This window comes from Manihot esculenta, chromosome 16, assembly GCF_001659605.2.
Source record: "Manihot esculenta cultivar AM560-2 chromosome 16, M.esculenta_v8, whole genome shotgun sequence".
Lineage (NCBI taxonomy): Eukaryota > Viridiplantae > Streptophyta > Magnoliopsida > Malpighiales > Euphorbiaceae > Manihot > Manihot esculenta.
The window spans coordinates 7,202,108-7,274,196 of NC_035176.2; the positions used below are offsets into that span (position 1 = coordinate 7,202,108).

General features: G+C 30.2%; 1 protein-coding gene across 3 annotated transcripts; it reads left to right on the top strand.

Annotated features, from left to right (window-relative positions):
• Nucleotides 1-5,712: 5,712 nt before the first annotated feature.
• Nucleotides 5,713-20,021, top strand: LOC110604051 (probable LRR receptor-like serine/threonine-protein kinase RFK1). 3 transcript variants are annotated; one of them, XM_021742108.2, is made up of 24 exons: nucleotides 5,715-6,098; nucleotides 6,643-6,817; nucleotides 6,979-7,050; nucleotides 7,161-7,229; nucleotides 7,303-7,374; nucleotides 7,627-7,698; nucleotides 7,830-7,901; nucleotides 7,986-8,057; nucleotides 8,149-8,220; nucleotides 8,327-8,398; nucleotides 8,498-8,569; nucleotides 9,713-9,781; nucleotides 10,050-10,115; nucleotides 14,082-14,144; nucleotides 14,233-14,280; nucleotides 15,189-15,229; nucleotides 15,333-15,721; nucleotides 15,794-15,992; nucleotides 16,411-16,554; nucleotides 18,282-18,394; nucleotides 18,490-18,700; nucleotides 18,797-19,034; nucleotides 19,123-19,273; nucleotides 19,421-20,021. In XM_021742108.2, the coding sequence occupies exons 1-24, from the start codon at nucleotides 6,005-6,007 to the stop codon at nucleotides 19,787-19,789; spliced, it is 3,015 nt and encodes a 1,004-aa protein (XP_021597800.1). In that variant the 5' UTR covers nucleotides 5,715-6,004; the 3' UTR covers nucleotides 19,790-20,021. The 3 variants fall into 3 exon arrangements, with proteins under 3 accessions (XP_043807964.1, XP_021597800.1, XP_021597799.1); XM_021742107.2 differs by having other exon boundaries at nucleotides 5,716-6,098; nucleotides 15,186-15,229; XM_043952029.1 differs by lacking the exon at nucleotides 16,411-16,554 and having other exon boundaries at nucleotides 5,713-6,098; nucleotides 15,186-15,229.
• The last annotated feature ends 52,068 nt before the right edge of the window (nucleotides 20,022-72,089 follow it).

The following is a 72,089-nucleotide window of genomic DNA, read 5'->3' on the forward strand; positions in this document are numbered from 1 at the left end:
TTCAAAGGCCCAAACAGGTCAGCATATTATAACACAAAAAAAATAAAAAAAACAAATAGATTGTCCAATCGATATTATCACGACGAATACGTCTCCAATGTAAACGATATCTAAAAATAGAAACTGGTAAGATAAAGACCAAATCAAAATGCACAATTTGCCCATACATGCAAAAGAAAACAAAAATTATAAAATTATTAAATCGAGAAATCTATGGCTGCCAAAATAAGCGACAGAGTAAATGATTCAACTAAAAAATTATCATGAACCGATAAAATCTTTATCATTGTTCACTAACGAAAAGTTGGATCGTGACATTTTCAGTCTCATATAGTTACAGAGCAACTAATAGAGTCAATTAAACTCGAATACTGAAAAAAAATCACCGATTATATCTTAAAACTATCGAAAATTAAACCATCTCTAAATTCTCAACTAAAAAAGAAACCATTAAACAGACCAGAAAATTAAACACAATAGAACAAAATAATAAATTAACAAAACACTGAACCGACTATCAAGCACACCCGCACCAAAAGCAAAAAAGCTTGACAGTCGAAACAATGGCAGTTGCCAAGACACTGCACACTTCTCTCTTCTCTCCTTTAATCATATAATTTAGGTCATTTACCTTTTTTTTTTTTTTTTTATGTAATGTCTTACATTACTCTCTCTCCAAAATATTGTGAGAATAGAAATGCGGACGATACTTATTTTATTTTACTAATTAAGAATATAATAATTAATTAATTATATTAATAAGAAATATATGAATATGTAAAAGAGGAACACTATATTAACATAGTATTATTACAATAAAAAAATTAATTTAATTAGTTAACAAAATTAAATTAATTTAAAATTTATTATTTAAATTAATATCAGAGTACGTTAATATACATGTAAAGTTCTTAATTCTATTTTTACTTGAAATTCATTTTTTTAAAATAAAAGTTGGCTCTTACCATTTTAAAAACTCTATTCTCAACTGGGGTTTGTAAACAAGTAAAATATTTTTCAAAAAAAAAAAATTTCCATTAAATTATAGAGTTTTATAAAAAATATTAAAAAATAAAATTTATAAAACCAATAAAAATGTGATATTTATTGTTTAATATGTCGAAAATTAAAATTTTGTAAGACATTAAATTTAGAATAAAATAGAAAAATCAATTATTATGTTAATAATCATTTTATTATATCTTTTTTTCACATATATATATATTTCATTAATAATTTATAATATATAATATAATTCTGAGAGAACGGTTCCATTTAATCGGTTTGAATTTTTAATAATTTTTTTATTTTTTATACTTTCATTTTAATTTTTTAAAATTTAATTAGAATATATTTAATTTTAGTATAATCTAATTTTTCTATATTATTAAAAATAATATATTGTTCTCACTAATCGGTTCGGTTTGATTTTTTTAATTTTTTTTCTAATGAAAATTAAATTAATCTGAAAAAATTAAAATTTTTAAAATTAAAAATTAAATTAAACCGAAATAAATAAAAAATTAAATTAAAATTTTAAATTAATTCAATTCGATTAATTTTTTCAGTTTGAACCGAATACCCAACCCAAATTAACAATTTCACCTATAAAATAATATAGATCAATTATTAAGAGAATATCATAACATTGGAGGAAAATGTTTACAGCTTTTACCTTAATTTTTGAAATAAAAATTATATATGCATTTAAAATTATTAATTTTTTTATTATTTTTCCTAACTGAAATATATGTATTTATGTGTAAAAATACTTACATATAAATGTTAAAAATGAATTATTCAATTATTAAGACATCTGTATTTTTCGTCTGGTTCCATCTAATGATATTTTACACTCCAATATTGGGTTAAATATATTTATTAAAATATATTATAAATTTAAGTTAATAATTTTACAAGTGTTTGTAATATTTTAAAATCAATAAAATATTTACATTGAAAATAACATGACACGCACGTGCCACAGAAACATTAGCGTTTATATAGGAAATATTATTATTTAATTTTTATTGTATAAAAAAATTATTTATTAATTTTTTAATTTTAAAAAATATATTAAGATGGCTCTAAAATTTTAAAAATTTAACTATTAATCTATTCGTTAATTTTACTTATTAAAACAGATAAATTTTTTTTGTTAATTAATTTTTCAATTATATTATTTTAAAAATATTAAATTTTTATTAAATAGTAAAATATGTTTTGAGAGATTTTTTAAAAATAATATAAAATCAAATAAAATTATAATAATTTATTTATATATTATTATATTTTAAAAAGGAAAATATATAATAATTTTGGAACAACTATAAAAGAAAAGATAAATAAAAATTATTTGATATTTTAATAATAATTTTAAAATAAATTTTAATTGAAAGTTAAAATTTGATATATTTACCTTCAGTATATAGCTCAAGAGTAAATTTAACTATTTAGTTAAAGAAAAGAAAAACATATCATCCTTTGGATGAGTTGGCAAACATATAGCAATGGCTTTTAGCTATTCAAAATCTTTCACCTTTCTCCCTATTTACTGATACAAAACAAATCTCTCTCGGTATTCAATTTTTACCTCTGTACTGATTAAAAAATGAATTTTTTATTTTTAAAAAAGTGCAAAAAAAATTAACATATCATTTTACCAATTTTTTATTTCAAAATTTATAATTCAATTTATGTTAAAATAGTATATCACAAAATAATAAATTATAATATCACATTTTTAGCAAATAATAATAATTATAGATACCGCTAAAAAAATACTAATATCAAATTATATCTCGACGTATTACTTTGATATAAATTGAATAACAAACTCTAAATAAGAGAGAAATAATTTTTTTTTACTTTTGCTTGATTTAAGCAAGTAGTCATATACATAGGTTTATTTTCATAATAATGTTAAAAAATAATTTATAACTATAATGTGAAATTAAAATTATTTATTAAAACAATATTTTCTACTTAATAATTCTAATTTAATTGGTGTTTTCTTTCACAATTAGTACATGATATTTCACTATATTTCACGAGTACTACATAATTGGACAATTTATTAAGAAACATGAATTAAATTAACTTTTTATTTTTCTAAGAAAACATCTCTCATGTAGTCATATCATATTAGTTGATGCAACACTTTTAGCATTTTTTATGGTAATAAAATAAGCTTTAGGCTGAAGTGCTTGTTTCGAAATCTAAATAACATGTTAGAAACATTCATCATAAGTTGTTCTGCTTTTTTTGGTAAACATTAGAATCGAAACTAAATTTTCGATTATTAATTTTTAAAACTCATACTTAAAATGAAATTTTAGTACGATTTTCAATATTATTCTACAGAATTTTAGTATGATTTTAATTTTAATTTTAATTTTTAAATTTAAATTTAAATTTAATTTTGATTTTAATTTTACTTTTTACAAATAAAATTATAAATTTTGATCTTGACGAAACTAAGCATCAATATGAGGATTAACAGAGTCCCCTCTAATAACTTATTGGCGACTATGATAGAGAAGAAATATGAAATGAAAGGTTATGTCCGTGCAAAATGGGTAAAAGCCCGCTTTTTATAGTAGATAGTTACTAGAAGTAAGTTTAAAAAAATTATTATTTAATTTCTATAATATAGGTATAGATAAACTTATTAATTGGTCTTTTAATTTTAAAAAATATATTACAACGTTTTTAATATTTTATAAAGTTTACTCCTTCATTAATTTTAATCATTAAATATTTTACTATTTAATTTTTTATATTTTAAAAAAATTCATTAATTAGTTTTTCAGATATCTAAAAATTCTACTAATTAGTCTCTCTATATTATGTACATTTTAACTTTTTGCAATACTTAACGGCTAAAAGTTATCTAGAGATTAATTAAAGATGTACTTTGAGTCTGCAACTATTAGATGAGCCTTATCATACTATACATACCTCGAGTTCATATGACAATAAATTTTACAATCATTAGATTAAATATTTGCATATGAATTCGTGTATTCGTTATATATATTTTGATTAATTATACATAAATATTGATATAAATACGTAATGTGATAATTATTAAGTCTATTTTCATATGGAATCTAATGTTTATTAGATTCACTCTTTATAAAATATAAATAAATTGTTTTCAAAATTACTATAATTTTAAGAAGGAATAATTAAAAGAACTATTATATGGTTACACTTATTTTCAGATTAGGATCAAAATTAAGTTTATGATAAAATAGTATCTTATAGTTACTTAACATTAGCAAAAAAAGGAATTTTTTCATCTAGCCCAATTAAATATTATTGACATGCCAAAAGTACTTGTGATTTATAAATTTTCAATTAAAGATCTAAATTTAAGTTTATAATAAATATACATATGTATTTTTACGGCATGAGTTAAAGTGATATTTTTCTATTAGGTCAAATATATAAATTGTTACGTACCTGCTAGTCTTGATAACACGTTGGTTCGTAAATTATTTAAAAAGATAAAAAACGATTGAAATACAAATAAATTATTATTACTGTTTTTAATGATATTTTCAATATTATTTTGAGTAGCGAAGATGAATCGAATAAGCTAATCTAGCAACACCACAGGAAGGTTGGTATATGGTCAAAATGGATATCATATAGCAATGGGTGTTATGGAGCTGTCCTTTTCTTAAAGGGTGGATGGAAAGTGAAGTGTTACTAGGAATTTAGATGTCCCTCGGAAGTTAGAGATCTCCTCTTGTCGAGCTTGCAATGACATTTTTCCAACTAAGTCCAGGTTAGCTTTGAAGGGTGTAGATATTGATTCTAGTTGTCCTGTTAGTAACAGCCATGAAGACTTCATGCATGTGTGCTTTAGCCATAGCATTCCCACATCTGAACAAGCTTACACATGAACCTGAATTAAACCTATCTCTCTTTTATTTTTCTATTTCTTTTAAACGAACTCATATTATTAATTAAATATTATTTTGAAATAAATATTTAATATATTATAATAAAAAATTTAATAGAATTAATAAAAAATTACAAGATCTTTTTTATTATAAAATTAACTTTAAACTCTAAATCAGAAAAAAAGCATAACATCATATAGCATTTTTCAGCATTTTTTATTTTTAATTAAATATTTAACGCGATGTTATTAAAAGTTAACTTTATGTAAAAAAGGAAAAAAAGGTTTTTTTTCTAAGAAAGTATTTTATAATATTTAAAAAATTTAATTAATAAAAAATAATTTCTTAATAAAAAAAATTTAATACATTTTTAAGAAAAATAACTTTTTTGAAAAAATTATTTTTCACATTTTAATATTTTTATTAAAATTTTTATATAAATTTATTGATATATTTTATTTTTAAATTAAAATTAAGTAATAAAAAATAAATTATTTTATTAAAAAATATTTTTTATGAAAAATATTTTTAAAATATAAATTATTTTTTATAAATAAACGAAATATTAATATCAAATTGAATTAAACAATACGCAAAATCACAAACACATTTAACAATTATCCCTTTAATTAATATTTAATAGTATTAACAGGGTGTACGTCTCCAAAGAGTTGCTTTAGTAAAGATAGCTGGCACCGCAGAATCATTACTATGAGAAACTTGAAAGAAGGCCAAGTTGAAAAACATGTCAAAGGAAGCATGATTGAGATAACGTTAGATGCCACGAAAACGACAAATCAGAGTCCAAATAGAAACCAAACAGCGAGTGTTTTTAGTTTCTCATTGACCCTCACATAGTTTCATTTAATTTATTAGTATATATACAGATAATTCTTTCCGATATATCCAAGAAAAAAAGAAAACTATAGTTGTAAAAGTTGGCAAGAAAACTACTTTTCTGCACTTCTCATTTTGGATTTCTCATCTTCAGAACTTGTAAAATTCGCTTTACAATTCTGCAAAATTTCCTGCTCAATTTGGTTGCTTCTTTTGAGCCCATTCTGGTGTTTTAGTTCAGTTGCTTGAAGGTCATGCTTGTTAGGGAGCTCTTTGTTTTCTTGTTTATGATTGTCAGTTGCTTCAAGGTTCTGAAATTTGTTGAGGCAAAGCTGGTCCAAGAAGAAGGTAAGTGTTAATGGCTATCTCTCTCTCTAGTGCAATTCGTTTGGTTAGTTGTTATCTTAAAAAGTGTGGGAAATGGGAAGGAATTGAAAATCTTGGGTTTTTGTAATTTACTTAACGAAATGGACAACTTGATTGGTGCTTAGATAATGTAGGGGAAGAGGAAGTGAGATTTGAATCTTGGGTTTCGAGTTTCATGGGATTTTTTTCTTATGGGCGCTTCTGCTTGGGTGGCGAGAAAATGCGGGAAAATGAAGGAAATAAGAAAATTTTGACACTTGGGTTTTGCTTTCAATGGAATTTTATGGAATAAAGTTATTTTCTTTGAACTGACACTCAATTCAATTACTTGGGGTTGTTTGGGCTGAAGATTTCAGTCCATCTTCTTGTCATTTGTTTTGTGAGTGAAATTCTGTAAATTGGAACCATCTTTTCCTCCAATTGTTGAATTTTATGATTAAAGAATTTCAAATTGATTCATTTTCTGCTGTTCTCTAAATGATTTAACCTCTTATATGATGCTTGCTTGCCTATGGATAATATTTAGTTGATGCTCTGGAAGAAATTGCAAGAACAATGGGCTCAACATACTGGAAGTTCAATTCCGATTCTTGTGAGCTTGAAGAGGTTGGAATAACGCCGGAGCCACCGAAGCATGCAGACCATAGCATAGATTGCAAATGCAATAATGAGGACAATACTGATTGTCACGTCATAAAGTTGTATATCTCTTATCATTTTCATGGATTGATTTTATTTTGATTCCTTGTTGATTATGTGTTTCAACTTCTTTGGGTTTTAGGCCTAGTTTATGTAATATCTATATTTTCTTCTTGTTTTTGTAATTCTAATTCCAAGAACTCCACCTTTCCATTTATTTTAGACTGCTCAAGGGTCATAATCTTCCTGGGGTTCTTCCTCCTCAACTTGTTAAGCTTCCTTACCTCCAAGAAATGTAAGAGCCTCTTGAAATTTTCAGTATCTTCTTTGAAGTTACTAGTTAAGCATAATATTACTACATTTGATGTGTTCATTGCATTTAATTAGTTTTCCTTTCCACTGTAGTGATTTTGCTTACAACTTGCTCAACGGTTCTATTCCACTTGAATGGGCTTCATTGCCGTTGACCTCAATGTGAGCACTTACCAACTTATGCAATCTTGTATTGGCTCCTTCAATCACTCATTGACTAGTATATTTGATGCAGCTCTCTTCTTGTAAACCGCTTGTCAGGAGAGATTCCAAAGGAACTGGGAAATATTACCACTCTTAAATATCTGTAGGTTCCAAAGGAGAACTGCTCTTACTACTTTTTCAATTTTTGGGCATTATGAAGTCAAAGTTAAATGGCTATTTGTTAAAAACTTACAATATATATTTTGAATTTTACTGCATCTTTCTGGGTCCCATGTTCAGTCCATGGGAAATCATTCAAAGACACACTTATATGTATCTTTTATTTTCACTTAGTAATCTTAATAACTTCCTTTCATTTTATTTTTTCTTTTCCCCCTTTTCTTTGTTTTTTCAGGTGCCTTGAAGCAAATCAATTTTCTGGTGTCATACCTTCTGAACTTGGAAAGTTAATCAACCTGCAAATATTGTATGGGACACAATTTTTTTCCCTTTTGTTTTTCTTGTCACATTTTGAGTGTTTTTTTTTTTACATTGTAAAACATAGTCAGCATGAAAGACTCTTCTGATGGACTCTTGGTGTACTCTTGTTTTCTTCAGGATGCTGTCTTCAAATCTGTTGACTGGAAACTTGCCGATGTCGTTTGCTGGGCTAATTAACCTAACAGATGTGTAGGCCCTTACTGTATTCTTTTTGGTATAAACCTTTTCATTGTCATTTTTGTCAAATTAACAGATCTTTATTATACAATGCAGGAGGATAAATGATAACAACTTAAATGGAACCATTCCTAACTACATACAGAACTGGAAAGGACTTAAAAGATTGTAAATTCTCAAGTGATTCTTAACTTTCAATTTTTTGTTATATCTTGTTATCTTGTAATAGTTTTTCTTATGTAAATTTGTATCAATGAAGAGAAATGCATGCAAGTGGACTGGAGGGCCCCATTCCATCAAATATTTCCCTTTTGGATAGTTTAGTAGAGCTGTAAGTGCAAAACTTTAGTCTTTTAACCTATTATTCTTTTGTAACATTATATCTTTTGTTCACTGACTTCATTATCTTCTGCTTAATGCGGGGTTTTGTTATGTAGGAGAATTAGTGACATAAGAGGACCAAGCCAGGGCTTCCCTAATCTAAGCAACATGAAAGGCCTAACAAGATTGTATGTTGAATCGATCATTTCACAAACATTTTAATTTCTGAACTATAGTGTTTTATTTAATGATGTTGATTTATAATATGATTCAGTTATTTATGCTAGGGTTTTGAGAAACTGTAACATTTTTGGGAAGCTTCATGATTATATCTGGGGGATGACAAATCTGGAAATGTTGTAAGTACAGTGTGTAAAGCTTAGTATAAAACTTACTAAACCAGCAGTATTTGTTTGGTTCTTTATTGTTTTAATAGAACATGGTCTCAGAACTCTGATTGTCTTGGATAGTTTGAGTCTTCCGTCTATCAATCTGCATCAGAAAAGCAAATCATTATCTTTGGATCCCTTATAATTTTGATCAATATTGACCACTTCACCTGGGAAGGTGACTGCAAATCTTTACATCGCTGTTGGCAAAAATGGTCACAATAACATTTGTGGTGTTGCATTTGGAAAAAAAAAAAAAAAAAGAAAACTTATTTTACCAAGAAAGGATTGCAGTAGTAATGATCATCATTTAAATTCAACCTGTGTATGCTGGAGTGCATTCTGTAAAAGTGTGAATAAACTCCTGAATCTTGAATGTTGATGTTAATGGTTTGATGAGATTCTAGATGCACTTTCTTAGTGAGACATTGACGTTAATATTAAGGAAATGTTTTTGCTCTGAGGTTTCTTTAATAGACTTCTGGAAACATTACCAAGAATATTTAGTAAATGAAATATTTTTTTGTTATTATATTTGGACCTAAGAACTATCTTTTTTTGTCATCTGAAAACATTTAGTATGAGGTGTAATATTAACATTGGCATTGCTTTTCTACTTCAATGACCTACTTCAGGATTGATCCTCACAACAGCCTGCTTCTACTAGCAATTCACTTATTGTTACATCATATCCTTTCCCAAAGTTCTTGCAATCCAAATGTTTTTGAATTCTTATACAACCTAGTTATATCATTCTATTAACACTACTATTACTTTAAACAGAATGAGACATTTGATTGAAAAAATGCAGAAAATCCATGGACTAGCTTATTTAAAAATCATAAACATCAACATACCTAGCCTATGAGCATGTGTCTTTTCTCAAATTCATAAAGTTGCCTAGCTTTGCATTTCTTTTCATCTTCCCTTTCTATCATTGTCTAGTTTGCTTTCACATTATAAATGGCAACAGATTGCTTTTGTAATTTTGCGCAATATGCAAAAAGTAATGTTGTCTTCCTATTTTTCTCATCTCAAGCATTGATGGTTGATTTCTGGGAGCAAGACTGTAAGAAAACTACTATTGACATTGCTTTGTTGTGGTTCTTATAGGGATGTCAGCTTCAACAAGTTGATTGGGACCATTCCAGATACCATAACTGCAAAGCGGCTGCGATTTGTGTAAGTCTGAACCTTAAATATAAAGCTGATGTATGTACAACAATAAATCTCATATGCTTTCACCTTTCAGGCACAAAAAGAGTCATATTTACATATTATTATTATTATTGCTACTACTATTGTTATTATAATTATTATTGCTTTCTGCTGTAGGACACCACAATATTCAGTGAAATTCTTAAAATTTCATATTGGACTTCCTATAGTTGTTTCCTTGCCCTATTACTGGTATAGCATAAGCATTCTAATCATTTGATTGCTTGATTAGCTTTTTAACCAGCAACTTGCTAAGTGGAGATGTGCCAGATTCAATCTTAAAGGGAGGAAGTAACATGTATGTATCTATATGGGATTTTATTATTTTGATTTGCCTTTTCAGATATCAGCAATTTGTATTTGATTGTTTGTGTTAATTATTGTGGTGCTTTCATGACGTGGAACCCTATTGCACAAGCCTCAAACCCACACGCACAAGTAGATATGGAATCCAAAGATTTGATAAACCCACCTTCTATGGCACCCCACACTTAGTAAGCTGAAACACCTATGATTGAAGGATTTAGATGAGAATCCGACAAACGCCACAACGAATAGTTGATAAGTTAGCCAAGATTCTTGGTGCAATTAATGAAAGCAAATCCTCACTTTCACTCAACGTAATACACGCAAAAGACATGAAAAGAATTTCGAAAATTTAGATTCAAAACTGCATTTTACAAGTGTTTCTTATCCTTATATAGTAATGAGAAAACAAATAAAACTCTAATACACTCTTCTTAGGTCTGGCCGAACCACACATAAGGTCCAAGCCCAATCACAAACTAAAATAACACATCAAACTCATAAGTATTAAAACATAAGCCCAAGACATGGCCCAACACTCTAAAGCTTAAAAGATAAAATATGGCCAGAATACAAGCTAAAACAAAGCCAAAATAAAAGCAAGTGTTTAAATAATAAAACATAGCAAGCCCATAATGAACAAGCTGAATTTTCACAAAAGTCTTTCTTGATCTTCACTTTAGGCTTCTCTTTATGTAGTTTTGGCCTATGTGTTTGATTAGGCTCCCTAAGCCTATGATTGCAAGTGTTGCACCAAATCTGCCCCATATGAGTTAAAGCACACCCCAAATGTATATGGATTATATGAATATGTTTTTGAACTCCTTTTAGATCCATTTCAATGATATAAGTTTGCTTAACTCCATTGTTAGAAATTTGCCCTATTGGATCCGTATCATTCCCTCCTTCTTTAGAAAAGATTCGTCCTCGAATCTTGCCGATATTTATGTTAGGAAGGGAAGGTTTAGGAACCAATGCATCTTCAAAGACCTCTTCTTGAATAGGTAGAAATAGCATAAAACTTTCGTCATGGATGTTTTCATCAACAACCTGCACATCAAGAACAAATGAACTAAGCATAAAAATATTAGTCATAGAAAGATCCTGTGGATATGACCCATTCTCCTTTACAACTTCCAAAACAGCCTCATTCGCCTCCTCCACCTCATCAATCATGTGCTCCCCATGTCCACCATCATTCACAACCTCTTCTATAAGCTCATTGATGGAATTTTCAGCAACAACTATATTAAATTTATGCATTACAACTTTCTCTTCAATTTCAATCTATATGGAAGTTGAGATTGAAACTTTAGCCTCTTCTTTCTCCTCTTCTTTCTCCATCTTCCCTCCTTGAATTAGTCTTGTCAACCTGTTGTTCAAATCCCTATAATAGTGTGAAGGGATGAATCTCTTGCGCATTAACTCTTCATCTCGGACTTGAGGCCTATTGGAATTAAGAGTTCTTTGAGGCATTCTTGTAGGAGTGGGAGCTTGTGAGACAATCAAACTCTCCATAGTTTCAGCCAACCTCTCAAGAGTCTTATAAATCCTTCTAAACTCACCACCAACTGACTTTTTGAAGAGCTTATAATCACTAGCCATGTCCCATTCATTTTCATCATCAGTATCCACCATATTTTTGTATTTATTCATCCTGCCTTAAATCAATAAAGAACAAAAAAAAAATTAGCAAATATGGTGTTAGAAATAAAAGCACTCAAGTGTTTGCACTCTTACCACTCTTTTGTTAATTCTTCAATTGCACTTTAGAAACTAAAATCAACCAACCAACCACAAGGTGCGTTTAAAGAAACAAAGAAGAAAATCTAAAGAAAGAAGGAAGCGCACAAAAACTAGAAAGAAGATACTGACAATTTGAAAAATAACACACGAACAAGGTATTGTGCTACTTGAAAATTATCACCTAGAGTATAGAAACAAACAAACAATACTCTAGCAATGTCAAGGAAGCAAAAACAAGCTTAAACCAAAAAACAGAAACTTGGAATTCAAATGAAAACGAATCTGGACAAAAGTTTGAATTTAGTTCTCTTCAAAGCAAATTAAATATGGATCTATTTAAATCTACCCAAAAAAGCAAGTATCAAAAACCCACAAATAGAATCAGAAAAAAAAAAATTTAAATTTCACTCAATTTAGCATCATGGACAAATTTTCTGGTCTTAAAAGAAGGATTTGATACTAAATCAATTTAGATGCAATTGCCTTAAATGTGCACTTTAGAAAATAGGCAGAATTTCTTTTGTCTCCTGATCTAGATTCAACCCAATTCAAAATTCAAAATTGATTCTCATAAATTATAGCCATCAATTGAGGTAGGTAAAATAATATAGATGAAATAGGAAGCATATCACAATTTCAGCCACATCAAGATAAATAAGGCAAAGGAGATTTTTTTTTTTTTGGCCAAGCAAGAGTAATCCTTGGAATTTCCTCTTTCTCTTTTTTTTTTATGGATTTTGAATTTTTCTTTCAAAAGAGATTATGTGATGATTCATAATCAAGAAGGTGCAGCCATGGACACACAAACTTCACCGAAATCAACAAGAAAGAAAAGGAAAACTCAAAAATCCTAGAACCTAAGATAAATCAGAATTTACCTCACTTTGGCTCTGATACCAACTGACATGGAGCCCTATGGCACAAGTCTCAAACCCACACGCACAAGTAGATATGGAATCCAAAAATTTGATAAACTCACCTCCTATGGCACCCTAACACTTAGAGAAGTTGAAACACTAATGATCGAAGGATTTAGATGAGAATCCGACAAACGCCACAACGAATAGTTGATAAGTTAGCCAAGATTCTTGGTGCAATTAATAAAAGCAAATCCTCACGCTCACTCAAAATAATATACGCCAAAGTCATGAAAATAATTCTGAAAATTTAGATTCAAAGCTGCCTCTTACAAATGTTTCTTATCCTTATATAGTAAGAAGAAAACAAATAAAATTCTAAGACACTCTTCTTAGGCCTGGCCGAATCACACATAAGACCCAAATCCAATTACACACTAAAATAACAAATCAAACTCATAAGTATTAAAACATAAGCTCAAGACATGGCCCAATACTCTAAAACTTAAAAGATAAAATATGGACAGAATACAAGCCAAAATAAAGCCAAAATAAAAGCAATTGTTTAAATAATAAAACATAACAAGCCTATCATGACAAAGCTGAATCTTCACAGAAGCCTTTCTTGATCTTCACTTTAAGCTTCTTTTTGTGTAGTTTTGGCCTATATGTTTGATTAGGCTCCCTAAGGCTATGATTGCATGTGTTACACTAAATCTGTCTCATATGAGTTGAAGCACGCCCCAAATGTATATGGATTATATGAATATGATTTTGAACTCCTTTTAGATCCATTTCAATGATATAAATTTGCTCCACACCATTATTAGAAATTTGCCCTATTGGATTCGTATCATTTTATCTCTTATTTTCTTATTTCTTTGGTGTGTGTTTGAGCTCAAAAATTTGATTGCCAGCTTTTCTAATTTTTTCAAATAGTTGAAATCTTCCTAGTTGGAAAAAAAGTAACACTTGTTTTTTGTCCCTCATATCTCTTCCTTACTTGGCTGTCATTTGAGAGTTCCAGTTATGCAAAAGAATCACAACAACGAGCCATATTGGAATAGTATGACAATATACTATTTAGAGAAAGAAAGCTGATCCTCTTTTCTCCAGCTTCCTTTTACATCTTGTTCTTTTCTCAGATTGCCCTATTTTCATTTTGTCTCTTTCTTTTTGTTATTATGAACACTGTGGGAAGGCTGAATTGGCCAAAAAAAAAAAAAGTTTTCATTTTAGTTGTGATTTGTGAAGCTGCCCGAGTATTGTTAGACTTTCCCAGCCAATACATGTTTTTTATTTGAAACAATTTTTGGGCTAAGCAACTAACATTTGTCTCTTATACTTGTACACAGTGACTTGTCATACAATAACTTCACATTACAAGGCCCTGAACAACCTGCTTGTCGAGAACACATGTGAGGATAATCTTCTAGTTATCATCTTCAATGCTTCTGGCCTCATATACTGTTGGATCTGAAAATTTTTCATTTATTTTCTCTCTAGGAACTTAAACTTGAACTTGTACCGAAGCTCAACAGTGCTGAATCGCTCGTAAGATGCTTTCTTCTTTATTCATTTCTGTTCTTTGTTTGGGAGCCAAGTTAAAAATGTGGAAGAAGTTGGGGAGAATAGTCACTTAGTCCCCGGGTGTTGGCATTATTCATGAGTCGGTCTCTCTACTTTGAAAAATCAATTAGTTGATCCCTGTGATTTCTACTAACTAATGGGTACTGTTGTTTATATTAGAGTCATTTTTCCATTAGTGCTATTTTCTGTTAGTGCTTAGTTGGATGACACTATTACCTTTACATTCAACTAAATTTACGAACTGCACCAAGCTCTCTCTCTCTCTCTCTCTCTCTCTCTCTCTCTTTCTGTGCATTTCTTTTTCTATCTATTTGTCTTTTTGTATCTCTATCTCTCTCTATTCTCTGCCAATTTCTGTCTCTATCTTTCCGCCCACTCTCCCATTTCCCTCTCATTGTCTTATGCTGATAAACTAAATTCATTAACCTCACCCAACATTTGAAATAAAAATCATCAACAATTTTTAATGGATCAAAATTATAACATGTGCTTTGTCTGTTTCAGCCATTTTAGGAGATAAGGTACTTAAACCAATTCTATAAGCATGTTCCAAAAATAAGTCATATGGGATTCGATTGAATTTCTTATGTTAAAACATACAACAAGTAATGCATGAAAATTTATTTGTATATCTCGGGCTTGACTAGTTTAGCTAATAGAATATGCTGGAAAATTAACTAGTTTTGAATAGATGGAATTAAATCACAGGGATTAACTAATTGATTTTTCAAAATATGGGGCTAACCGGTGAATAATGTTTATAGCCATGGACTGATAGTAATTGTCCCAAGAATTTACAAGATAGAGTTTGTTGGAATGCATTATGTCATTGTTGTGCTAAACTATTTTTACTTCTTACTTTGTTGTAGAAGACGCCTGCTTCCATGCATGAAGACTTTCAAATGTCCCAAGTGTGAGTAAATGTTTTTTATAAATTTGATATTGTTTTTGAACTAGTGAACTTACCTTCAGATGCTTTATCCTTCGTTTTCATGGACTTGATTTTTTGATGGCAGATTCAAGTTGTTTACATATTAATTGTGGTGGAAAAGACACTATCATCAAGGAAAATAAAACATCCATTTCATATGAAGGAGATGTAGCAGGTGAAGGTGGGGCGGCAACATATTTTATAAATGGCCAAAGCTACTGGGGATTTAGTAGCACTGGAGACTTTATGGATGATTATGATTACCAAAATACTCGTTATACTGTGTCTGTCCAGTCATCAAATATTTCCGAACTGTACTCAACAGTACGCAAATCGCCAATTTCTCTTACATATTTCCATTATTGTTTACAAAATGGGGACTACAGTGTAAAATTGCACTTTGAAGAGATACAATTCACTAATGACAAAACATACAACAGCCTGGGAAGGCGTATATTTGATATTTATGTTCAGGTGAGTTCTTCTCACACTCATGAATTCAGTTTATGAATTATCATGTTGTAACTATAGACTACATTGTCACAGGGAAGGTTAGTAAGGAAGGATTTCAACATTGAACATGAGATTGGTAGTGCTCGAAAGCCTTTAGTAGTACTAATACCTAAAGTTAAAGTGAACAATAATATCTTGGAGATCCAATTTTATTTTGCTGGCAAAGGAACAACAAGGATTCCTGAAAGAGGGGTTTATGGCCCCATCATATCAGCCATCTCTGTATCTTCTGGTGAGTCTTTGCTTCCGCCCTTTATACAGTTGTTGAAAGGCAATTATTATTGAGTTAGATTTCAATGTTGCATCACATATTTTGGACGTTTAGTGCATACCTGGGCCTCCCTGAAGGAAAAGCACTTGGTGAGTTCTTAAACTATGGTTTGAGGCCCATTAAAGTAAGCCTACACTTCTGTCTTCTCGTCTCATCTTGCTGTTTCCTACCCCCTCCTCTAAACTTCCTTGGTTTGGTAATTTTGAATGAATTTTGAAGATGGGCCTACTGAAATACAGTAATAGTTCTTTTAGTTCAGTGGTTTATCAATGGCATCTATCTAGTCACACTGGTGGTCTGGGGTTTTATCCTCAATTCCCCATCCCTCTCTTCTCTCTCTATTTGTTGCAGGTAATATAGTTTGTTGTTTGATTGGCAGATCTGAAACTTTGTTCAAGTGTTCAAAAGAAGGGAACTGTTCATATTGTGGTTGGAATTATTGGAGCATCAGGCCTCATTTTCATTGTACTGGGAATTCTTTGGTGGCAAGGCTATTTTCCAGGAAAATGGAGCCAAAGAAAAGGTTCGTGCTCTTCACATAGAAATCGGAATTAGACTTAAGTTGCCCAAATCCATGTCCCTGGTTTATTGGATTCCTAATTGGAGTAGTGTTTCTTCTTTTAGATATGAAAACAAAAGCATTCATATATGATTTAGGGCTCCTCTTGTTTTTGCAGAAAATAATCTGTGAAAAAATATTTTTCCAAGTAAATTATTTTCTAACAAGATAACTTATTTTCAATTGATTAGTTGCAAAGCTAAAAAATAAAGTTAAATTATTTTTCAGTATGGTATATACTTGAATTTTTTCAAAAAAATAAAAAAGTTTCAACTATAAACCTTCATTTTTTTTTCACTATTCATATTGAACAAAAGAAGAAATTGAAAACCATAATAATGGTAAATTATGGACAGCTGCCACAATTTGCCTGTGGCTACTATCAGTTACTAGCAGCTGATGGTGGTTAAAGATGACTGCTGGCACCAATAGACTAATGGATATGTGTGCATATCATGTGTACAATTCTATACGCATGTTGGTGAACTTGTTAAAGTCCAGAAATATTATTCCTCTTCTTAGAAGACATTTCTTTGAAAATGAATTAGTTTACCCTTTGACTAGGCAATATTTCCTGCTGATTTTTAGTTTTTGAGCACCCGAAACATTATAAAATATCGAAGTATTTTCCATCCTAAATGTAGGTGTTAAATTTGGGTTAGGCCTAAGTCACCCCTAAAGCTAACTCAAGGGAGGAGTGCTATGGGCACATTTCCATCCTAAATGTAGGTGTTAAATTTGGGTTAGGCCTAAGTCACCCCTAAAGCTAGCTCAAGGGAGGAGTGCCTATGACCCATATCAGGGACACATTACCTCATTTCTACAACCGACGTGGGATTCAACACAACACTCTTACGCTCAGAATTTTATTGGGGCGTGACATATTTATATGAGGCCTAACATCGGATGGGAGACTCTGATGGCACCTGGCCCAAATTTAACAGTAGGATCTAAATAAGTCATAAGTTTATTATATTATACCTTTCACTGTTTAGCGACTACAATATTCAGCTTAATAGTGATAAATATCAATGGTTATTCTAAATGTATTAATTGATCAGTCAGTGCAAAGTTAATATTCTAAGGTGCTGTCTGGTTCAACATTTTGCTTTTTGCTTCTCAAACAATTGCTATTTATATTTCTTGATTTTTGCTTCAAATCAAAAGCGCGCTTGAACATTTAGTTATTTTTTACTTCTAATATTTCTGTTAATATTTTATTTATAGGAAGAATGTTAAGAGTGCTGGAGGATGGGTTACTTTGGATTGCTGCCTTTTTAAAAAATTAATTTGTTTTCCTTCATATAAAAAGCAATTTTCTTACTTTACTTGCTTCCAACAAATCAATTTTGAATGTGCAAACAAAGCTTTTTAGTTTTGCCTTACAAATTGAAAAATACGAGTTTCTTTTTAGCATGAACGAAATGTTTGATGGGTTAGATGTTTCAGAAGTGTATTGTTAGTTTCTGAAAAGAGAGAGTTTGTCGGCATTCATCTGAGTAGATGAATGATACCTTTCCCAACAGGCTTGCAGCCATGCTTTCCTTTATTAATAAGAAATTTCATGCTAGAAGCTCTTAAAAATGACTTGCTGACTTGTTTTGTAATCTATGGCAACCCCCATATTATGTCAAAAATTTGAAAATCGCTTGGCAGTCGACACTCAGCTCCTCTATCTTTTCTTTGAACAGACAGCAAAGGATTGGCAGCTGGGACCTTTTCATTAAAACAAATCAGAGCTGCCACTAATGACTTTGATCCTGCTAACAAGATCGGAGAAGGTGGTTTTGGTCCCGTGTACAAGGTATCCTAGCCAACAATGTCCACGATTTGGAATATTAATATGCTTTTTTTTTTTTTTCCTTTTTAATGATATTCTGAATAAAAGTTCGGATGCAGGGTCTTTTATCTGATGGAACTGTGATAGCAGTGAAACAGCTCTCCTCTAAATCAAGGCAAGGAAATCGTGAATTCTTGAATGAGATTGGCATGATTTCTTGTTTGCAACATCCAAATCTTGTGAAGCTTCATGGATTTTGTGTTGAAGGCGACCAATTATTGCTGGTATACGAGTACATGGAAAATAATAGTCTTGCCCGTGCCTTGTTTGGTAAGTCCAAGACTGCCATAGACTTCACTGAAAAATTCTGCAAATATCAAAATATATAATGATGTGATCTGAAAAGCTAGTGGGATTATTTTGCAGGTCATGAAAATAATCATCTTAAACTGGATTGGCCTACAAGACTCAAGATCTGCATTGGGATAGCTAAGGGCCTAGCTTTTCTCCATGAAGAATCAAGACTTAAGATTGTTCATAGAGATATCAAAGCTACTAATGTGCTGCTAGATGGGAACTTGAACCCCAAAATTTCAGATTTTGGATTGGCTAGACTTGATGAAGAGGAAAAGAGCCATATCAGCACTCGGATCGCTGGAACTATGTCAGTAACCACATTCCTTGATTATTTCAAAAGCTTCCAGAGTTTATTATATCCAATTCCATATATGAGGCATATTTTTTACGTGCAGAGGTTACATGGCACCAGAATACGCGCTATGGGGATATCTGACTGAAAAAGCAGATGTTTATAGTTTTGGAGTCGTGGCCTTGGAAATTGTTAGTGGGAAGAGCAATAACAACTGTATGCCGGGCAGCCATTGCATTTGTCTCTTAGATTGGGTACTCACTATTCAATACATTGACATTTTTGTTGTTTGCATGATCTCAATGCGAAATGATAAAATGATAGAAGTCATAATAGTTTGTGCTAATTGCAGTAACTTCTCCTTTACGAGAAATTTTACGTGAAAGAAATTTATATTGCAGGCATGCAATTTGCAGCAGAGTGGAAATCTGATGAAGCTTGTTGATGAGACATTGAAGTCAGAGGTCAAAAAGGAAGAAGCAGAAACTATGATCAAAGTAGCCATGTTATGCACAAATGCTTCTCCTACAATTAGACCTAGCATGTCTGAAGTTGTGAACATGCTTGAAGGTCGAATGTCTATTCCGGACATAGTTCCAGAACCTAGTGGCTATACTGAAGATTTGAGGTTTAAGGCGATGAGAGACCTTCTAAAACACTCACAAAGTTTAAGTGGGAGCCATACCCAAAATTCAACAGTTCATACATTTGGCTCAACTTCTGCATCTGATGATGAGTTCTATGAGATCAATCCAGGCTCAAACTCATAAGATATAGGGTGATTGTAGCCATAGACACCAAGGAAAAGCACCAGTTCTTCCCCAAATGTCATATTGAAATTTTTTGTTACTTTGTGTAATCTTTAGTGCAGTTGCATGCACTAATATGTACATATAAATTTCTTGTACAAGCATTTGTATTTTATCAACTTCATTTGTGTATGCAACTATTGAAAATCATTTATACAAATTAATTTAAATCGAATGAATCATTGTTTTTTCATATTAATTAATTAATTAATTTAATTAGTTCCCTTTTCCTCAATCTTTTATTGGCAATATATTTCTGATCCTCATAGAAAGGACTCACATTCTTTCTTAAGGTAGTAATTTGGCGTGCTTTTTGGTTAAGGAATAAATTATTAAATTCAAACTGCTAATTAGCTTTTTTTAGCATTGAGATTTATAATAAGATAAGGAATAATTGTGCAATTTCAGTATATTTCTTCATTGAAGTAAGTAGATATATATATAGATTACAAGATCTTATTAAGACAACTTGTAATAATCCTCTATCAATCAATTAGCCTATGATTATATAATCTCCTATAATTATATACGGATTATGCTCACACTCTAACACTCCCTCTCAAGTTGGATCATAGATATTTATCATGTCCAACTTGTTAGAAATATATTCTATTCGAGATCCATTTAAAACTTCGGTGAGTAGATCACTCGGTTGCTTTCGTGTCTTCACATAACTGGTGAAGATTAAATTTTCTTAAATCTTCTCACGGATGAAATAACAATCAACTTCAATATGCTTAGTCCGTTCATGATATACTGGATTGAAAACAATGTGAAGAGCAGCCTGATTATCACACTAAAGTTTTGCGGGTGACGCAACATCCATACCAACTTCCTTCGACAAATGATTTATCCACAGAATCTCACAAGTGGATTGAGCCATGGCCCTGTATTCTGACTCGGTACTGGATCTGGATACCACATTTTGCTTCTTACTTTTTTAAGATACTAGGTTTCCTTCAACAAATGCACAGTAGCTTTTAGTCGACCTTCTATCACTTTTAGATCCCGCTCAGTCAGTATCAGAAGAACACTCAAGTGCAGTATGCCCATGATCTCTGTAGAGCATACCGAGTCTAGGAGCCCCTTTTAAATAACATAGAATTTGTTCTAGAGCGACCCAATATCTCACCGTAGATGCAAACATGAACTGCCTTACAACGTTTACTGTAAAAACAATATCTGGCCGAGTCATCACCATAAGGTAGTTTAGCTTTCCAACCAACCTTTTGTACCTCTCTGAATCATCATAAAGGTCTTCGTCATCTTTTATAAGACATATATTAGGAATCATTAGTGTGTTACATGGTTTAGCTCTTATCTTCCCAGTTTCTGCAAGTAAGTCAAGAACATACTTCCTTTGAAACAGGAAAATTCCCTTTTTACTCCTCAAGACTTCGACTCCTAAGAAATACTTAAGCTAACCCAAGTTTTTGGTATGAAAACTTGCATTCAAGTAGTTTTTGAGAGAAGAGATCCATGTACTATCATTTTCTATAATGACAATATCATCAACATATACAACAAGGAGAATAATACTAGTATGTGAATTTTTATAGAAGATTGAATGGTCACATTTGCTTTTTTTTTCAACCTGAATTTTTGAACAACTTCACTGAATTTGCCAAACCATGCATAGGGACTCTGTTTCAAACCATACAAAGATTTCTTCAAATGGCAGACTTTCTCATACTCCCCCTGAGCAACAAACCCTGGTGGTTGCTCCATATACACCTCCTCTTGGAGGTCACCATGTAAAAATGCATTCTTGATATCTAATTGGTGTAAAGGCCAATGCTGAGAAGCAACTAAGGAGATGAACAAGTGAACTGAGGTCATTTTTGCCACAGGAGAAAAAGGGTCAGAATAGTCAACGCCATAAGTTTGGGCATAACCTTTGGCGACAAGACGGGCCTTAAGCCTGGCTATGGAGCCATCTGGATTGACTTTGATGGCAAAACCCCATTTACAGCTCACAGCCTTCTTGCCATAGGATAAATCAATTAGTTTCCAAGTATGATTTTCATTTAGAGTCTTGATCTTCTCAAACATTGCATCACGCCATCCAGAATGAGCTAGGGCCTCTTTAACTGTCTTAGGCAAAGAAATGGAATTTAGAGAGACAATTAAAGAGGTAGAAGAAGGAGACAGGTGATCATAAGATAGAAAGTTAGTAACAGAATAGATAGATTTACACTGTCGTTTACCTTTATGAAGACTAATGGGGAGGTCAAGGTCACTCGGTGGTGGATCTGATGGCGAAGAAGATTCTAGTACAGGACATATATCATCAGGTACTGGTCTCCGAGAGTAAACTTAAACAACTGACGGTTTAGCAGGAGGCTGAGTATTAGGAGGAATGTCACCATCAGATTGTACAGCAGAAGGCATACTCGAAGAGGTTCCACAATCAAATATGATTCTATTAGTGAGCCATTCATCATCATCCTCTTGATCAGGAGAGGTTTGTGCAACAAGATAAAAAGGAACTTGCTCGAAAAAGACTATATCTGTTGAGATCAGATATTTGTTGAGGTCTAGAGAGTAACACCGATACCACTTTCGAAGGTGAGAATATCCCAAAAAAACACACTTCAAAGCTTTAGGATCAAGTTTAGTCACATGAGGTCTGACATCCCGAACATAGCAAGTATTGCCAAACAGTCGTGGTTCGAGAGGAAATAATAACTTCTTAGGAAAGAGGACATTATAAGGAGTATTACCGTTTATGTAATACCCGGCTAGACTCCGGTATCGGAATCCCTACCGTCCGGTGGGACCTCGGATATCGGAAACCTCTAGAAGGGTAAAACTATGATTTTATGAAATGTTTTCATGTATTTCATGTTTTTAAGTAAGAAATTTAATGAGTTTTTACATGAAAAGTCTTTGGAGGAAAACCCAGGTTCGGCCGCCGAAAGTCCAGTTCGGCCGCCGAACATGTATGCGTTTTGGAGGCACGTTAGGCCCCCGAAAGCATGAGTGAGGGAAGTCCAGGTTCGGCCGCCGAACCTCATGTTCGGCCGCCGAACATGGCATGCATGCGGAGGCACATTCGGCCCCCGAACGTGGTCTGGCCAGCCACTATAAAAGGGTCCCTTAGCCGAAAACGGGCGAGTTTTTCCCCATTTTCGGCCAAGGTGAGCTTTCCGCCGCCCCTCACCCATTTTTGATGTTCTTCCTCTAAATCTTTCAAGATTTTCACTTGTTTTCCCTTGGTTTTGAAGATTTAAGCTTTTGAAACAAGTTTTGGAGCTTGGAAGTCTTGGAGCTAAATCCCTCCATTTTCCGAGCTAGGGTCGTTCTTCCTCTCGATCTTCAAGAGGTAAGCTTCGATCTATGCTTCTTTTATGTTTTATGAAAGTTTTATGCAAGTTGATGGGGTAGAATGCAGAGCTTTTTTTCATTTCATGCAGAGTTGAAGAAAATTTTATAAAATAACGTGGGATCCGAAAATATTTTCGGATCCCCGTGGTCAGACCAGCGTGTTCGGCAGTCATACTGCCGAACACGCGAGTTCGACACCCACGGTGTCGAACTCAGCAAAGTTCGACACCATGGGTGTCGAACTCAGGAAGTTCGACACCAAGGGTGTCGAACTCCGCTTGTTCGACACCCACGGTGTCGAACAAGAGAATTTGGCTGCCACGGGAGCAGAAGCTGCTCCCGTGGCAGCCTGCGTGGCGTGTTCGGCACCCAAGGTGCTGAACACGCACAGAAATTTAAGCTTCGTCAGGGAATCCCTGACGAAGCTTGACTAAGGACAGGGTTCGGACAGGGATAGCATCAGTGCCGAACCCTGTCCTTAGTCACGCGGCCTGCATGCATGCAGGTCCGTGAAGCGGTCCTCTTAAATTTGAATTAAAGCCTCCCACTGTTCTTCTCCCATTTTCCGCAGCAGCCTCCTCTTCTTCTCATTTTCTCTCATCTTCCCTCATTTTCTCTCATTTTCTCTTCTTCTTCTCCACCAAAATTTCAAAGCTATTTACAAATTTTTTTGACTCTCTCCTAAGATCTGCAGCCATATCCACCAACAGGTATTTCTTTAAATTTTTGCTTAAATTTAAATTTATTTATATTTTTTAGGTTAAATAATTTGATATGTAATTTTGTATTTTTGTATAATTGTTATTATAATTTTGTATGTAATTTAGGTTAAATAATTTTATTATAATTGTTATTATAATTTTGTATGTAATTTTTTATATTTTGAAATTAAATTAAAAAATTATTAATATATTTATAAATAAAGTAATTAATATTATCTGTTAAATATTAAATAAAATTGAAATAAAATAAAATTAAAATTATTAATAGCCTTTTATTTTTGTAAATGAATGTGTGGAGAAACTTGTAAAATTTGAATTAAAAAATTATTAATTTTAAAAATTATAATAATTAAAATATGAATATTTGAATAAATTTTAAATTTATTATTAAAAATTTTATTATTATATTTATTATGATAATATGTAAACTGATTTGTGTTGATTTTTTTTGAAATTTTAAAAACTGATTTATTATTATAATTTTTGTTGAATTTTTTTGAAATTTTGTTAAATATTTAATAAAATGTAATATTTAATCCGTAGAAATATTTATTTAATTAGTTAAATATTATTTTGTATAATAATAATATATAAAATGATTAGAATTATTTTTATTTTAAATTTAATTATTTATAAATATTTTGTAATGTTTAAAAAAATGTATATTTAAAATAAATATTAATAAGAATTGAATAAAATTTAATAAATTATAAAAAATATAATAATTTAATATAATTTAAAGTTAATATCAAATATTAATTAAAATTAAAATTTTTTTTATTAAATATAATAATTGAATATAATAATTGAATATAATTTATTAATTAAAATAAAAAAATATTTCCAAAATTAAAATAAATAAAAAGTTAATATAATTTATTAATTTATAAAATATATAATAATTTAAAATTTAAAAACATGTAATCCGTATTTAATTTTATTAATTTTTTAAAAATTATTTGTTTATTTATTTATTTAATCTTTGAAATGTTAATATCAAATTGTATTAATAGAATAATTAATTTTTTAAATAAAATTTCAGTAAATTAATTTATATAATTTAATTGTATTCAAAATATTTAATTAAAATAGTTAAAAAAATATTAAATAATGTTGTGAAATAATTACACCAATATGTTATTTAATTTTTTTAAATATAATGTAGTGTTAGATTTGTTGTTGTTTTTGGATAGAATATTTGTTGTGATTTTTAGATTGAATATTTGTTGTGTTTTGTGGATTAAATATTTGTAGTGATTTATGGATAGAATATGTGGTGTGATTTTGGACATTTTAGTTGTTGTTATTTTTAATAGAATATATATTTATTTAATTTTTGAAATGTTAATATTAAATTATATTAATTTAATAATTAATTGTTTTAATATAAATTACTTAAATTAAGTAATAAAATGTAATTGTATTGCAAAAATTAAATTAAAATAGTTCAAATAAATAGTAAAAAATGTTGTGAAATAATTACACCAATATATTATTAATATGTGGTTTGAACATATTAGTTGCTGTGTTTTTGTAATAGAATATTTATTGTGAGTATTGGATATAGTATTTGTTGTGATTTTGGATAGAATACCTTCGAAATAGTAGTAATTTTTTTTTTAATTTTTTTATATAGTTTTTTAAATATATGTAGATTATTGTAGTGTTAGATTAAATATTGTTATTTAGTGAATAATTGGTGTTTGAATATTGTTTATTATTTTACATAATTAGATATGGAGGAAAGACGCAATCGTCGTGACCGTCGTAATTACATTTTACCGGGTCCCAACGATCCATCATTGCTATATGCCCAAGCCGATCATCGGTCTGAGGCTATATGGCAACAAAGTATGGATGTTGGGGCAATTGCTTGTAGAAGGACGGGAACAATTCTACATCTGGAAGACATTCCAGATCAAATAAGACCTTACCTGCGACGAACTGGATTTTATGGGGTTATACGGTTAGGTTTTTTTGCACTAGACTGGCATCTAATTAGTGCATTGGTTGAGCGGTGGCGACCAGAGACTCATACGTTTATGTTTCCCGAAGGGGAAATGACCATTACCCTTCAGGATGTAGGGCTAATAACCGGGTTGCCAGTCAATGGTGCAGCTGTTACTGGGCGATCACGCCACCATTGGCCATCAGTGTGTGAGGCACTATTAGGTGTCGTTCCACCTAATAGTGCCATAAGGGGTTGTTATCTGAAGATGGTATGGCTAGCTGAGGAGTTCGGTCAGCTTCCAGATGACTACGACGAGGTAGTTGTGCAGAGGTTCGCACGCGCATACTTAATGAGGGTCATTGGATCTCTTTTCAGTGATACATCTGCTTCGCGTGTTAACCTGATGTTTTTACCTCTGCTAGCCGACCTGGAGGAAGCCGGCAATTATAGCTGGGGAGCTGCATGTCTGGCTTGGCTGTACAGACAGTTATGTAAGGCGACTAATCCCTCGATCGATTGCTTAAAAGCCCAAAACATACGATCAAATACACGACACATCGGATTTAATCGTTCATTAATCCAATGTGGATTATCTTCAATCATGTATACTGTTTCTGGATTGAAATGATGAAGAGCAGTCATGAATCTACGCAAACGATTGTATGATTCATCCCAACCCCCATAAAGCCTTGCGATTGCCTTCTGCTTAGCTTTCCATGTTTTCTGATAAGAAGGCTCATACCCATATTTATCCCGCACTTCAGCTTGTAGTGCAGCAATTTTTATATCCGGCTGTTGTTCAACTAATGCAAATATGAACGAACAAATGAAATTCTCATCCAATTGGCTGTGGTTTTTTGTCAACTGAGGATTTGTACATGTGTGCGGTCCACTGTATCTCGTGATTTTCCATACATCATCTCCTTCTTTCTTGGATGCTCGAAGCCTCCATGCACATCCACTGTCTTTGTCTTTACACTGTATAGAATACGTCTTAGATCTTGTGTCATGATAACAAAATTGATGATGATGTCTTAGATGATATTCTTTTGCAGCCGCCGCCACTGCGTCTCTCGATGAAAATATCATCCCAACTGAAAACTCTTTAGATGGATCCCAAAAGTAACGACCTTCTGGCTTATCATAAGGATCCACCCTCAGCAAATCAAAGTCTATTTCTGCGTATGGGGGAGGATGAACAACAGGCACAATGGGATTAGAAAATTGTGTGTTGTAATATCGAGACTCACTCCCAATATCCTCCTGACAATTATCATCCTCATCATCCTCAGTAGACATCCATGAATCATCGTCCTCCTCATCCTCGTCCTCATCCTCGTACTCGTTCTCATTCTCCACTGTATCAGAAATATTAATTGACGGCCCTGCAAAACTATAAGATAAAGCGTAATCATCAACAATATTTTGCTCTTCACATGGTTCATCATTTGATTCAACAACAGCAATTATTTATAATATTACCATCCCAATGAATATTTGCATATGCAGGAATTGCCATTTATCTGAAAAAAAATAATAATAAATTACTTAAAGGATAAAATAAAATTAAATAAAATTAAGGTACTCATGAAAATTAAAATTAAAAATTATAACATAAATTTCTGATGTGGAAGATCAACCTGAGTTGTTCTCATTTTTAATTTTATATTTATATTTATTTTAAATATATTAAATTTTATTTTATATAATAATTTTTTTTAATTTTTATAAAAAATATATATATAATTAATATTTTTGTAATAAATGAATTTTTTTAGAAAATAAATTTTTTATATATAATTTAAATTTAAAATATATAAATTTAAATTAATTTATATATTAATATCAATACATTTAATTTAATTTAATTTATTTTAACTTTTTATTAATTTTTATAATTTTTTAATTTTTTTTTTTAAATTATGCTGCCGAACAAATATTTCTTGACGTGCATGCATGGCCAGCAACAAGTTCGCAGTGGGAGGCTTTAATTCAAATTTAAGAGGACCGCTTCACGGACCTGCATGCATGCAGGCCGCGTGACTAAGGACAGGGTTCGGCACTGATAGTGCCGAACCCTGTCCGAACCCTGTCCTTAGTCAAGCTTCCTGATCCCTGACGAAGCTTAAATTTCTGTGCGTGTTCGGCACCTTGGGTGCCGAACACGCCACGCAGGCTGCCACAGGAGCAGAAGCTGCTCCCGTGGCAGCCAAATTCTCTTGTTCGACACCATGGGTGTCGAACTTCCTGAGTTCGACACCCATGGTGTCGAACTTTGCTGAGTTCGACACCGTGGGTGTCGAACTCGCGTGTTCGGCAGTATGACTGCCGAACACGCTGGTCTGACCACGGGGATCCGAAAATATTTTCGGATCCCACGTTATTTTATAAAATTTTCTTCAACTCTGCATGAAATGAAAAAAAGCTCGTAGAATGCATGTTTAGGCTTGTTGTTAGGTTTATGGGTTTATGTTGTGATTTGAACAATGTATGTTGGAAATGTGTTGTTTGAAGTGTTGTAGTTGGGGTATATTATAGTTTGAGACCCCTAGGTGTGATGTATGATGTGTATGCATGTGTAGAAACAAGTTTATGCATGTTTGGAGGCGTTTTGGAGGCTGTGGACACAAGGGAGCCAAGTCTCTGCCCTTCGGCAGAAACTCAGGTTCGGCCGCCGAAGTGACTTTCGGCCGCCGAACCCCCTTGTGGAGGCAGTTTCGGCTGCCGAAGCCTGCCCCCGAAACTCGAGTTTCGTCTCTGTCTGGGAGGTTCGGCCGCCGAAAGTGCCGCCGAACCTGCATGACTTTCGGCTGCAGAGGGACTTTCGGCCGCCGAACCTGCCGCCGAAAGTGCCCTGTTCAGCCATTTCTTGCATGTTTTCATGTGACGTTTTCAGGATGTTTTAGGGGGTTTTTGGGGAGTATCTTAGAGTCATGTTCATGTATGTTTGGTCCCTCATTTGAGTCCACCTGTGTAGGTTCGGACCCGAGGAACCGAGACCCCCAGCAGTGAGCCAGCTGCTTCAGAGTCTCTTCAGAGCTAGCCAGAGGTGAGTGGAATAAACTCTAAGTTTTAAAGCAAATTAATGAAATGTTATAGCATGATTCACGCATCATGAATGCCATGAGATATATTAGGTTGTGTGCATTAGAATTCACGAATATGTTGCATTGCATACTTTGTTGTTGATGTGGATGGATGTTGAATGATCCATTAGCCCTTGTATGTCATGATAGCCTATGTGAGACCAAGTGTGCCTGCCACGGCTCTACGCCCCTGGCACTATGACTGATTATGAAAGTCCGGGTGTGCCTGCTACGGCTCTACGCCCCCAGCATGTATAAGTAAGAAAGATAGGGGCTAAATGGTGACAAGTTCATCCTTGTTGTGAAATGTTTGTGTTATGGCGCATACATGAAAGCATGATTTAAATTGATGTTTTATTATTCTGCTCACTGGGCTCTAGTAGCTCACCCCACTCCCTTTACCCCCAGAGTTGCAGGTACAGGATAGATCAGGAAGTCGGCTAGAGTGAAGTTCAGTCATGTATGTTGTAATAGATAGTAGTGGACATGAACATGATGTAATGAGTATTTATGACCATGTAATGTAATGAATGATTTGATGATGTATTGAGGATTTTAGTAGTGCTTGACCTAGAGGTGTGTGAATCCCCATTATGTACAGAGTGTTTAATGAGTAATGATGTTAATGACCATGATTATCCAAGCTGATATGTATGATGATGATACCCCATTGGAGTATTTGATGAGGACTCCAGTGTGGGGTTTATGTATGATTTTGTGCATGCACGGGTTTTGCTTGGATAAGAGAAAAGAAAAATTTTTACAGATCATGTATATGTTGTTATGTATGGGATTCCACAGGTTTACAGGAGGTATGTAGGCTTGCTACGGGTCCCGGCGGCCTTAAGCCGATCTGGATCCTAGCGCCGGTAACGGGTCGGATTTCCGGGTCGTTACAGTTTAGTACTATGGAGGGCATGCGATTAATGAGAAAGCATCCAGTAGAGACAGTATCTTCCCAAAATTGCTTAGGAATTTGCATTTGAAACAACAGAGCTCTAGCAGTCTCAAGGAGATGTTGATTCTTCCTTTCAGCTGCCCCATTTTGAGCAGGTGTATCAACACATGACAATTGGTGAAGAATACCATGTTGAGTCATATAAGCTTGGAATGATTCTGACATATATATTTTAGCATTGTCGCTTCGCAAAATTTGCATAGAAAATATTAAATTGAGTTTTGATTTCAGCACAGAAGGCAGAAAAATGAGAAAATACTTCCGAACATTACTTCATAAAATAAAACCAAGCCATTCTAGAGTAATTATCTATAAAAGTGATAAAATATATGAATCCAATCTTAGATCTAACCGGGCATAGACTCCAAACATTTGAATGAACTTATTCAAAAGCAAACTCAACTCGTTTATTAACTCTAGGACTTAAAGAGCTTCGATGATGTTTTGCAAAATAACATGACTCACGTTCCAGTAAAGATACCTTATGAAATTGAGGGCATAACTTCTTCAAAACCGATAAAGGAGGGTGTCCCAACCGACAATGTGCTTCAAATGGAGACACGACACTGGAGCACAACAGACTAAGGCACCCATGCATCCAAAATGTAGAGACCTCCATATACATATCCTTTACCAATAATTTGTTTCGTCACAAGATCCTGAATGAGACAATGATCAGGAAAAAAGGAAACACAACAATTTAGGTGTTTGGTAAGTTTACTCACAGAGATTAAATTAAAGGCAAAATTAGGTAAACTTAGCACAAATGATTGGGTAATAGGAGTAGATTTAACAATTTCAAAACCCTCAACATTATAGGTTGATCCATCAGCTATAATAATAGGAGAAGGTGTTTTATGATATCGAAAGCTACTAAAAATATGAAGATTACCTGTCATGTGATCCGTGGCACCAGAATCAATGACATATTTATATGAAGAGAAAATAAGATATGTTTTACCTGTCTCAGCCACTACTGAAAACGTTGGGATAATTTTAATAATATGGGTTTTATTGTCAGAAACCATTTCAACCAAAACCTTATATTCCTATACCTTCAAACGAATTAAAGGAAGATAACAAAACCAAACCCAGTGAATAGTATAAAAAAAAACGCATCCACCCAATACCCAAACGGCAAACGAACCACAGATTTGACAATGGGCTGCAAGACGATTTTGGCCTCCCTAGGTGGACGGTGAGAGACAAATATTACCCTAGATGGGTAACACAAAAGAACAGGAATTCTAAGTCTCAAAAAATTTAAAACTTGACGGAAAATAAAAAATTAAATTTCTACGGGAATGGCTCTGATACCATATAATAAGATAAGGAATAATTGGACAATTTCAGTATATTTCTCCGTTGAAATAAATGGGTATATATATATTACAAGGTCTTATTAAAATAACTCCTAATAATCATCTATCAATCAATTAGTCTATGATTATGTAATCTCCTATAATTATCAATCAATTAGTCTAAGATTATGTAATCTCCTATAATTATCAATCAATTAGTCTATAATTATGTAATCTCCTATAATTACGTACAGATTGTGTTCGCACTCTAACAAGATTGAATGATCAAAATGAAATAAGTAAAGCATCATCATATGCCTTTTTTTTATAAAAAAAAAAATTATTATTTTGATAGTTTTAAAGTTCAAATATATTAATTAATGGATAATTTACAATATAGCCTCTGAATTTTAGTAAAATTTATAAATTTAGTATCTATTTTTTTAATAGTAAATAATTTAGTCTTGACTTTTTACTTTATTAATAAAGTAATCTTTCTGTTAAATTTATTGTCAATAATTGTTAATTGAAAAGGTTAATTCAAATTAAAAGGACTAAATTATTATAAATATTAAAATTATAATAATTAAATTGTTATAAATTATTAAAATTAAAAAGACTAAATTTTTATAAATAATGAAATTTAAAAGACTAAATTATTATAATCCAATAATAAATTTTAATAAAATGACTATCTCACCAACAAAATAAAATTTTAAGGATTATATTAGTTATTATTATAAGGATAGGGATTAAACTGTAGGTTTTATTAAGCTTTAAGGATCATGTTATAAATTACTCTATGTTAATTTAATTTTAAATCAATTTATAATATTATTTTATTAATATATTTAATTTTTTTTTCTTATTAAACTTAATTTAATCATCACTTCAATAATAGTTAGCTTTTAGAGAAAATTTGGCAATTCATTAATAAATATCATTAATGTAATTGCTACATGATCATTTTTATAGAAGGACAAATAAAAAAATAATTGAAAATTTCTGTTCAAAATGATTTGAGCAATGTAGAATAATTTTCCGAGTATAAACAAGCCTTTTTAATTTTTAATAACAAAATAAAAAATTTTATAATACAACCTTTTTTTGTCAAAGATAAATTTGCATTGAAATAAAGATTTTAGGTTCAAATATAAGATTAAGGTCGGAAAGCCCACAAGTCCTAAACTCAAGGCCTGAAGCCCAAAAGGACCAAATCCTAAAAAACCTAGCAATGCTAGTTGCTGCAATCTCCCGCCGCTGTCCACCGCAAGTTTTTAGAAAGTGTTGTCCGAAGAAGATTTTCACTGTACAGTACTATAAAAAAAAAAAAAAAAAACTCAAAAACTAAAATAAACCGCCAACGGTAGATGACAATTTAGAGTGGAAACAAATAGAACAGTGAAAGTCAAAATTTTAGCGCTAAAATAACAACTGGACAGCCCAGGAATAAGAGAGAGAGGACACCCGTGGCAGATTTTCACATTGTGATCAAACCCTATATGGTGCTTGTTTGATAAGTATTGTAGCAGAATTTTTTTTTTAATTTTTATTTAAAGGAAGATTTACAATTTAGTTTCTGAGTATTATCATTATTAACAAGTCAGTTTCTATATTTTTAGAAACCTATTAAAACGTCCTTATATTTTCTCTCCGCCAACGAAATAGTCTTTCCGTCTATTTTTACTGTTAAAAATATAGTAAAAGATCAAATTACCCCATTCTTTTCCTCCTCCTCCTCCTCCTTTTTCTTCTTCATCAATTTTTCCTCCTTTTTCTGCTTCTTCTTCTGCTTCTGCTTCTTCTTCTTCTTCTCCTTCTTCTTCTTCTTCTTCTTCTCTTTCTTCTTCTCCTTCATCATCATCATCATCATCTTTTTTTTTTTTTTAAGGAGAAGGAGGAGGAAGAACTATTTCATTGACGGAAAGAAACGATAATGACGTTTTAATAGATGTAACAAAAAAATAAGAACTATTTTATTGACAAAAAGAAACGATAATGACGTTTTAATAGATATGAGAAAAGATAATGATGTTTTAATAGATTTCTGAAAATATAGGGAGGGACGATTTCGTTGACGAAAAGAAACGATGAACAGGGACTATTTCGTTGACGGAAAGAAACGATAAAAATGTTTTAATAAATTTCTGAAAATATAGAGAGGGACGATTTTGTTGACGGAAAGAAACGATGAGGATGGACTATTTCGTTGACGGAAAAAAACGATAAGAACGTTTTAACAGATATAAGAAAAGATAGGGTCTATTTTATTGAAAGAAAGAAATGATAAGTATGTTTTAATATATATAAAAAAAGTAAAAATATTTTAATAGATTTTTAAAAATGTAGGGACTAACTTGTTAATAATAGCAATATTTAAGAACTAAATAAGAGGTTTTATTTGAAGGTAAAATTGAATTTTAAATTTTTTCTCTCTCTTTCTCTATCTAATTTTAACGAAAAAAAAAACGAAATGACTATTTCATTGATGAAAAGAAAAAATAAGGACGTTTTAATAAATTTCTAAAAATATAAAGACTGACTTATTAATAATAGTAATACTTAGAAACTAAATTATAAATCTTTCTTATTTAAAAATAAATTTCTTTCCTTACCGCAATTGTGATTTAAAAAGAAAATTAAAAATATTTTTAAAATTTTAAATTAATAAATTAAAATGTATTATTATAATATAATGAAATATTTTTATAATAAAATATATTTTTATTATAATATATAATAAATTAAATATAATTTTTATTAAAATTAAAATGTTATATAAAATATAAAATTACTATATTTAATTTTTTTAAATATTTCTTAGTGTTATATTATAAAAAATAAAAGAAATAATCTATTAGTAAATATGTTATTGGTACTGCATCATTTCAGTTGTTGCCACATAGATAGTCAAATTCCTATTTGATAAATATTTTTTTCTTATCTCTGATTTTCTAAATATTTTTTATTTTAATACTAAAAAGCTAAAAAGCCCTATACAAAAGGAGAAAGTTCTTACAGTACAATTTGCTAGTATTAAGAGTTTAAACCATAAAATATCAGATAAATTATAACTTAATTTTTAAATTTTAATATAATAAATGAATTATTTTTTTATTTTTAAAATTAAATATTTAAATTTTTATATTTTTATTATGTCTAATAAATTATTTTTTATTCGATATTAAATAAAAATGCTGATGTGTAATTAAACATATGAAAAGACAATTATCTTCCCAAACTACCCTTTTTAAACCTTGTAACCTACTCACACTACAATTTACTGTATGCGATTTTAATGCAAAAGGACAAGCTCAGAAGATGAGCGAAGAAGCAATGCAAATGTGGCTAAATCTATATAATTAGAGAAATTGTACAAGGAGCACCTGTTATTTGGATGCGCAGGATCTGTTATTTGGATGAGCAGGATTTAGTTTAAATTAAAAAAATTGATCGAACTAAATTAATTTAAAATTTTGATTTAATTTTTTATTTAATTTATTTTTAATTTTAATAATTTTAATTATTTTGATTTGATTCAGTTTTAATAAAGAAAAATTAAAAAAATCGAACCGAACCAATTAATTATAATAATATGTTATTTTTAATAATATAGAGAAATTAAATTATATTAAAATTAAAATTTTTAATTAAATTTTAAAATACTAAAAATAAAGTGTAAAAAATAAAAAATTTATTAAAAATCGAAATCGATCAAATCAAATTGAATCGAATTGAATTAAATCAATTTAATTTGATTCAGTTTCTGATTAAAATCAGTTCGGTATGATTTTTATAAATACTAAAATTTTAATTTTTAATTTATTCGATTCGATTTAATTTTAAACTGAATCGACCAAATGCTCACCTTACCTATCGTTATGATTATTATATTAGTAAGAAATGATTTTCAGAGGACTAAAATATTTAAAATTTATTAAATTTGATCGGTTGTAATTCATGTTTTTCTAACATCTCAAAATTAAATGAGAATAATAAAAATATTTCATTTTATATTACATCAGATTTTTAAAAAAAATATAGATGGAAGAACTGAAAAAAATTTAAATATTTAATTTTAAAAATAAAAGGATTGATTCATTAATTATATTAAAATTTAAAAATAAAAATTAATGTAATTTACCCTAAAATATTAATAAAAGAAATAGACTAGACTACCCCAGCCATTATAATTTTCAGTACACAAATATGATGAGATGAATCCAAAATCTATTTTATAACAAATTATTTGGAAAAGAATTAAAAAAGAAAGACTTTGAATAGCCATTGATGAGAAATTCAAGGGCTTAGTGCACGAAGAGAAAATAAAAAAGGAAATGAAAGAGGAGAATAAAAATAATGAAGAAAAATGATTATATATCAAGATGCTTTAAAAATAAATAGTTTAAGTTGACTAAACTAAATTAATTGTACATGTAATAACAACGATCATTTTTTAATCGGTTATTCTGGACCCTTACCTTAATTTTTTATAATAAAAAATTATTATTTAATTTTTTTATTATAAAAAATTTATTAATTTATCTATAATTTTAAAAAATATATTAAAATATTTTTAATATTTTAAAAAATTTAAAAAGTTAGTTACTATATTAATTTTAATTATTAGTAAAAATGAGTGGTATTCGGTTAAAACTAAAAACATCGATCCAACTGAATTAATTTAAAATTTTAATTTAATTTTTTATATTTTTTGATTTGATTTAATTTTTATTTTTAAATATTTTAATTATTTCGATTCGATTTAATTTTAATTAGAAAAAATCAATAAAATCAAGTCAATTAGTGATAATAATATATTATTTTTTATAATATAAAAAAATTAGACAATAACTAATACTAAAATATTTTAATTAAATTTTAAAATACTAAAAATAAGATATAAAAAATAAAAAATTCATTAAAAAAATTTAAACGATTAAATCAAATCGAATTAAATTGAATCAAACCGATTAGATTTAAATTAATTTCTATTTAAAATTGATTTGATTTTTAAAAATACTAAAATCTCGATTTTTAATTTATTTAATTTAATTGGACCGAATCAATCAAATTCTCCCCTAATAATCAAAGCTCAAAAAATAATTTATATTCTCTCTATCCCATAATTTTTCTCACTTTGTATTTTCTGCACATAGTAAGAAATACAATTTTTTTATTAATTTTTCAATTATATTCATTTTAAATATATTAAATTTTATTAAATACTAAAAAATATTTTAAAAAGTTTGTTAAAAATAAGATAAAATAGAGTTATAATAATTAATTTATATGTTACTCTAATATAATAATTTTGAAAAAAAAAATTATAAGACAAAAAAGTATTTGAAAAATATTTTGAAAATATTTTATGCGAAAATTATTTTTTTAATAAGATAATTTATTTTTTATTACTTAATTTTAATTTAAAAAATAAAATTTATTAAAAAATTTATATATAAAAATTTTAATAAAGATTTCAATATATGAAAAATGATTTCTATTTTCTTTAAAAAAATTATTTATATTAAAATTATTTATTTTATTTATAAAAAAATATTTTGTGTTGACTAAATTTTTTAAATGTTTCAAATATCAAAAAATATAGAAAATATTTTTTTGCGTGAAACAAACAAATCTAAATATTTTAATATTTAGTTTTTGTAATTTAAAAACAAACGTTTACTAATTAATTGTTTCGTATTGAGAGAGTATTTAGAATTTTTTTATAATATTTAATAGATAAAATTAATGGAAAATTAATTAAAATTTTTTTTAAATTATTTAAAATATTTTAATGAATTGTGTATAGAGAGAATAAAATTGAATTAAAAAAAATTGATACTAAAATTTTTTAATTATGAATTAAAAAAATAAATAATAAAATAAAAAAGGGTTTAATAAAGAGATAAGAAAAATTAAAAATTAAGATAATTAAATAAAGTAATAATCAAAGGAGAATCAAATCAATGCAAGTAAATTATAGTTGAAAATTATAATCCATTTCAATTTTAAGAAATGATCATAAAAAAAAAAAGAAAAATTACTTTTTAGTCTTTAAAATTTAACGTAATTAACACTTTTATCTCTTTATTTTGATGATTCAATACTTAAATTCTTCACTTTCTGTTTTGTCCAAATTCGTAGTATAAAAAAACAAGAGAAGGTTTTTACAATACAATTTGCTAGTATAAGAGTTTAAACTATAAAATATTTAATAAATTATAATTTAATCTTTAAATTTTAATATAATTAATAAATTAAATTTTTATTTTTAAAATTAAATATTTAAATTTTAATATTTTAATTCTGACCAATAAATGGTCCTTCCATCCAACCTTTAAGTAAGAAACTTATGTATAGTCAAACATCTGAAAAGACAATTACCTTCCCAAACTACCCTTTATAAACCTTGCAACCTACTCACCCTACAATTTACTGTATGCGATTTCAATGCAATGGGACAAGCCCACAAGATTTAGAATAGACTATATCCAATTTAAATTGAAAAAATTGATTAATTTAAATTTTTAATTTAATTTTTTATTTATTTTAATTCAGTTTAATTTTTTATTTTAAAAATTTTAATTATTTTAATTCGGTTTGATTTTAATTAAAAAAAATTAAAAAAATCGAATCGATTCGATCAGTGATGATAATATATTATTTTTAATAATATAGAAAAATTAGATCATATTACAATTAAAATATTTTAATTAAATTTTAAAATAATAAAAATAAAGTGTATAAAATAAAAAATTTATTAAAAATTGAAATCGAACAAATTAAACTGAATCGAATTTAATCAGATCGATTCGATTCGATTTAATTTCTAACTAAAATCAATTTGATTTGACTTTTATAAATACTAAAATTTTAATTTTGAATTTATTCAGTTGAATTCGATTTTGAACTGAACCGATTAAATATTCATTCCTAATCATAATGTTGGAGAAGAGACAGCCTAAGGAGCTCAAACCTCCTTCAAAAAGAATGCCGAGGGGAAGTGTAGGAGTTTTAATTTGAAAAAGTGAGTTTCTTTTTAAATTTATTGGGTCATGATTTTATAAGTGAGAGTGAATTGAGTAACATTGTAATTGCTAAGTTTGTAATTTTACAATAAAATTTGAAACACAAGTAAAAACTTTATCGCTTAGTTGAAATTGCTTGCTAATGTACTTTGCTTATGATGAGTATCGTTGAAATTTTCAGTACACAAATATGATGAGATGACAACGATCATTTTTTAATCGGTTATTCTGGACTCTTACCTTTCTTTTTTAAAGAAAAAAATTATTATTTAATTTTTTTACTATAAAAAATTTATTAATTTATCAATAATTTTAAATATTATATTTTAATATTTTAAAAAATTTACTCGTTAATACTTACATTAATTTTAGTTATTAATAAAGATAAATAGTATTCGGTTTAAACTGAAAAAATCGATTTAATTAAATTAATTGAAAATTTTTAATATTTTTTATTCTTTTGATTCGGTTTAATTTTTATTTTTAAAATTTTTTTATTATTTTAATTCGATTTGATTTTAATTAAAAAAAATTAATAAAATTAAATCGAATCGATTAATCACAATAATATATTATTTTTTATAATATAAAAAAATAAAAAATAATTAATATTGAAATATTTTAATTAAATTTTAAAATATTAAAAATAAGAATTTTATTAAAAAATTTAAGCAATCAAATCGAACTGAATTTAATCAAATCAATCGATTAAATTCAAATTGATTTTTATACAAAATTAGTTTAACTTTTAAAAATATTAAAATTTTAAGTTTTAATTTAATTAAATTTTCAACAGAATCAATCAAATGCGATCCTTAATGATTAAGGCTCCTCCATTTGATCGTGGAAAATAATTCATAACTTTTATTCACTTTATGTTTTTTTTATATATTAAAAAATATAATTTTTTTATTAATTTTTTAATTATATTTATTTTAAATATATTAAAATTTATTAAATATTTTTATTCACTTATATTTTTTTACCTATTAAAAAATATAATTTTTTTATTAATTTTTTAATTATTTATTTTAAATATATTAAAATTTATTAAATACTAAAAAATATTTTGAGAGATTTATTATAAATAAAATAAAATAAGGTTATAATAATTAATTTATAAATTAATATAGTCTAAAAAAAAAGTGAATAATAATTTTAAAATGAAAAAAATGATAAACAAAAATCGGAGAGAGTATTTGAAAAATATTTTTCATCATGAAAATTATTTTTCAATGAGATAACTATTTTTTATTAGTTAATTTTAATTTAAAAATAAAATTTATTAACAAATTTGAATATAGGGATTTTAATAAGAATTTAAATGAAAAATGATTTTTATTTTTTAAAAAAAATTATTTTTCTTAAAAATACTTATTTTTTCTTTTAATCAAAAAATATTGTGTATTAATTAAAATTTTAAAGTATCTTAAATATTAAAAAATATAAAAAATATTTTTTTAATATATACATTTTTAAATAAACGAAATTCAAGTGTTTTATTATTTAGTTTTTGTGATTTAAAAATTTTTATTAATTAATTTTTCAATTTTATAAAGAGTTTAATAATTATCCTTTTCAGAGTATTTAAATCTGCACTCTTATTTTTATTTATAAACTAAATTAATTATTATTAAGTAAAAATTAATTAGTTAAGATAGATTGATTTTAATCATTTCAGCTTCAAATAACTGCGAATGAATTTGTCACTATTAGGCGTAAACAATATTCGGTTCAAATTTAAAAAATCGATCAAATTGAATTGATTTAAAATTTTAGTTTAGTTTTTTATACATTTCGGTTCGGTTCGATTTTTAATTTTAGAAATTTCGGTTATTTCGATTCGATTCAATTTTGATAAGAAAAAAACCGAAAAAATCGAATCGAACCGATTAGTGATAATAATATGTTTTTTCAATAATATAGAGAAATTAAATCATATTAAAATTAAAATATTTTAATTAAATTTTAAAATATTAAAAATAAAGTGTAAAAAATAAAAAAATTATTAAAAATTAAAACCGATCAAACCGAATCGAATCGAACCGAATCAGACAGGTTCAGTTTGATTCGGTTTCTGACCAAAATCGGTTCGATTCGATTTTCATAAACACTAAAATTTCAATTTTTGATTTATTCGGTTTTGAACCGAACCGACCGAATGCTCACCCCTAGTCACTATCCCTTCCTAGAGGCCGAGCAGATTAGTGCTTAATTTCATTTATATATGGAAAAAGTTCAATTCAGTTAATTTTTAAATTTTTTTATTTAAATTAACTCAAAAATTTTTAATTTAAATTCAATTTACATCAAAAATAAAAATATTAATGACATCAAGAAAATTACTTTTAAAATTAAGAACTGGAGCTTCTTGATTTTTCATTTACATTTTTTAGAATGAATTTTTAAAAAAATTAAATTAAAAATATCAGTTATTTACACAAAAAATTGAAACTTAACTAAATTGACCATCAATGAAATTAAATATTTAATCAATTTTTAGAATACGAAAATTTCTGCACTAATTCATCAATAACATTGAGGCCCATACATTTTAGGAAGCATTTAGGAAAATACCCCTGTAAATTTATTATATAAAAGAAATTTGTGCTTCCATTTACATTTTATGAAAAAATTATATACACAAAAATTAATTAATTGATCCCTGATGATCACTGGATTTCTTCACCCCGGTATAAAGGTCAGGCCCATGAAAACAGTCCATGATCCGAAGGCTTCAATATTCCCCTCGAGAACCAGGTCCAGCCCGCTCAGTCATAGGGCCGGACTCCGCCTAGACTCCTCAATCAAGCCGGCCCAAACCTCTCGGCCCAGTAATCAGGCCCTCACCAGGCTCAACTTCAGCCCTACCATTCAACCCAGCCCTACCATTCAACCCAGCCCGGAAAGGGGAAAATGACCAAGATGCCCCGCTGGTAGGTCCTTCCGCATGCGTATCAGAGGAGAATTAATGGCCGTTACACATGGAGCAGGCGCCTGACACATCCGTACATACGGAGCTAGGCGGCAGAAGACAGCTAGCATTGTGGCAGAGAGACAGATATATATATCACGGTAGAGGCCACGCAGAGGGGGTCTCTTCTTCTTCCTTCTCCTTCCTGGACGCCATTTTTCCTCTTTCGGCAACCCTTGCCTAAATACATTACTCTTACGCATGAAACCTGACTCGAGCGTCGGAGGGCCTCCACCGGGGCACCCCCGGTAGGCCCCTGACCATTCTTTCTTATTTTATAGGTCCTTTCACCACGTAGAACATGGAGAGACCCACCAGGGAGCCCAGCAAGAAGGGACCCAGAAGAAAACCAGATCTATCATGGACCAGGAGGAGGAAAAGATTTATCAAATGGCGCCGTCTGTGGGAAACGAAAGAGATTTTACTATCTCTAAAGTTTCCAGATCCACCCATTGAGATCCACATAAAGAGTGAAAAAGTGGGAATCTACTGCTTTGGGTTCATGATAACAGTAACTTCATGCCTGGTGAACGGCGTCGGGACAGCCGACGCAGGAATGTGACGATCCAATGTCGCGTCCAGTCATGGGTGTCACTGGCGAAGCCCGAAGCCGTGCGTTGTAACAACAGAGAAAGCTCGGTCATCTTGAGGATGGGGAAGACAACTGTGGGAGGTCGCAGGATCCCTTGCAATGCCTTCAACTTCGTATGCGTCGGCAGCGGAAAGGAACGCTGGCGAAGCACAAAGGTTTTATTACGGCCGATTTTTTCTTTGAAGCCTGGTGAATATTTTCTGTAAAAGGAAAAAAGGGTGAGTAATTTATGTATTTGTTGAAATTCTGAGGTCGGCTGTGTATATATATATATAAAAAAAAAGAAAAGAAAAGAAAAAAAAAAAGAGAGTGGGAAAGGAATGCAATGTTTGGGGGAAGACAAACTTGAAAACAGCGCTGGTGGAGTTAGATTCGTGATCCCCTTTGTGATTTTTGGTGGCAGTCCGTTTGAAAGGGTGGGGATTTTACTGTGAGAGGTAAAATAATCAATTTCGAGGGAAAATTTTGTTGACTTGATCAAAGTATTGGGGTTTGTGAAGACGTTGCTCCCGATCTTCCAATGACCCAAAGCCATCGACGGTAGCTGGGGTATGGGATGCGTAGAATCTGCTGACAGGAAGAAGATGGGGCAGCTTCCGGGGAATGAGGAATGGAAATAAGGAGGAAGAAGGGAATGAAGGGAATAAGCATCAAAAACAATCAAAGGACAATGAGACCGGCTCCAAATCAGAGCCGTTGGATGGTAAGACTGGGCAAAGCGAGCGTTACGACCCTTCGTGGCTAGAGCTGGGAAATGAGGGTTAATTTTTGTGAGTGGATTTTGGTTATTTGATGGGAATTTGGAGATGAACAGTGGCACATGACGCAATATGCCACAGAAAAGGATGGCAATGAGAATGAGAAGAGCTGGGTCATAAAGGACATGTGTCATTTGAAAAACAATTCATTCTGGTTCCTTTTGGAAGTGGATTTTCTTCACTCTGTCCACAAATTGCTGAGAATTCCAATAAGAAGTATGATTTGACATTTTGTCAGTATGTGAATATGAAAGTTCAAGTGGATGATACAAGTCTCCTTCTTTCCTGTTCCATTTGTCTCCTTCTTTCCTGTTCCGTTTATTTTTTCTGTCCCTTCATTAAATGAGTTGGGGAAAACGGGTCGATCAGCCGATCGAAACAGCAGGACTGAAAGGAGCTCGGCCCTGTTGGCCAGCTTGAAGACAGGTGCAAGTCTCGAACTTCGGTTTAGTGGAGCACGACGATCGGACTACAGCAGGTCGGCCAAACACCAAAATTGTCAATTTTTAAGATTGAGTTTGGTGGGATCGGAGTAAAGTGACGCGCCTACACAATCCATGCAAAAGTGGTCGACGTGGCTTTTGATCACCGGGAGGTAGGTACCCAAATCCTTTATAAATATTATAATAATGCCATTATAAATGATTTTCTAAAATTAGCTTATGCACGATCCACAACTACTGCAAGCAATTAATTATTTATCATCATCACCACCAGACGAACCTCAAAATCAAGAGTCTTCTACGCTACCTTCATTTATTGTTTTACAATTATTATTAATTACAGAATTATAAAGTGTAAATATCACTTACACTTCTCACAATATTTTACATATACGCTCTGTGCAAGCTCTTATTTTGCAAAAAAATTCAAAAAAATGAACAAGACCTCAGTTAGGCACAAAACCAGCTGAGATGACGAAGCGACAGTAAGGCCAATGAGCCTGAATCTTATCCAAGACCTCAGTTAGGCACAAAACCAGCTGAGATGACGAAGCGACAGTAAGGCCAATGAGCCTGAACCTTGCGCAAGACCTCCTAAGGGAGCAAAGAGGGCCGGCGGGGCCCCGAGGTCACCCCGGAACAAAAACGACCAGGATCTCGTGAGATCTCCTGGAGCACAAACAGCCGGCGGGGCTCCGAGGTCACCCTGGAACAAAAACGACCAGGATCTCGTGAGATCTCCTGGAGCACAAATAGCCGGCGGGGCCCTGAGGTCACCCCGGAACAAAAACGACCAGGATCTCGTGAGATCTCCTGGAGCACAAACAGCCGGCGGGGCCCCGAGGTCACCCCGGAACAAAAATAGCCAGGATCTCGTAAGATCTCTTGGAGCACAAACAACCGGCGAGGCCCCGAGGCCATCCCGGAAACACAAAGAAGACCGGGATCCCCTAGAACTCCCGGGAAAACAAAATAAAAACGGTCGGTGAGGATCTTAAAAGACCTCCCGGAGCATGAAGACCGGGATCCCCTGGAACTCCCGGGATAACAAAGAAGACCGGGATCCCCTAGAACTCCCGGGAAAACAAAATAAAAACGGCCGGTGAGGATCTTAAAAGACCTCCCGGAGCATGAAGACCGGGATCCCCTAGAACTCCCGGGAAAACAAAGAAGACCGGGATCCCCTAGAACTCCCGGGAAAACAAAATAAAAACGGCCGGCGAAGATCTCCAAGATCTCCCGGAGCAACAAAGACCAGGATCCCCAAGATCTCCTGGCAAAAGAAGACCTCCCTGAGAAGACCTCAATGAGGTCCTGGCAAAAGAAGACCTCACTGAGGTCCTGGCATGAGAAGACCTCACTGAGGTCCTGGCGCCAGAAGACCTCAATGAGGCAGAAGACCTCACTGAGGCAGAAGACCTCAATGAGGCAGAAGACCTCAAAGAGGCAAAGACCTCAAAGAGGCAGAAGACCTCAATGAGGCAGAAGACCTCACTGAGGCAGAAGACCTCAATGAGACAGAAGACCTCAAAGAGGCAAAAGACCTCAAAGAGGCAGAAGACCTCAATGAGGCAGAAGACCTCACTGAGGCAGAAGACCTCAATGAGGCAGAAGACCTCAATGAGGCAGAAGACCTCAAAGAGGCAGAAGACCTCAAAGAGGCAGAAGACCTCAATGAGGCAGAAGACCTCAATGAGGCAGAAGACCTCAAAGAGGCAGAAGACCTCAATGAGGCAGAAGACCTCAATGAGGCAGAAGACCTCAATGAGGCAGAAGACCTCACTGAGGCAGAAGACCTCAATGAGGCAGAAGACCTCAAAGAGGCAGAAGACCTCACTGAGGCAGAAGACCTCAAAGAGGCAGAAGACCTCAAAGAGGCAGAAGACCTCAATGAGGCAGAAGACCTCAAAGAGGCAGAAGACCTCAAAGAGGCAGAAGACCTCAAAGAGGCAGAAGACCTCACTGAGGCAGAAGACCTCAAAGAGGCAGAAGACCTCAAAGAGGCAGAAGACCTCAAAGAGGCAGAAGACCTCAAAGAGGCAGAAGACCTCACTGAGGCAGAAGACCTCAATGAGTCAGAAGACCTCACTGAGGGGCAGAAGACCTCACTGAGGTAGAGGTAGAAGACCTCACTGAGAGGTAGAAGACCTCACTGAGGTAGAAGGCCGGCGAAGATCTCAAAGATCTCCCGGAGCAAAAATGGCCGGAATCCCCAAGATCATCCGGTGCTACAAGCAAAAAGAACATAGTTCCGATCTCACATAAAAGATTGGGGCACGGGACCATAAATGAAGAGCTAAACTCCGACCTCCCAAAGGACCTCGAGTAGAGAGACTTTGATCTCACACAACAGCCAAAAGTACCAAAGCATCATGCCGATCTCAAGAAAACGAGCGCAGTACTGGTAAACCCAATAGGCAGACCGAATTAAGGCAAGGCGATTACTAAGCAAACTGCATACCAAAATACAAAGCCAAACAGAGAATCAGGGGCAATCATAAGAGGCACTGACCTCGAGAATTGACCGATCACACTAAACCAACTCAGCTGACCTAGAGAAAGGTCCAGACAACAAAGAGCCCGCAAAACGCTCGAGAAAAGACAACCCATAAATGCTCAGGGGCAAAAAACATACACGAGAGTCCAATGCTCAGATAAAAATAATAATAAAAAGGCAAGAAAGGGATACTTTCAACAAGAGCAGTCCTCAGACCACACGGTCATGAATAGAGTTTAAAGATTTATCCCCTCACCAGTCATGGAATAACTGCTGAGGAGATAAAGGGGCAATTGATGATCACTGGATTTCTTCACCCCGGTATAAAGGCCAGGCCCATGAAAACAGTCCATGATCCGAAGGCTTCAATATTCCCCTCGAGAACCAGGTCCAGCCCGCTTAGTCATAGGGCCGGACTCCGCCTAGACTCCTCAATCAAGCCGGCCCAAACCTCTCGGCCTAGTAATCAGGCCCTCACCAGGCTCAACTTCAGCCCTACCATTCAACCCAGCCCGGAAAGGGGAAAATGACCAAGATGCCCCGCTGGTAGGTCCTTCCGCATGCGTATCAGAGGAGAATTAATGACCGTTACACATGGAGCAGGCGCCTGACACATCCGTACATACGGAGCTAGGCGGCAGAAGACAGCTAGCATTGTGGCAGAGAGACAGATATATATATCACGGTAGAGGCCACGCAGAGGGGGTCTCTTCTTCTTCCTTCTCCTTCCTGGACGCCATTTTTACTCTTTCGGCAACCCTTGCCTAAATACATTACTCTTACGCATGAAACCTGACTCAAGCGTCGGAGGGCCTCCACCGGGGCACCCCCGGTAGGCCCCTGACCATTCTTTCTTATTTTACAGGTCCTTTCACCAGGTAGAACATGGAGAGACCCACCAGGGAGCCCAGCAAGAAGGGACCCAGAAGAAAACCAGATCTATCATGGACCAAGAGGAGGAAAAGATTTATCAATCCCTTAATTTTAACAAATATATTAAAACGTCTCTGATGTCTTAAAAAATATATTAGTTAGTCATTCTGTTAGTTTTACCCGTTAAATATTTTAAAAATATTTAAAATGCCCTTTATATAGAGGGGCTAATTAGTATTTTTTTAAAAAATCTGAGTACCAACTAATAAGGTTTTTAATTTTAAAGTCTATTTTCTTAATCAACATAATTCTATTATAATTTTTAATTCAATTTCAATAAAAATTATAATAGATAATAAGTTTTTTTTTTTTCAGTAAGAATAATAAGTTGATGTAAGTGAATATATTTAATAAATTATGCAAGTATTGAAAACAAAAATTAAATATTAAGGTCATGTCAAAATTCTAAGTAAATGTGATGCTATTAATTTTTTAAAATATGGAATTAAGATTAAATAATTTTACTCACTAAATTTTACTAAAGTAAATTAATATTCATAATTAGTGATGGATATGATAAGTGCAGCATAATGAAGCCAGTAATGACATTTTTTTTTTTATTTACTTAACTTTAATTAAGATGTAATTTGTTTTGTATTTTTAGAAAATTAAAATTTAAGTTTTCTTGTTAATATATTGCAAAACTATAAAAATTTATTATCTGCAATATATTTATCTATATTTATAACTTTTTTTTTGAAGTCAATCTATATTTATAACTTTATAATCTATAATTTATCTACCATTTATAATTTGGATAAATTCATAGAAGAGGGAAATAATAAGATTTCAAATATATATATTGGATCTAAGTGTTCTCATCTTTATTTTGATGACTAATAAATAATTAACATGCTATTAATTATTTTTAAAAGTGTTTGTGTGACTCTGTAGACTTTAATTTAAATAAATGAAAATATTTTATTTTCAAGAATGAGAAGTGCCAAAATTAAAAGCATAATACAAGAAAGGGATCAAAATGTAATTTTTAGTTTATGCATCATGAACTTCAAGTAATTAATTGTGTTGACTCAATTTTTTTTTTTAATTTTAAAATTTATAAATATAGCCAATTTTTAAAAAATTATTTTTGGGACTAAAATAAAATTTAACATATAGAGTTTTTTAAAGATATTTTTATATCAAATTATATATTACAAAAATTTGAATAGAATAAAAATTAGAAGTTTGTAATTTAAGTTTTTTCTCCATAACTCTTTGAAGGATAAAAATGAAAATGTTCAAATAGAGGGCTTTTGAAATTTTTTTTAACAAACTAAAAAATCTTAAAATATAGATTATAAGGATTCAAATGGATTGAAAATCAAGTTTTGTAGTCTAAGTTATGAATTTTGAAAGATTTAATAAAATATTTTTATACTCTTAAAGTTAATGTTAGGCCGTCAAAAATAGAGAAACAAGGGTAAAATTTCCAATGTTCAGCTGCCTAATATTAGAACTTTAGGTTGCCAAAAGTCTATTTTCAAAAAATCGTGTTTTTACCTCCAAAGGTTCCACTGCCAAACTTCAATCTTAGACCCCAAACTTGAATTTGTCTGAACACGAAATAATGGTTATTTCAGTACATAAACGAATTTATTTGCATTTAATGTATCTCTAATGACCATATTTATGTTAAAACTATAAATATTATATGTTTTTTATCTGAATTAAGTGACAACAACCATCTAAATACACATTTATTAAGATTTAAGCTTTTCACACTCTTTCTCTCGCTAAACCTTGAGCCATAACATTAATTTTTTAAAAGTTGACTTTGAGTTATAATTGATTTATCTTTTAAAATTGAGTAAAGATTGTTGAGCGAATTTATTGCATTGAATATGATTTTAGAATTAATGATTACTCGTGTGAGAAAAAGAATATGGTAAAGAGTAAGGGTTTCGCTTTAAAATTATAAAGAATTTTAATTTTCACCTAAAAAATATTTGATACTGAAGTTGAACTCTCAAAGAGGTTTTGAGGAAAGTACATAAGTTTGGGATAGTTGAAACTCTATAAATCCTTATATTCATTATCACTCTACCTTTCCTTCTAATTCCTTAATTTGTGTTTTTAGCCTTTAATTTTTTTATCAATTCAATTCACCCCACTTGGGTTGCTTCAAGCGATAATAATATATATATACGAACCAAGTGGAGCTAAGTTTTGAAAAGTTCAAGTTTGGTTTATTAAAATTTTTTTAAGTTCGAATCGAACTCGAATTTTACTCATTTTGAATTTGAGCCGAGTATTAATAAGTTTAAGTTTGATTCATTTAGCAAATAAGTTTAAACGAGTTAAGATTTTATCGACTTTAGTCTCGAATAGTTTACAGACAGTGTAATTTATTTACATATATAATGAATTTTAGTTTAAAACTATATAATTTTAGTTAAATAAGTATATATACAAAAATAAATTCTTAAACTTTAATGACAAAAATATCTGTAAGTGTTAAGAGTGTAATTAAATTATTTAGAGCTGATTTTTAGAAAATTTAGGTTTGTCTCATGAAAATATATGTATGGTTTGAATTTAGTTTTCTTATGATATTATTCTCAACTTGCTTAACGAGACTGTTCGCGAGCCCACTTATGAACTAGAAAATGATTTGAACTTACAAATCTTAACGAGCCAAATATTATGGAGTTCAAGTCTGATTCGTTTACTAAGAACCTAAATATCAAGCTCAATCTTAACTCATTTAGAAACCGAGTTGAGACCGGTTGATCTTAATTAAATCAAACTTCGAGTAGCTAGCTCACTAGCAGTTTAATTCATTTACTCCTCTCTCTCTATATATAATATTATCACAATAAACTATTAAATTTAATTAACATTTAAAATTTAATTTATTCTTTTAGAAACATCTCAATTTTTTTTAAAAAAAAAAATCCTACCTTGATCTTATTATTAAACCGTGTGACAAAGACTTTTTACTAGTAGAGTAACAACGGTGGTAGCAAAATTAACTCAGATGGAACTCATAAATTGGAATTTATATTCTTAATATTTCATTATTTTAGCATAAGCTTTGTTTTGATATGCATGTATTATGCACAACACAGAGTTTGAAAGTAGTTAAGAAAAAGAGAATATTAATAGGTAGCATCATGAGAGGACAGCTGAAAATGATTAAAGACTTCCACCAGGAAGTCAAACAATAGGAAAGACAATCTTATTCGTACTATTTTAGATAGAACATGAAAGATCTCTGATCTCTTTGCCCATCCACTGAAGGGTTGAGAACTAGGAAAAAAAGGTGATTTTTTTTTTTATCATTATTTATTAGCGCTTGAGTGGATGGACAGAGAACTTAAGGTGAGAGTGTAGCTTACATGATAAAGCACTATTTAGAATTCATTAAAAATTTTAATTAATATCGTTTAATTAAGACGAAATAAAAGAAAATATAGGGTAAGATGAGAATGTACCTTATATGATAAAGGACTATTTAGAATCTATTAAAAATTTTAACCAATATCGTTTAGTTAAGACGAAATAAAAGAAAATATAGGATAGAAGACGAAAAATCTTATTAAAATTTCTCAAAAATTGAAAAGTGAATTTTTAGTAGTTAAAGGAGGCTATTTATAATAGAAACAAAAATCTAATATGCAAAATTACAAAAATACCTAAAATATCAAAAAAAATAATTAAAATACAAAATTGATTCCCTAAACGATGGAATTTTCATATCGAACTTTGTGACAGACTTATAGCTCTCGTCACACTTTTGAAAATCGTGTATCTCGAAATTCTCTTTTCAAAAAGTTATCGTGGGTCTCTATCGGACGTCGACATTAAAAATTAGGGCCGGTTCAAGTCTGCCATAAAGTTTAAGACTAATTGCTCCATGTCATTGTACAAATAAGAAACAAAAGAAACAATGAATATTGTTAAGGTATGAATATAATCTGTACATAATTATAAGAGATTACATAATTATAAACTAATTGATTGATGGAAGATTATTAGAAGTTGTCTTAACAAGATCTTATAGTCTGTATATATATTCACTTATTTCAATAAAGAAAAACACTGAAATTGTTTAATTATTTTTTATCTTATTACAAATATCATGGGATCCTAGAGAGTAAAGAGCAATTATCTCAAAATTAATCCTTTAAGAGGTCAACAAAAAAAAGCATAAACTATGATCAAAGTAGTCCTTTCATGCACAAATGCTTCTCCTAAAATTACACCAAGCATGTCTAAAGTTGTCAACATGCTTGAAGGTCGAATGGCTAACGCAGACATAGTTCCATAACCTAGTTTTCATGAAGATTTGACGTTTAAAGCCATTTGAGAGATCTGAAAACAAACTCGAATTTTCAGTGGGAGCCATATCCAAAATTCAATAGTTCATAAATTTACCTCTACTTTCGCTTTTGAACATGAATTCTCTGAGATCAATCTAAGCTCAAAACCATAAGATGTAGGGTGACTGGATTCGTAGAAACCAAGAAAAAGCTCCAGTTCTTCCTAAAATGTCATATTGAGATTTTGTTATTTTATTAATGGATCACTGCCTTTTTATTTTAATTAAATATATCAACTAAGTTCCTTTCTCCTTAATTTTTTCTTGCTACTACTTATGGCAGGTATAAGAGTTTAAAGTACTAAACGTTAATGCAGGAAAGAAATAAAGTCAAATCTATCCTAAAACGGAGCCGTTTGATTGTAGTCATTTGACCTTCTCATATAATAGTAAATGAATTTGTCACTATTCCTTCATAGTGACTAAGGACTTAAGAAGATGGTTTAGTGCTTAATTTTATTTAAATATATTAGAAAATTCAGTGGTGTTAATTTTTTAATTCTAAACTTTTATTTAAGATTAAATTAAAAAATCGGAAAATTTCCCTACTTTAAAATCAAGAAATTGATCTTCTTCTTTTTTCTTTTATTTAAATCTAGAATATGAAAATATTTTTTTAGACTAAATCAAGATTAAATTAAAATTTTAATTCATATACACAAAAAAGTTGAAAATTAACCAAATTAAATACGAGTGAAATTAAATATTTAACCAATTTTTAAATACCAAAATTTGTAGTGTCTTATAGCATTTTTATGAAAGAAAAGCCCATCTCTTGCATGCCTTTATCTATTAGCATTTAACAAGTGATCTACATATGTGTATTGATGATATATGAAGGTTCAGTTTTGATATATCTAGAAAGTGGAATTGAATTAAACTTTTGGTATAATTTTGATTGAAGACTTTGCAAAATCTATTATAGCCTATATCGATTTAGCATTCATATTATAATTAGAGTCACTATATTTGGTTCGTATAGAAAAAATCAACTGAACTAAATTAATTTGAAATTTTGATTTGGTTTTATATTTTTTTTTCGGTTTGATTTAATTTTTATTTTTCTCAATTTAGTTTGAATTTTATTTTAAAAAATTTTAATTATTTTAGTTCGACTCGATTTTAATAAAAAAACCAGTAAAACTGAACCAATTAATGATAATAATATTTTATTTTTAATAATATAAAGAGATCATAACATAATCAAGGTTGAATATTTTTAATTAAACTTTAGAATACTAAAAATAAGATAGTAAAAAATAAAAAGTCTATTAAAAATTTTGATCAATCAAACCGAACCGAATCAAACTGAATCAGATTAGTTTGATCCAATTTCTGCTCAAAATCAAACCTATATATTAACATAATATGAATAGGGATGAGCATTCGGTCGGTTCAGTTCAAAATCGAACCAAACCGAATAAACTAAAAATCAAAATTTTGGTATTTATAAAAATCGAACCAAATTGATTTTCATCAAAAATCGAACTAAATCGAACTGATCTGATTCAGTTTGATTCGATTTGATTTGATCGGTTTGATCAATTTGAACTTTTAATAATTTTTTTATTTTTTACACCTTATTTTTAATATTTTTAAATTTTAATTAAAATATTTTAATTTTTGATATAATCTAATCTCTCTATATTATTGACTATATTATTATCCCTAATCAAATTGATTCAGTTTTTTTTAATTTTTTTCTTATCAAAACTGAACCGAATGAAATAACCAAAATTTTTAAAATTAAAAACTAAACTGAATCGAAATGAATAAAAAGCCAAACTAAAATTTTAAATTAATTCAATTCGATTGATTTTTTTTATTCAAACCAAATATTACTCACCCCTGATTATGGATATGTAACTTACTATACTTAGCTAAAACAGTGCAGTTGGACTCATAAGTTAAAGATATTTTGCTTATAGGTCCGACTGTTTGTACCAAAAGTTTTATTATCCCCTCAAAGTATGATTATTACATTCAAATATTTAAGACGGCTAGAACTCATAATAAGCCTAAACTGATATACTTTAATCTAACATTAGGCCCATTGATTAATATGAAAAGTTTCCATTAGTTAAAAGATAATTCTTTTCTTTAAACTTTTAGACTTTACCTTTTTAAAAATTTTGATTATTTCGATTCAGTTTAATTATCAAAAAAATCAAACCAAACTGATCAATGATAATAATATATTATTTTTAATAATATAGAGATATTAGATTATAATCAATATTAAAATATTTTAATTAAATTTTAAAATATTAAAAATAAAATACAAAAAAATAAAAAGACTATTAAAAATCCCAATCAATCAAACTGAATTGAATTGAACTAAATTAAACTAATTTAATTAGATTTGATTTCTATTCAAAATAAATTTGATTTCACAATTATTAAAATTTAAATTTTTAATTTATTCGATTCAATTCAATTTTAAATCGAACCAACTGAATGATCAGTAATATATATATTACAACGAGTATAGAATGGGCCTCGCCGGAAACTTCTTTTAATTTAATATCATTGAGGTAAAATAATTCTCGACTTGCATATTTTATACCATCATCGTATTTTTTTTTTCTAGAACAGAAAACTATAGGTCATCCATATTCCATCGTCATTCTCATATAAATTTAATATTTTATATTCTCCTATAAATATGTATTTATAATGTACATATGCATATAATAATCTATTGAATTACCAACAAAAATGAATAACATATTTAAATCTATAGGTAATAAGGGTAATTTTACTCATTGTTCCTTAGTTTTAGTTTAGGTGGTTATAGGGGTGAATAGTATTCGGTTCAAATTGAAAAATTCGACTGAATCGAATTAATTTAAAATTTTAGTTCAATTTTTTATTTTTTATTTTTTTATTTTTTTATTTATAAAAATTTTGATTCGATTTAATTCTAGTAAGAAAAAATCAGTAAAATAAAATCAAACCGATTAATGATAATAATATATTAATTTTGATAATATAGATAGATTAGACTATAATTAATATTGAAATATTTTAAATAAATTTTGTTGTTACTAAAATTTTTTTTATTAATAAAATTGTAATTGTATGTTAGTCTTTATATTAGTAAAATTAATATTATTATAAATATTTTTGCTACTGATTCTAATATTTGTTACAGTGAATTAATAAATTTATAAATATCAATATTCTTTGTTTTTTAAGTAACAATGAAAATTAAATTATTTTTTGAGAAATATTTTTTTAAAAAAATAATTTTTATAAAAAATATCTTATATGAAAAATATTTTTCATATATAAATTATTTTTTATAAATAAATGGATTTTTTTTTTCTCAGTTTGTGCGATTATCTTGTTAGTAGCTAACTAGGGTCAAATCACAGTTAACTTTTTCTTTTCTTTTCTTTTCTTTTCTTTTCTTTTCTTTTCTTTTTTTCCACTGATGATAATGCAACTTAATTACATCTTTATGAAAAATCTTAGTATGAAAAGTAGAGGGAAGACTTAGTTGTTTCCATTGACTTCTTTTTTTTTTTAGATTAATATTATTTTTCTACCTTTTAATTTTTTCTAAACTATTATATAAATAATAGATGAGTTTTGACTATAAATTATGATGTAATTCCTATAAAACACACAATAATTAATTATTATAATAAAATTATTATTCGACAGAGTTTTTTAATTGGAAATTTCATTTAACTTTCCATCTGCTTTTTCAAAGTATAGCTTTCATGCATGTCATTTAAACTTTAATATCCAACTGACAGAATGGGCCCATTCTCGTGCAATGTAAATAAAGTATGAAAGGGGAAAAAAATTCTATAAGCTTTTACCCATGAGTTTGAATTTTTTTTTTTTTTTTTCTAAAAGGAACAAATTACTACTCTATTATGCTGATCCCAGCGAGGCTTGAAACCTGGCGACCTTCTATTCATGAGCCCAGGGGTGGCCAGTATTCGGTTCAAATCGAAAAAATTGATCGAACCGAATTGATTTGAAAATTTAATTCGGTTTTTTATATATTTCGGTTCGGTTCGATTCGGTTTTTAATTTTAAAAATTTCGATTATTTCGGTTCGGTTCGATTTTGATCAGAGAAAAACAGAAAAAATTGAATCGAATCGATTAGTGATAATAATATGTTTTTTTCAATAATATAGAGAAATTAAATCATATTAAGTTTAAAATATTTTAATTAAATTTTAAAATATTAAAAATAAAGTGGGAAAAATAAAAAAATAATTAAAAATCGAAACCGATCAAACCGAACCGAATCGAACCGAATCAGACCGGTTCGGTTCGGTTCGGTTTTTGACCAAAATCGGTTCGATTCGGTTTTTATAAACACTAAAATTTTAATTTTCGGTTTATTCGGTTCGGTTCGGTTTTAAACCGAACCGACCGAATGCTCACCCCTACATGAGACCAACACTCTAACCAACTGAGTTATAGAATCAGATTAGATTAAACGTGTTTGGATAGAATGAAGAGAGATTTTTTAAAGTAATTAATGGAAGGTTAATAGAGGTAAGGCTTTAAATTTTTTTCAATTAATTAAATTAGTGGATTAAAAAACGAAAGATTTACTATTTAGTACTTGAATATTTTCATTATTAACAAGTCAGTTCTTGCATTTTTAGAAATCTATTAAAACGTTCTTATTTTTTCTTTCCGTCAATAAAATAGTCATTCTGTTCTCTTTTCCGTTAAAAATAGATAAATTATAAAAAAAAAATTTAAATCTAATTTTACTCTCAAATAAAATCTCTTATTTAATCCTTAGATATTGCTATTATTAACAAGTCAGTCACTATATTTTCAGAAATCTATTAAAACGTCATTATCTTTTCTCATATCTATTAAAACGTTATTATAATTTCTTTCCGTTAACAAAATAGTTCATCCTCCTCCTCCTTAAAGAAGAAGAATAAAAAGAAAAATCGAAAAAAAATAAAAAAGAATAAGAAGAAAAAGAAGAACCAAAGACGAAGAAGAAGAGGAGGAAGAATCAATAAAGAAGAAAGAGGAGGAAAAGAAGAGTAATTTGGTCTTTTGCTATATTTTTAACGGCATAAATGATGGAAGGATTATTTTGTTGATAAAGAGAAAAGATAATGACGTTTTAATAGGTTTTTGAAAATGCAGGGACTAACTTGTTAATAATATTAATATTCAAGGACTAAATTATAAATATCCCTAAAAAATTAATGGCTTTGAAGGTTTTGAAACATTACCCTCCTTAAATAACCTTCCTCTCAAAAATTTATTTTAAGCATTAAACGAGGAGGAAGTAAAAATATAAAAATACATGTACTTTTTAAGATTTTAATTTGAATTAAAAATAAATAAATCTATTATATTACTGTTAAATTTAGGGAGAATTATTATTTAATTCCTATAGTATGGAGAAACTTACTAGTTAGTCTCTCGGTTTTGAAAAATATATTAAAACATCCCTGACGTTTTAAAAAGTCTACTAGTTAGTCTCTCTGTCAGTTTTAACCGTTAAGTATTATAAAAAAATCTAAAATATCCATGATACGGAGGGACTAATTAGTAAATATTTTAAAAATTTGAGAGACCAACTAATAAGTTTTTTTAAAATTATAAAGACTAAATAGTAAAATATTTAACGGAGAGATTAACTAGTATAATGTCAGGGATATTTTAATATATTTTTCAAAATTAATGGATTAATCAGTGAATTTTCTTATATTGTAGAGACTAAATAGTAATTTTTTCTTAAATTTATTTTTCATGTTTACAATTTAAAATCAATTATAATTTTGAAAACTGTAAATTCTATCATACTATATATTAAAAGGTTAAGATGAAAAAAAAAAAAAAAAAAGCTTTCAAATTTAAGTTTATGTATAAATAATTTTGCATTAATTAGTATTTTAAAATAATTACTTAGAATTAATTCAAATTAGGCTCCTTTCTATTTCCTATTTAGTTTTACACTAATGTAATTAATTGGAAATAGTGGACCAAAACTGGAAAATTTGTGTATATACTCAGATGTATATATTATCTTATTAAGATTGATATAATTATAATAAATTTTATTTAAAATATGGTAGAAATTATGTATAAATATAATATTATTGATACGGTAAAACTGTGCTGTAATTAGCTAAATTTATAAGAAAAAGAACGTGAGGTGAGGTGGTGAATGCCAATAGCAGCTATTTTAACGCTCAAGTCAATAAATTGGAAAATAGGGTGAATATAGAACTTGAGAATAATTGTGTAAGAGAATTGCGTACTTTTGCTCTTGTGATTATTCTCCTTTTATACTATAAGAATATGGAGATAAATACAGCATTTCTTGATAATTCGGCGATAATGTGACCAGTTGCTTGATAAAAGATCTCGCCAACAAATAGGTCGGTAATCCTGTAATTACAGGCATAATGGGAATATGCTAGACTGTACTTGATAACGGTAATTTTATGCCGAGACTCGACATATCCAGGAGAGGGAGAGTCTTGATGATAAACCAGGCGTTTAAGGTGTCCGACGTCTTCCTTTCTTTGGATGAGATAGTTTCATGGTAACAACTTATGACACGTGGTATGATTAGATTGGTCTTCCTTGCTTGCAACCTTTTGCCTGCTTCTACCTATAAATGATGATTGCCTTATTTCTCGAATCGTGTTCAAAGCTCGCTGGCTATGTCATTGTATAAAAATCCTTCTTCTTTCCTTTGGCTTATAATTGATGTCTATGAAAATCCTGGCCGCTCCTCTTCTCTATTTTTACTCCCTTATTCCAGGGTATTTCCTGTTTGCTTTTCCTTTTATAGAAATGAATAGGGGATGCTTTCTTTTCTTCCTTTTCTTCTACTGATAGAGGTTCAACCTTCGACTCTTCTTTCGACGGCCCCATTCCTACTTCTATGTATAACCAGATCCATGCGGAGGATACCATCATGGTCTATGAAGAGCAACAGAACACGAGTTTTCCTGAAGGTGCGACTGTGGTCCAGAAACATACTGCCTAGCTCTGTGTATTGGCTAAGGATTGCAATCAACATGGCTATATTAAACATATGAAGGAGCTTTGTGCTGGCTATGGTGTGAGCCTCTTTAATGGTTTCCAGTGCCGAAACTCTTAGAAGGGATTTGTGAAAGGTTGATTTTGAAGACCAAGTCAGGAAGGCAGCTGGAGAAACGTTTCCCTTCATAAGGCTTTACCTGGATAGACGACATCTTCCCAGAGGATAAGGTCTAGCAAGAGGACGAGAGAAAACCTGAGGAAAACCCCACCGACCGGGTCTCTACTAATAATAAATTGAAGATCTTTCTCTTTCCCAGGGGTTGTGGCACTGAAAAGCCATTATAATCGAACTGGTCGCAATCCTCAAGGCTAAACAGTATGTTTGCACTTTTATGAAGACTCGCTTCAACTACTCTTCGTAGACCATGATGATATCCTCCACAAAGATTTCGTTATCCTCAGGAACAGAAAAGGAAGTATCCCTATTCATTTCTTCTAGAGAGGATAGTCGTAAACAAATAAATAGAAATGAGGGTTATTATATAGTAGCGTAGCTGGCAAAACTTTGAATACAGCTCGAGAAGTAAGGCAATCCTCCTAGGAAAAGGCAAGCAAAATGACATAAATAGTAAAGACCAACCAAACCATACCACGTGTCCCAAATCGAAAATAAAGACAGTCACCTTCAAATCTAAAGAATAAAAGACCAGCGGAGGGATCTTTAATGCTATATAACAATCACCTAAAGTAAGGCATGAGCTAGCACTGCAAGACATGACCATGTAGAAAGGATGTGGTAAGTGAGAAATACGGTCCAACTCGAGGAAAGGAAGACCCAGACACCTCAATACCCAATTTATCATCAAGACTCAGTACAAAGTTACCGTTACTAAGAATAATACAATGTATTCAACTACTCTTCGTAGACCATGATGATATCCTCCACAAAGATTTCGTTATCCTTAGGAACAGAAAAGGAAGTATCCCTATTCATTTCTTCTAGAGAGGATAGTCGTAAACAAATAAATAGAAATGAGGGTTATTATATAGTAGCGTAGCTGGCAAAACTTTGAATACAGCTCGAGAAGTAAGGCAATCCTCCTAGGAAAAGGCAAGCAAAATGACATAAATAGTAAAGACCAACCAAACCATACCACGTGTCCCAAATCAAAAATAAAGACAGTCACCTTCAAATCTAAAGAATAAAAGACCAGCGGAGGGATCTTTAATGCTATGTAACAATCACCTAAAGTAAGGCATGAGCTAGCACTGCAAGACATGACCATGTAGAAAGGATGTGGTAAGTGAGAAATACGGTCCAACTCGAGGAAAGGAAGACCCAGACACCTCAATACCCAATTTATCATCAAGACTCAGTACAAAGTTACCGTTACTAAGAATAATACAGTGTATTCCCTTACACCTGTAATTACGGAATCACCAACCTATTTGCTGGAGACATCTCTTATCAAGCAGTCAGCCACATCATAGCCGGATTATCAGAAAGTGCTATATTTATCTCCATCTTCTTATAGTATAAAAAGAGAAGAATCACAGAGATAAAAGTACGCTATTCTCTTACACTTCAAAAGTTTTAAGCAATTCATTGCATTCTCTCTACTCTTCAAGATACAAACTTGATTGTCAGAGCGGCTGCCGTGGACACCCACCACCGTCTCACATTCTCTTCCTTGCATGTCTAATCCAATAACAGTGCAGCTCCCTTCCGACTACTGTAACGACCCGAAAATCAGATCGCCACCGGCGCTAGGATTCAGGTCGGCTTAAGGCCGCCAGAACCCGTAGCAAGCCTGCTATACTCTCTGTATACCTATAAATCTCATACATGATCATATATTTTCTGTGAAAATAAAAACTTTTCTCTGAACCAAGGCTCAACCTATGCACTGTCTCTGTACTACTGAATCCCTTGACTAGAGCTTGCTCTAGCTGGGTTAACTCATACCTGTTAAGCCTGGTTTTTCACATACTCATAAAACAGTTATATAAACAGACCATGTATATAAAAAGATTTACAGAACAACTGGATCAAGCACAATTCTATCTCTATACAACTATTACATCTCTTATATTATTACATGTCCACTCTGTACTATTACAAAACTCTTCTCTCTTCCTGAACTCTTCTAGACTTCCCCTGTATACTAGACCTACAAGACTGGGATTAAGGGAGTGGGATGAGCTCTATAGCCCAGTGAGTAGAACAATAAAACAGGTTATAAAACATGATCTTATGGAATGCATCACATCACAGACAATTCACATTAAGGGTAAACCTGTCACCAAATAGTCCCAGTATAATCTCTGTACCAGGGCGTAGTCAAAGGCACCTGGTCCTCCTATTATATATATATATATATGTGTGTATATAACACCTGTACTTACCATTATGCCAGGGTGTAGTCAAAGGCTCCTGGACTTTTCTATACCTGCCAGGGCGTAGTCAAAGGCTCCTGGACTTATCTCAGAGACTATTGGATCATTCAGCATTCACCCACATCAACAAATAACTATGCAATGCAACATATTCGTGGATTCTAATGCAATCAACCTACTGCATAATCATGGTGCATGAAATATGCTAAAAGCATTCCATTTCTCAATTAAAAGAATTAGGTTTAGTTCCACTCACCTCTGGCTATCTGGACTGACTCTGCAAACTCTGAAGCAGTACTCACTGCTGCTCCCTTTGGTTTCTCTGGTCTGTGCCTACACAGATGAACTCAAATGAGGGGCCAAACTAGCTCAAGAACGACTCTATAAAACTCCCCAAAGAATCCCCTTAAACTCCCTAAAACAGTCATGCAAAGCAAGTAAAGGAAAGCTGGACAGGGCACTTTCGGCGGCAGGTTCGGCGGCCAAAAGTTCCCTCCAGAGCCGAAATTCATGCACCTTCGGCGGCCGAATCTCTACTTTCGGCAGCCGAACCCTTTCGGGGGCAAGTTTTGGGGGCTGAAAGCCACTCCAGAGACGAAAGTCCACAACCTTCGGCAGCACCTTTGGCGGCCGAAACTCCCCTCCAGAGCCGAAAGTCCAAACTCTCGGGGGCAAGCTTAGGCAGCCGTAGCCACCTCCTCAGCACATTCGGCGGCCGAACCTTCCTTCGGCGGCCGAACCTTCCTTCGGCGGCCGAACCTTCCTTCGGCAGCCAAACCTTTCTTCGGCGGCCGAAGCTGGGTTCATCAGCAAGGCAGAACCTTGCTCTGCCTTACGCCAAAATGCACCAAACTTCCTCAAACTCAAACACCACAATTCCTCAACATGCATACACCCAAGTATATGCTCAAAGGGGTCAAAAACTACCTTAAAACCCCAACAAAATAATACACACAACACATATACAAGCTTTTATCACAAAAACACCAAAAACTCACTCTTTACCCTATTCATGCAACTCTCCCTATAAACTCCATAAAACTTCCATAAACCAAAATAAAAACTTCAGGATCTTCACTTACCTCTTGAAATCAAGAAGATGAACGATCCTAACGTGGAGATATGAAGCAACTCTCCTTCAAACTCTCCAAACTTCAAAACTTTGTGTTTTTAACTCAAAACCTTCAAAATAACATAAAACCAATCAAACCTTTGCAAGATTTGATGAAAACATGAAGAATATCCAAGGAAAACAGGGTCTCACCTCAGAGAGTGAAAGAAAAGGCAATCCTTATCCTCTCAACCGACTGAGGGCCTTTTATAGGTGGCTGGCCAGACCACCTTCGGCGGCCTATCGTGAAACCGAAAGCCATGCATGTTTGGCGGCCAAACCTCACCTTCGGCGGCCGAACCTGGCTTTTCTGCCTTGGTTCTTTTCTTTCAAAAACTCATTTCATTTTAGCTTTAAAACATTAAAACATACTACATTACTTTGGAAAAACATAAATCTTACCCTTCTAGAGAATTTCGACATCCTGGATTCCACCGGACGACAGGAATTTCGATGTCAGATTCTAGCCGGGTATTACAACCACGTCATCAATTTAATCTCAGCAATATCATTATTAAACACCTGAATTTATAAAAATTATTAATAATTAAATACAAATTTATCATATTATTGAAAATTTATACCTCCTTCGAATCTGAAGAATCGAAAACTAGCGGGAAGGCCTCTAATGTTATATAACATCCGCCCAAGGAAAGCTGTAAGCTATCGTTACTAGGTAGGGACACGTGGCAAGAATCAGACACGTAGGAAATACAAACCAACATGAGGAGCAGAAGACCCGAACACTTTAATAGTGGAGTCACCACCAAAAGACTCGCCCTTCCTCCAACAAGACGAGTCTTGATACGAAGTTACCGTTATCAGGCACAACCTAGCATTTCTCCATTACGCATGTGATCGCAGAATTTCCACCTATTGGCTGGTGAAGTTCCATATCAAGTAGATAACCACATTACTGCTAAATTATTAGAAAAATACCATATTCATCTCTACCTCTTAGAGTATAAAAAGAGAAGAATCACAGAGATGAATTTGTAAACACTAAATGTAACATCCCAAAAAAAATTAATAATAATAAAATAATAATAAATAATAAATATAAAATATAAAAAGAGAAGAAAAAGTATTAAGAAAAGAAAAGAAAAGAAAAGAAAAATTAAATTTTAATTTAAAGACAAGTGGCTCAATTGTAATTACTTAAACAAATGAATTTCGGAAATAAATATAAAAAAAAAAAGAAAAAGAAAAGACTAGAAGAAGAAACCCATCTTCTTTAATTTTCTTCTCCTTGCTGTGAATCAAGAGAAATACCCCATTTCTGCATTTTTTTTTCTATACTAAATTTATTTAAATTTTCACCTTTAATCAATTACCATTTTCTCTCAACACCTTTCCAAGATAGAACTTAAAAAAAAGAAGAGAAATCAAAGAGAAAATTCAAGGCTGATGGAGAGTGAATAGTAACCAAGTGTTGGAAAATTTAAAAGTATGTTAGGGTTTTTGATGTATGAATATTTCTTATCATTTTTATGTGAATATTTGTGAGGAATATTGTATTAATATGATTTATTTGTTTATATTTCATAAAGAAGAAGTGGAAGGGAAGAGTGGAAACTCCAAGGGGAAAGGAAAGGAAGAATAGAAATTTTAAATTTGTGGAAAATTTTGGAAGGTTTAAGGTTTGTGCTCAACTTTATTTGAACAAATTCAAGAATTCGTTAATTATGTTCTATTTGAAAATTTTACTACCTTAGTAGAACTAGATCAAGTGAATAATATTTTAGCTATATTGCATTATCAAAGTTTGAAGAAATGATAAACTTGATAGATAGAGAATTTTAGAATTAATATGTAATTTGACCAAAACTCAAGTTATAGATGAAGTGAAATGTCTCTACTTTCTTTGATAGGGATGTAATTTGGTTAAGATATAGTAATAAGAAAATTTATTAGACTAAATAAGGAATACTACTTTTTATATGTTAAACGTTGTAAATTAATTAAATTAGAGTTGAGAGAAAGTTGTTAGATAAAAATAAAAATAAAAAAAAAGAGAAATAAAATATGGTGTAACGTGATAAATAGAAAAAGATATTAGATTAGATGAAAAATAATAAAAATAATAATAGTTAATTAATTAAGGATTAAATTATGAATTTATAATTTATGTAGTTGAGTTAAATTAATAGATTTATATGATATGATAATATTTAAAGGCAAAATTATAATATGATAAAGAATTGGCAAAATTATAATATGATAAAGAATTACGGATTGAATAATTTAAAATTACACTATATTAAAATTTGTCCTCATGTTTAAATGTATAAATTCTTTAAAATCTGGTCCTAGTAAGTTTGGTAAGAATTGAGTTAGTTTAAGGGTGTGACATGCCATATACAGATTTTGTAGTACTGCACTACGGTTATACTGATCGGTACCCTACAGGTGCGGTTGATATACTCTACCGCTGTAATTATAGACTCTTTTGAGTCATACAGTTATTTGGCACTTTGTGCCTTACAATATAGCTCCCTTATTTGACTTAACAGTCTCATTTAAATTTATAGGAGCTAAAAATAATAAAAATAATAAATAAATAAAAATATTAAGAAAAAATAAAATTTTCTACATGAAAAAAAAAACTATGAAATTCAAATCTGTATATATATGAAATAATAATATGATTTAGAATTATTTTAAATTATTTGCTATATAGTTTATTGTTATTTGTTTGATTTATTGTTATAAATGAATTTTGATTTAAATGTTTTATTTTAAAAAAAATTGAGCACCACTAAGCAATTTGTTTAGCATGTAGAAATTTATTTTTCCTCGCGCAGGTTGTAGTTATAAGGAGCAGTAGATCAAGATCTGCATCAACCCAACTAGAGTTACGTCATTAACTATATTTTGTAAATTCTATATAAAGTTGATTTTGGAAATATGACATGTATATAAAATTTTAGAGATGAAGTTGTATATAGTTGTGGATTAGATGTATTTAAAGATTTTAATTTTGGTGTAAATATTGGTTATTAGTATAAGTTTTTGTGTTGAGATTAATGAGATGGTTTATGAAGTGTTTGATCTGAGTTGAAATTGTGTTGAGGTTGAAAGAAGTTTTGGGGTTAAGGATGAAGTTTATAGAAGTGTGATTTTACTATTTACAGGTGGAATTAAGCCCATATTTCAGAAGAAATTCTGCAAAATTTTTAGTAAAAAAAAGAGTCATGAATTACATGATATAAATTAGACTAAAAAGAAAAAGAACAATCACAAGATGTGATATCTCCTACTTGGCAAATTAAATAACCGGGTAGGGGGTGTTACACTAAAAGCTCTCAGTAATTCATTACATTTTCTCTACTCGTCGAGATACTAACTTGAACGTCGGAGTGGCTGCCATGGGCACTCGCACCACCTCACTTTTTCTTCCTTGTAGGCTCTAACCAATCACAATACAGTTCCATTTCAGTCACGTCATCAATCTAATCTCAACAACATCATTTTCTGATGTTACATAAAATCTTCCCATGGAAAGCCGTAACACGTGGCAAGGATCAGACACGTAGAAAACGCAGACCAGCACGAGAAAGAGAAGATCCGGACACTTTAATAACCGGGCCATCACCAAAAGACTCGTTCTTCTTTCAATAAGGTGAGTCTTGATATAAAGTTACCATTATGAGACACAACTTAGCATTTTTCCATCACGCCTGTGATTGTGGGATTCCCATCTATTAGCTGGTGTTGTCCTACATTAATCAGACAATCACATTACTGTCAGATTACTTCTTACATAATAAAAAGAGAAGAATCATAGAGATAAAAGTATACCATTTGTAAACACTAAATGCTCTTAGTAGTTCATTACATTTTCTCTACTCGTCGAGATGCTAACTTGAGCGTCGGAGTGGCTATTGTGGATATCCACCACTACATCACTTTTTCTTCCTTTCAGGCTCTAACTAATCATAGCGCAGTCCCATTCTAGTCATGTTATCAATCTAATCTCAATAACATCATACATAATACTAATTGTACTATGAATTTTTCTGATTGCGCTTTGTAAATTAGTAAAGTTAGATTAGAGTAATTTTATTATTTTCTAAAAATTTAGAGTTGAATTAATAAAATTTTAAATGCAATTAATAATAAATCAAACTATTTTTAATTTATTTTAATTGGTTATAATAATATAATTAGTTTATATTTAACTATTATAATTTTTTATAAATTTAAATGTTTAATATATTACAATTTTAAATCAAATATTAAACTAATCTAAATTAGTACAAGAGATAAATATATATTTGTCCGTTTAACATTGGAAAGCTACACGATTACACATTAGAATTTTCTTTTTCACATACACGATATATAAATAATTATTTTAGTTTAAATATTTAAATTTGTGATTCACTATATATACAGATAATTATTTATTTCATAATTTTTATTTATTTTATTTTTTAAAATATATTAAGAAGATAATTATTTTATTAAATTTTTAAGTATATTTATTTTAAAAATATTAAATTTTATTAAATATTAAAAAATAAATTAAAAGATCTTTTAAAAATATAATAAAATTAAATAAAGTTATAATATTTAATATATATTAGATATTATTTAAAAAAAATTAAGATAATAATTTTAGTACAATATAAAAAATTATGAAAAGAAATAAAGGAGTTATATTTTATGTGAGGCTGCTATTCAATGAGGTTGGCACGCGGCATTGACTTCTACGTGTAATTCTACGTATTCACAGTGTGAAGTGACCTTCTACCGATTGTATTTAATATTTGGCGGCCATGCATATGGCAGGAAATCTCGTTGAAAGACTACTTTCATTTTTTTTTTTTTTCTTCTTCAATGAGGATTTTATATTAATGTATGGACAATGAATTATTTTGAAAATATTAACTGAAAAATAAAATCTGCCAATTAAATTTTTTGAATAAAAATATGGATTAATCAAATATAAACAAGTAAAATTTTTAATTAAAAAAACCAATTTCATTCAAAAAAATTATTAACAAATTAAAACTAAGTGATACATCATAATTTGAGCTTGATGATTTCTTAAAAGGTGACTTTGTACCCTCGTCTTTACTTATATTCTATTTCACATCTGAAAATTTATAAAATATATTTGTTAGAAAATACTTTTTATTTTCTATAATATTTTTTATAGAAAATCCCTTCGCACATTTACTTTAGTGGCATTTTATTAATTTGATATTTAAATTTAATAAAATTTTAATAATAAAACTCCGGAAATAATAATAAACAAATAACATGCATGCATATCAAATATAGGGATAGCAGTAAATCAAATATTTTTGGATATCCAATTCAACTGAATTTTAAAAGTACAAATTTTTATAATTATAATTGAGTTTGGAATGAATTTAAATTTAAAAAATAATATTAATTGTGAATTTAGATTGAATTTAAATTTTATATAAAAGTATCTAATATTCGAATTTCTTTATATAAATACTTAATTTAATATAAAAATATATATTTCATAATAATATTTATAATTTTTTTATATTTTTTATTTAAAATTTAAATATTTTTTAAAAATATTATATTTTTAAATAAAAATTATTAATGAAAAATATTTTTTATATAAATTATTAATTAAAATATATAAAATTAAACGGATTCAAATTTTATTCGAATAATAATAATAGAATTTGGGACGGTTTTAAATAGTTTAAATTAATTTTTAATTGAATTCAAATTTAAATAATTTAATTTTTGCGGATATCCTATCCGTTCACCAACTAAATAAAGATATAAAATTTTTAAATGATAAAAATATTAATATTATTAAAATTTATATAATTATAAAATTAAATAAATTATAATAATTGTTTTAATTCTGAACACTCCACCAAACAAAAAGGAAGCTATGGTCCAGAGCAATTGATTGATACATGTCTACTTGTGTTGATTACCACAAATTATCGTTATAGCTGTCAAAAACATTATCCTATTGCACATCACAAAGAAGAAAAAAACAAATCTTTAGTATCATTATTAATATACAAAATTATTTTTTTATGTCTAATATATAATATAATTAATAAATTTATATCTTTATTTTTAAAATCAAATACTTCAATTCCTGAATTTTAATTTTATTCAAAATAGCAGTCTTACTGTCCACTTTTACTGTTAGCTCAACGTGTCAGACATGGTAAAAAATAAGAGTGAATTTTTTTTCTCAAAATACCTTCACAGTGAAAAGACAAACATGGAGAATAAGTAGGATAGTTAAGTCATTTCAAGCCTTTTACTAACTGCATTTTCTATAGAACAATTACACTTTGAATGGAAGTAAAATTCAGGAATGAAAATATTTTTACTTCTAAAGGAAGAGGGATAGATTCATTAATTAGTAATCTTTATTCACTAATATCATAACAGTATTTACCTCGAATTAACACATTGTCAAAAGGAGTATTGATACAAGTCACTGTAAGATTAAATAGTTAAATTTCTATAAAGTTAATTACTCTCATTATCACATTTTCAAAAAATATTGATACAAGTTGATGTTCTGAAATCCAGAGAATAGAATTTTAGTATGTGTATATGCCTGATCCCTTGAGAGGGGTCATTCTCTCATTTTATTCTTTTTTTCTTGCTTGCTAGTGGCGCCTAACGGCATCTTTGTTACAGTGACGTTTGTATCTATCAGGCAGGTCCGTACCATCAGTCACCATACCTATGTCCGGCGGCTATTTAATTTTTCCTAGTGCGCATGTGAATAAGGTTGTGAAGGGACGGGGCTTGCTCATTTCTCCCCATGTCCCCTTCTCGGGTCGGCCTCCTCCTTACTAGACTTGGGCTCACAGACGATCCGACCTGTCATTCATGCTAGATTCTGGGTCAAAGCCGCTGGGCAAGCCTGCCTAGGGGCATTCCGAGCTCAAGGTCTAATATGCTTTTATGGGCTCTGATTTAGTCCAAGGGGATGCGAGACTTGACGGTTATCACAAGTCAGTTAAATTTCTATAAAATTTAAGTATTATATAAAATGCAATTAAAGGTAAAAGCAAGTGATTAGGTTTATATGATGAGAAAATTATCAAGACACTCCTTATATTTGGATCGAAATATGGCTTTTCAGTTAAGCTTCGAATTAGTGGATGTTGCTAAAGAGAGTGGAGATATCATATGCAAAAAAATAAGGGACTCATATGTATTTCTGATAAAAAAAATATTAAGTCATTAATAAAAAATATTTTTTATATTTTTATTATCATATTTAAATACTGAGTGAAAAATGAAAAGAAAAAAAGTCATCTTTTAAATAGTAAATTTACCATTTTATATAAATTATAAATTATAGGGTTATATATCAGTCATTTAAATTTATTTTTTCCTACTTTCCTTCCATTTTTTCTCTAAATGAAAGATAAACTAAATTCCTTTAATTTAAGGGAGTTAGGAGTAAATTTATTTTATCACCAAAACTGTTAGAAAATTCATAAATTTTTCAGGATCGAAATAATTAAATAATATACACCCGTTCATTTTGTATTAGATAATCTATACATAATCACGTATTTTATACGAATTATATATATAATTCATAGTTTAGGAATTATCTAGAATTGTAGTCTATTCCACAATAACTAAATACCTGGATATTCTCATATTCCACAATCGACGCCCTTTTATTCCATGCGAACATAAGAGGTCACTCAACGTATACAGAAAGTAGCCCGACATCCACAAGAAAATAGCTTAACCAGAAAAATAAATTGAGAATAAAACTTATTAGTTTCCCAATTTTTGATAATTAGTAGTCTTTTGGAAGGAGAGAGCAGAAAATTTTTTTTTACATAGGAGGAGAGAGAGCTTCCTTTCTTGGTTAACAATTGGATTGAGAGAAAAGAAGTTGCTCACCACTCACATCTTTCTTTTTCTTTTTTCTTTTTTTTTTAATTTATATAAAATAAACTAAAACTCGGCTATTATAAATAATACATAACCTTATTTCGAAATTTATATTTTCGGTTCTATTTTAAGTATATAATTTCTTTCACCTCCCACCCATATATAATAGGATATGATAATATATACACTTCAATTTTCATACTTAACAAATAGATTGTGTGACCTGTATATAATTCGAGAGCTCAAATATTATATGTCTATTAGACCAATATAACCGCTAGAATGACAAAATTCAATTGCAGTATGCAATACCCTAAATTATTTATCACATTGAATATTCATACAATCTCAATTATTTTCCTTTATGTCCATAATTATGTTTTATCCACATATAAACATAATTAACTGGTCAATGAACACAACTAATGTGATACTTTCAATGATCCTCACATCTCGATGCTCTAACCTTAATTCAATTTATTTTTCTAGAAATATCTCATTAGATCAAATCATTCATAATCATTTAATAATATTCTAAGATAGAAAATATTAAATTAAGTTTCAAGTAATAGATCAGAGTCTTAAGGGTATTAGTAAGATTACTTATAATCTTTAGAACATCACACATTAACAAGTAAAAATCAATATTTGTACTCACATCATTGGTCACAAACATATATTGTGGTATGAATTACATACTATAATATCTTTTTCCATTCGTAATGGAGCATATGTTCTATTTAAAATATCGTACATATGATAATTTTGTGTATATTCTTAGATGTATATATTTATATTATTCAAAATTGATAAATTATTAAAAATTATAATAATTTTATTTAAAATACGGTAGAAATCCATATAAGTATAATATTATAATTTTTAATTTGTTGAATATCTAAATCAATTTGTACGTATGATACATACAAGAATTTTCATATATATACTTACATTACATCACTGTATTCATTGAACACCTAAACTAAAAACATAACTTATTAAATACATGAACTTATAAAAATCATAATAATAAAATACAAATTTATTATTATTGAAAATTTTAAAAAAAAATTAAAAATTAATCATACATTTGGCTGATTATACTTTAAATTTTTCTAGTCACGCTTTGAATTTTTATAAATTAATAAAGTTAAGTGAGAGTAAATTATTATTTTATAAAAATTTAGAGTCTAATTAATAAAATTTTGAATGGAGTTAATAATAAATTAAACTATTTTTAATTTATTTTGATAAGTTATTAATGATTTAATTAATTTATATTTAATTATTATTCTTTCCATTGCATAATTTTTATTTATATTTTTTTATTATTCAAAAATTATTATTTTTAGATTATAGTAACATATATTGAAGACGAATATAATTAAAAAATTAATAAAAAATTATATTTTTTAATAGCCATAAAAAAGCAAATCAATTACTCTTTTTATTTTATAATTTTTATTTATTTTATTTTTTACATATATTAAAAAAAATTTTATTAATTTTTTAATTATATATTTTTTAAAATTTTTAATTTTATTAAAATATTAAAAAATTAAAAATAAAATAAAATTATAATAGTCAATTTATATATTAAATATTAGAACGTGAAGGATGAAAATGAACAATAATTTTTGAATAATACAAAAATTATGAAATTGAATGGAGTAATATGTATATGTGGGGCTGCTATTTAACGAGGTTGGCACGCGGCATTGACTTCAACATGGAATTCTACGTGTGCTCACATTGTGAAGTGACCTCCTACCGATTGTATTTAATATTTGGCAGCCATGCATATATTAGGAAGACTCGTTGGAAGACTACTTTTCTCTTTTTTTTGTTTTCTTCAATGAGGACAATGAATTTTTTTTTTCAATGAATTATTTTATATTAATTTTCTATCGCTTTATATTTTAATTGTGACTCTTTATTGACTTTATTTCTCATTTTATTATTTTAATTTATTTTTTTAATTAAAAATCTAAAAATTTAAGAAATATATTTCTCATCTCATTTCCATCAAGCGTAATAATAAATATTTTATTTTTAATTTTAAAATGATAATTAGAAATTCTTAAATGATATATTCATCGTAACTAAAATTGATCTATTGACTCATCAATATGAATATTATTCCCACTCAAATCAGATTCGATAATTATACTGATTTCAAGATATAATTATAAAATTAAATACCACATTCATCTGTATTCATATTACTCCTACTTTATCTAGCCCCACATACATATAATTACATTTACTAGAAAAAATTAAATATAATAAAAATTATTAAACACAATAGAAATTTAACTCTTTTCCTAAATAATTTCAAATTAGACAATATTTACAAGTGAACATATCTATTTTGTTAATATAACCTAATAGACTCACTTTGACTAATCGCTACATATTTTTTAATCTATATGGCTAAACATAACTTACCACATATTTACATCACTCATAAACATATCAAAAAGATGTTATTAGGAAAAAATATAACTTCTAAGCCAATATAAATATTCATGAAATATCTAGGACCACTGTAACTTGTACTTAAAATAAGTTTACAATAGTTCATGAAAAATTAAAAAAAAAAAGTTTAATCAACACCAACACTGTAACGCCCCAAAAATCGGACCGCTACCGGCGCTAGGATCCGGGTCGACTTAAGACCGCCGGGACCCGCAGCAAGCCTGACATAAAACCTGTAAACCTGTATAATCCCATACATGATCAACAACATGCATAAAAATTAAAACTTTTCTTCATACATACTGTCATCGACTAACTCAACCTGTGCATACTCTGGTCATATACATAACATAGTCCCTCTGTGGGATCTCATCAAGTCTTAAAGGCAAAACAACCTGTGTTGAGTTAGTTTACATAAACATCATAACATAAGATCATGTATATACAAAAGGGATTAACAATACATTATGGTCAAGCACAACTCTATCCTCAA

Excerpts from the sequence above, each read along its gene's own strand:
- LOC110604051 (XM_021742107.2), top strand. The coding sequence starts at position 6,005 with ATGCTTGTTAGGGAGCTCTTTGTTTTCTTGTTTATGATTGTCAGTTGC. Across the intron at positions 6,818-6,978 it reads GATTGTCACGTCATAAAGTT|ACTGCTCAAGGGTCATAATC; the intron begins GTATATCTCTTA and ends CATTTATTTTAG. Across the intron at positions 8,570-9,712 it reads ATGACAAATCTGGAAATGTT|GGATGTCAGCTTCAACAAGT; the intron begins GTAAGTACAGTG and ends TGGTTCTTATAG.